Below are 60948 nucleotides of genomic sequence, written 5' to 3'. Positions count from 1 at the left end.
CAAGATGGCTCTACATTCAGGTTAAGCAACTATTACATTTATTGTCCTAATTTAGCATCAAGGTCTTTTTACAAAATACACTGTGATTTTGATCCTATATGCCACTCTTCATCGGATCTTTCTGATGGCCAAGAGTTTCCTTAACTCCTGAAAAGCATATAAGTCTAGAGCTGGAACACATGAACATGAATACCTGAGCACATTTTCCAATATTTCTACCCTGACTGCAATAGCAGGAATTAGCATATGCAAGAATACAGCTACACATTTGCTGAAATCTAGTTAATTGAGAAATAATTTACTAAGATAAAATGGTTCGAGAATGGCAAACTCTCAAGGAATGAAAGACACTGAGAGCTCTGGAAATATTTTTGTGTAAGAAAAATAAAATCCTTTAATAATGTTCAAAATGAGAATTCAAAATGTATATATATAAAATATATGCACCAATTAATCTTTGTGTTAATAGAAGCTTCAAAGTACTATAAAATTTAGTAGAATAGGTAACTTTATTTTAAATAACAACTTTCTTAACCCTGCCCATTAAGATCACAGTAAACATATAATTTTATTAAGGAAATTAATCTTTACATACAAAATCAGCTATGTAATTTGACTTACAAAACAATAAAAACTGTTCTTTACTGTGGCAACAAAAGAAGCATTTTGACAAATAAAAAAATTAATGCAAACAAATTAAAACAATGCTTTTCTTTTTACTTGGTTCACTGTCTCTTCTATTTATTTTCTATGATCGTTTGACACAAATATGGATTACTTTGATATCTACTGAAACATAAATGATAAGGTTCTTAAAGGTTGAATTAAAAGTCTGGGTGTTCAATATTTTAGAAGCTGAATAAACAAATAAAATGAAATTGGGGTTTGTGATTACAGAGGATTTATCACTTTTTCCCTTTGCCCATATGAAAATATATAATAGAAAATTACCCATGGGAAAACATTTTTAAATTTAATGTTGTGTTCCTATCAACTTTAATAATAATGCCAAGTCAGCAATTTAATTAATTACTTTCACTAAGGATTAATACTTTGTCTAGAATGAAGCAGAGGTAGACTGATCTTTTCGTATTCAAATATTTTAAAATATAAAGTTTAAAATGTCATAAGGAATTATATAAAATAGTATTTTTAAGTATTTGAAATTTAATTTATAATTACATTCAAAATAATTAAATCCCTTTTTGATAAATAGTTAAGTTGTTGCTTGAAATTCATTTGGTTGAAATGATTACTCTAAGGAACTCTTTTAGTTATTTTTAATAATAATCTTTAGAAAACAAAAATACCTATTTTTAAATAAGGGTTTCTCGTTTTGGAAAAAAGCTTCTAATGATTTAAATGCACTTACTTACAGATGCTCCTACCACTGGAAAAGGCATCCTATCTGTTTTTCACACTAGTATTTACAAAGTATTATGTGATAGAGCAGCTATTGAACTAAAAAAATAAAATGTACAAATGCAAACTGGGTCAAAGAAAAATCTTTGTATGAAATGCTTAGTTATTCCAATGTTAAATATGACTTGTGCTTACTGGTAATAAATTGCATGTGTTCTCTCTCTTGTTAGTAGCTTGTTTTAGAACAGAACACAGCAATGCATGGGCCACTCTAGCGTTCTTGTGCACCTGTAAAGGCATCCTTGCAGCCCCAACCAAAATCAATGTTTATTCTGCCAAAAATAAGAGCAAGGGCTTAGTAATAATTTTTCTTTTTTGTAAATTTCTGTATTTTAGTTTTGAAGTGCTTTCTATTTAAAAATAAAATACATGATTTATTTTCATTTCTGACACTGAAGTGTTTCTTTAAAAAAAAAAAAAAGACCACATTTTAAATTTCTGCTTAAATGTATATAAAGTATACATTTAAGCATACTGGCACTCGCAACAAATGAATCCTTCCCCAGGGATAAACGGATCAGAAAATTTGTTTTTCATTCAACACTTGGAAAGAGAACAAACCTGAAATATGTAATTTTTAAAATTATGTGAAAATAATGTTTATGTGAAAAATTTCATACAGTATTTGTGTGAAAATAAGGTGGAAAAAAACTTCCATGAAGAACCCAATTTACAAAAATTCACATCTTTTTAAGATTTACATTTAATACAACACTACTGTTTTAACTGAATTGTGTGTGTATGAGGTGGTTTTTGCGGGGAGAGGGGAGTTGTATAGTGACTACTTTTTTGTGACCACTCACCTTCAACCTTGGGGGAAAATGCTTACTATATGACAAATGTAAATTAAGATCATTACTCTTCTGTCACAGATGATTTCCTAGATTTGAAAACAAGGTCTTTAATGGATGAAGAAAGTTCTTGAAGCTCTTTACGAGTAGTACTGGCAACATCTTCTTGTTCTTTGTCTAATTCATTATTCAAGGGATAATCTCCCTGCCCAGTCTTCTTACTTTGACTGACTAGCTGCTTTACAACCAGACCTTGATACTTTACCAAAAGAGCATGCTGATCCTGTGAAAAGGGAAAGAAAAGTTAATCAACACAATTTAACTTTTTGTGGAACAGATAAAGTAGAATTTCTTCAACTAATACACATTGAAGGTCCTCATCTTTACAAAAAACTGGCCATGTAAGTAGCAAGTCTAATCTAACAGTTTCTGCTCTCAAGGAGAGTACAATTTAGAAGAGATAAAACATGAATGCACATCACTTTACCATAAGTTGACTTTGCCTGGTTCTATCACCAAAGATACAGTCAAAGGGATAGGGAAGTTCCCTTTTAGCTGAGGGGTTTTTTTAGCTAAAAGGGATAGGACAAGACTTTTGAATGGGTCCTTGATGGATAAGTTAAACCTAAAGAAGCTGAAATGGGAGATTTGACATTATTGTATCTTTTCTGAAAGCTTAATTTCCAAATTCAGAACATCCTTGAAAGATTCTTGAGCTTTTTTAAAAAGCTCAATTTTAAAAAATTAATCTCCTAATCCACTGTTCACATTATTGGAAATGGGCTTTGATGTTAATATATTTTATACCCGAGTGCTGACAGTAATTCATCTCAATCCACTCAAAATATTCAGAATCTAAAACTTTGAAAGTTTCAAGTGTATTGAAAATGTAATACCTCTGGAATTTTACTATTAAGAAAAGCAATGATCTGTGGGACACATCTTCCAGGTGCATGGAGCATGCTGTGGGTTGAAAACTGAAACAACAGGACTGATGTGAGGTGCAGAATAAGAGCAGGGTCTTCCGTGACCTTTAGCTGTTCAGCCAGTGCTTGTCGATGTTGGAACAGTATCTGTCTAAAAAAAAAAAAAAAAACACACACACAAATTCATTATCATAATTTAAGAAGTTCTCACCAATTTCAATTCATCTCTTTCTGTTAATTTTTAGCTTCTCTAGTTTATCTAATTCCATAAAAATTTAAGTTAACTTTTCAATATGGTATATACACACATAAAACCTAAATGGCATGGATAGATTAGTGTGCTACAAAATTAAAGAAAAAGCTATAGAGTGGGAATACTCAAAGTATGTTTTTTGTTTTGAGTTGCTGGAGGTCAAACAAATTTGCACTGATTTAGATAAGGTTTCCTGTAAGGAAAGTCCCCAAGCTAATAAAAAGTTCCTGGGCTTGATGAACTATAGGATAAAGAAACTCTGCTACTTGATCCAGAGGGTCAGAGAGAAATATCTAACTATTTTAAGACTTCGAATATTCTTGAATGTCTACAGCCATTTAGATATATTAGACACATTAGGTACATATTCTCTATGTAAGAGTCAGGCAGTCAAATTCAAATTTCAGATATGAAAGGTTCCACATTTAAGAACATACCAAATACAGATTAATTTAATGTTACCTTTCCCTTTTTTTGTCTCCCCTTTTCACCATAATATCACAAGCTTCTGCTGCAGAATCCAGAGAAGAAATAAAGTCTTCTATGCTCTGAAAAGGCATTGAATACCATAATTTACTTTTATATATAACTGCATAAGGAAGTATAGCCATTTAACAACTGTTTTGTAATTTTACACCCCAAATACAATTTTTAAAAGGGTCACTTTCTCAGTAAGTTAGAAATTGTGATATAGAACTAAAAAATGGTAAAATGCAAGCAGCTTGGTCTTCTCTTCACATATCAAAGAGACAGCTGAGTGCAAAATACTAGTTTTAGATTGGATTTACAATTACTCTGATAAAAAATCTACTCAAAGATCTTTGTAACAAACTGCTAGCCCTGACATATAAATAGAATAAAACTTTACTTACCTTTTCATTCAGAGAGTTATGGAGTTTTGTAAGAGCTACTTTGGTTTCTTCTGATAATTTACTTAAAATTTTTTTTCTTATCTGTAGGGGTAAATAAAAATTCATTCAGTACTGTGCTTTTGACATGCAATGGATATAAGATAAAGTGAAAAAAATACTGTAACAAGTTGCTGAGTGGAATTTATCATATTCTTGAATTTTAGATCTCAAATTAGAGACAAAAACATTATTAGAGTCAATAGCCAATCAGCCAAACAGGCTAGATACAGCCCTGCTCCTCCCACCTGCTCCATCAATGTAAGAGAAAGACTAGAGAGAGTCATTGACCTTGTGAGAAGCAGAATATTTGGGTTAAGAGGCTAATTCTTCCATTGGAGTAGGAAGAGGGTGTTTTTCTCTACCCAGTGCCTGCTGTGAAGGGCCCCACTCATAAAGATCAAGGATGCCTATGAGATGGGAGACTGAGCTCTTGTTCATGGCTGGATGCTTGTTATGCTCTATGGTATGAGGAATCTTTTCAGCACCACTCTCTACATGTAAGTGTCCACTGAAGTTTTATGGTATTCTTGATCAGAGTCTTTTAGTTTCTTGTGGCATAAAATTTTGGCGCAGACTTGCTAGAATGGCTTGACACCAGGCCCTGAAGTGTATAATGTCTGGGAAGATTAGGGGCTAGTTGCTCCTGTCTAGCCTCCCTGCCCCAATCCCACACCAATCCTTCTGTGGCCCTTAAAGGGCATGGAACAAGATCTGTATTTTCCACAGCAGAGGTGGGTATAAGGGCAGGAGACATGAAACTGTCCAGACAATTAGGGATTTGCTTCTCAAGCAGAAGAAGGGAAGGGGGCCAGCACCTTGCTGGGGTAGGAGGAAGAAATAACTGTTCCTCTGTTTGAGGGATGGTCCTTACTGTGAGAAATCACATGAAACCAAACAACATTCCAAGGAAACAACTTATATCGCCTATGAGGCAATGACTAACTACATCACCAAAGACCACAAACATCAGACTGATTTGGTTTGACCTTGATCAAAGCAGTGACATGTAGTCAGTCACATCAAGACACTTTTTCCTCCCTCATTTTTCCTAAATCTCCAACTCGAAGTGGACCTAGAGAGGTGAGAAAGAAGAATAATAGGAAAGAGGAGGAGAAAGAGGAAGAGGAGGTAGAGGTGGGAGGGGAACAGAGAAGAAAGAGGAGGAGAAGGAGGGGTTGTCATCTTGGGACAGATCGCACCTTTCTTCCTCTAGGCAACTGGGAGCCATTCTCTACATTACATCGCAAGAACGGAAGAGATGAGCTTTTGAATTTAGTTTGAGATTAGAGTTTTTAAAAATTAATTGGAATTAGTCTACATATTGAAATGAGATGTCCTTAAAGGAAAATAACTTCAAAGTTATGGAAACGGGTCAGAATGTTATGGGATTTGCCAGTCATTAGGAAGAGGGAATGTGACATAATAATTAGGAAAAAACTGTTTATTCTAAAGTAATTAAGCATCATTACTTTTAATAGACTAGTTATACTACCAATCCTGCTAGCAACTGTATATATATTATACTGAAATTGAGTAAAAAACTTTTAGATTTTTTCCTCAAACCTCTTTCACTGTATTTTATTTTCCTCTTTACTCCAAATAAGATAAAATAAAATGTGTATAAATGCAAAACAGAACACATCAATAGTGGTAAGGAGATCATTAACATACTTCACTTGTAATGGCTGCAGGATCATCTACTGCCATCATTAAATCCGAAGCTAAGAAGTTGAAAATGAGGTTAGTGATATCAGTACACACTGACTTCAGCAAGTGTTTGGTAAGAGCAGCCTGTGTGTCATCTGGAAAATAAAGGACCTTTATTAAAACTAATTTATTCTCCAAATTATGAAAATCAATGAAAAAATAAGATTAACAAAGATTAAGTATACCTGCAAAAAACTTCATCCCTTTTTCAAATAACCTAATGTTATTGTACAGGTTTGAAACTTCTTCTTGCAAGTCCTTGATTGTGCGTTTTCTGCCCGTCCCAGAAGCAGAAGTTGTTGAAGACATGAATACTGAACGTACCACCTCGAGATAAGTTTTATTAAGAGGTCTGTGCATAAGATAAATAAATATATTTAGTTTATTAAAATGTACTGAGTATATAGATAAGGAATTTTGTTTCTATGGAAATAAGGCTTAAGAATAGAGATCTCTATTTTTTATACAAATAAAATTAATTTGGAGACAAGTTCACTAACAATTTGTTCCACAACCCTAGGAATTAAAACAGAAATAGATTAATTTTCTCTATTTTAAAGTATTCAAAGTTACTGCAATTAAGACACCAAGAATAAAAAAAAACCCATAATTCAAAATTGCTTTTTAAAATTAATTTGGAGAATAGTAGACTATAAATCTGTTCTTCATCTTCAGGAATTACAACTTAAAATTCTCAATTTCTAAAATATTAAAATACATTTTAAAAAAACCTTTTCATGCCTAAAAAGCAGTGCAAAATGATTAGTAGTAACTATTTCATTTTTTTACATGTGAAAACTGTAATTTTGTAATACTTTTATGCACAAAGAATATTTATATTAAAAAATTATCACCACAGAAGTTATATTTCTAAAATCAAAGTTAGATACACTGCTCTCCTGGATGGTATTTATGGAAGCGTACACAGTGAAACTAACTTGAGGGATGACCAGGTTAGTTAGTTACTAATGGTCAAGTTATACATAATTTTCTTCATTTTTATATAAAAATACCCTTAGCCATTCACAAGGTAGGAGTGCCTAAATTTATTCTTTTTGAAGTGAATTTGTTACTCTATATTCTCCTTAAACACTGTTTACTTTCTGCCAAATTAAAATAGAAAATTATCTTTTCTTCCTTTTGAATGTTATTTTTCGTGCTATAGCAGAGACCAGCCAGTGGTTAATGCCGGTCTTTTTCTCCCCAACCAAGACCTATGACTGTAAGATCGGTGAGTGAGGACACTTTCTCGCTCCTGCCTTTTATTTCTCATACTGCTATGCCCAAAGAACTTAACAAATATTTGTTGAATTAAACTGCCGCTGTAGGCAAATAAAATCTGGAATTTGGTGGCTAGGTTAAATTCCAAGTTTGAAATGAAAATATCTAATACATTTTCTTTCTATGATTTTGGAAAAAATCTTATTTAATAACCCATTGAATTTCTATCATAAAACAGAAAAAATACATTTTATACTTGCTTTATTAAGTACTCAGCAAGTTCTGAAATAAACTCCTCAGGGGCATCTTGTATGTGTTTTCTTAAAAAATCTTCAATCTCATCCTGGAACATAAAACTGATCTCTGGCTTCTTCTTTCCTATATCGGACATGAGCAATGGCAAATAAATAAATAAATAAAAAACATGCAACCAAATAGCAAATAGGGTTCCATTAATATATTTAGTAAGACAATAATTCATTCATCACTCAATTGTTAATGTCAAATAGCAACAACTAGTAAAAACAATTTTGAAATTAGGATATATAATAAAACCTCTTTTTAAAAAATATTTTATTTTATATTCAGGGGCTTCGTATACATGCTTGTTACATGAATACAAGACATACTGGCAGGGACTGGGATACTACTGTACCCATTAACCAAACAGTGAACATTGTACCTGTTAGGTAACTTTTTTAACCCTTGCCCTGCCCACATACCCCCTACAACTTCCCTCCTTTTGGAGTTCTTCTATTATTTTCCATGTGTGCCCATTGTTTAGCTCCCATTTATAAGTGAGAACATGTGGTATTTTGTTTTGTTTCTGAGTTAGCTCACTTAGAGTAATGGCCTCAAGTTCCAACCACGTTGCTGCAAAGGACAGGATTTCACTGTTTTTAATGGCTACATTGTATTCCCTGGTATATACCACATTTTCTTAATCCAGTCAATCATTGGTGGACACTTACGCTGGTTCTATGACTTTGCTATCGTGAATAGTGCCTCAATGAACATAAGAGTGTACGTGTCTCTTCAATATAATAATTTCATTTCCTTTGGGTAGAAACCCAGCAGTGGGACTGCTGGGTCAAATAGTAGTTCTAATTTTAGTTCTTTGAGAAATCTCCATACTGTTTTCCACAGAGGTTGAACTAATTTACATTCTCTCCAACTGTGTATAACCATTCCCTTTTCCCCATATCAACACTAACATCTGTTGTTTTTTGACTTTTTAGTAACCAATTCTGACTGGTGTATGATGATATATTGTGGTTTTAGTTTGCATTTATCTGATTAGTGATGTTGAGCATTTATTCATGTGTTCGTTGGCTGCTTGTATTTCTTCTTTTGAGAAGTATCTGTTCGTGTCCTTTGCTCAGTTTTCAATGGGGCTTTTTCTTGTTGAGTTCTTCATAGACTCTAGATATTAGTCCTTTGTCAGAAGCATAATTTGCAAATATTTTCTCCCATTCTGAAGGCTGTTTACTCTGTTGTAATCATTTATTTTGCTGTGCAGAAACTTTTTAGTTTAATTAAGTCCTATGTGTCAATTTTTGGTTTTGGTGCATTTGCTTTTGGGACTTTTATCATAAATTCTTTGCCTAGGCCAATGTCCAGAAGATTTTTTCCTAGGTTTTCTTCTAGGATTTATACAGTTTCATGTCTTACATTCTAAATATTTACTCCACCTTGAGTTGATTTTTGTGTATGACGAGATGGGATACAGTTTCGTTCTTCCCAGCACCATTTATTGAATAGGGTGTCCTTTCCCCATTGTTTATTTTTGTCGACCCTGTCCAAGATCAGTTGGTTGTAGGTATGTGGCTTTATTTCTGGGTTGTGTATTCTGTTCCAGTGATCTATGTGTCCATTTTTCTAGCAGTACCATGTTGTTTTGGTTACTATAGCCTTGTAGTATAATTTGAAGTCAAACAATATGATGCCTCCATATTTGTTCTTTTTGCTTAGGATGCTTTGGCTATTCAGGCTCTCTTTTGGTTCCATATCAACTTTAGGAGTGTATTTTTCTAATTCTGTGAAAAATGATGTTTGTTTCTGATAAAGATTGCACTGAATCTGTAGATTGCTGTGGGGAGTATGGTCATTTTAACAATATTGATTCTTCTAATCCATGAGCCTGGGGTGTCTTTCTATTTGTTTGTGTCATCTACGATTTCTTTCACCAGTGTTTTGTAGTTACCCTTATAGAGATCTTCCATTTCTTTGGTAAAATGTATTCTTAGGTTTTTTTGTTTTTGTTTTTGTTTTTGTAGCTATTAAAAATAAGACTGAGTTCTTGATTTGGTTCTCAGCTTGAAAGACACTGATGTATAGAAATGCTACTAATTTTTGTATACTGATTTTGTATCCTGATATTTTACTGAAGTCGTTTATCAAGACCAGGAGTCTTTGGAGGAGTCTTTATGGCTTTCTAGGTATATGATCATGTCATCAGAGAACAGAGATAATCTGACTTCCTCTTTTCCAATATGGATGCTTTTATTTCTTTCTCTTGCCTGACTGCTCTGGCTAGGATTTCTAGTACTATGTTGAATAGGAGTGGTGAGAGCAGACATCCTTTGCCTTGTTCCAGTTTTTAATGGCTCTATCAATTTTTCTCCACTCAGTATGATGCTGGTTGTGGGTTTGTCATTAAGTAGCTCTTATTATTTTGAGGTATGTTCCTTTGATGCCTAGTTTGTTGACGATTTTTATCATGAAGTGGTAAAATTTCTTATGTGATCATTTTCTAACTTCATTTAAAACTGATTATTTTCTACAAGTCAATCAGAAAATAATAAAGAGTTTTCCCCTTTGTTAAACCTGGATGATACAAACAGCTGGAAATCAAAACAAGTATTTCAAAACAAATTTTTAAGGAAAGAATAATTTATCTTTGTTGGACAAGGAATACTGGGCACTTTTTCCTCCTTTATAAAAATATAAATTTATTAGAAATTAAATAATCCTTATAATTTAAATAAGATCTTTGGAAAGTATAATCGTGTGAATCACAATTCAAATAATTGTTTAAGCTAAAATTTATCTTTTGGAAAAGGCATAGATTAAAAAAAAGTCTCAGAATTCTATAATTTATTTTTGCTCTCACAAAAATAAGTCTATAGTAAGGAAAATTTGTATGCAGCTACTGTAATGAAAATAATAGTTAACTGCAAATGTCATGCCTACCCATTTACTTAGGAAAGCATGGGTTGCAGACAAAAAAAAGCTAACAATATTTCCATTAGAAATTGTAAAGGTATAAAAGTGACTATTTCTAGCTTAATTAAGTTATTGATTCTATAAGCAAAAACTTTACAAATAAAAATAAAATGGCTCAAAAATCAATTTTCACTATAAATAAAAATCTAAGGAGTTGACATGCTAGCTGTAGAGTAGACAGACAGTACTATTATTTTCTGGGATCTGCTGTCCATTCCTAATGTTCACATTAAATGATCTATGATTTCCCTGTTTACTTCCTTTATGCATTTTACAAGTTATTAAATTATATTTTCTTCTAGTAATCTTTCATACTGAGTTGATCCTATATTTTAGCTGAGAACCCAATTTCATCCTCTATTTCAAAGATTACAACACAAATTTTTTTCAAAAGCACTGAAATTATATTTTTAAAGGTAGAATGGTTTTACTACTTTTATAGCTCCTTTCAATAATAATCTATTCACAAAAGGAATATCACATGCCTCATTTGACCATTATTTAAGATTACAGATATTAGAGAAGTGTTTTTTTGTAATGCCTCTTCACCCACATGCCTAGTACACCTGGGAAACAGGAAAATTCATTTACCAGTGAAAAATTAAAATTTACAATGGATAGTCTTAAGCCTATTTGAAATAAGGATAAAGCTAGTAGTTCCTATAAAGATACTTTTCCTTTAATTAACATTGTTTTGCATACATGAAGAACAGTAGTTATTTCTACCTATCTCAGAATACTTTAAAGGCAAATCTTAAACAACTGTGCTATTACAAATAGCAAGTACAACATTAATAGCTGCAGGCACATCACTTGATATCTACATCTTCCAGCTATAGCCCGTATGTAATGAATTCTGTGAAAGAGGAAAAACATAAATCTCAATCTATTATCATTTAAAGTTTTTTTTTTTAATTTTCATTTTGCTGGGGATAAGGAAGAGGGCAGTATCATGTTTTCATTAAGTTTACCTTTTTTAAACAGAAAAATTAAAAATATCATAATTTTAATTAGAAAAACAAAAGATGTCTCTTTTAGACTTTCTTGGCCAAGCGCTAACAAGTCTAGGAAAAGAAAGATGCGTATAATTAAATCTCTCTCTTAGATATAAGTAACCAACCAGTTAGGTGTTACTATGAAAGTAAAATGTACATAAAATTAATGTTTCCTATTTAAATTTGCAAGTCTACTTTTCAAAAATACCCTAATACTTGTTTTGCATGGCAGTGGAAGACCATAAAAATGATCATGGTAAGGTGAAACCATGCAAAGCTTTCTTAATAATCAATAGGAAAAATTACAATTGTTCTGTGGCCTTTAAAAATTTTTGGTAAACATTAAAAGCTTTTACTGTTGGTTATAAATGTATAGGAAAATGAAAAATAAAACTAATGTTTATAATTTAATATGCCGTATTTTTAACACATTAGAACATGGAGAATGAAAGTGTTTTATTTCTGTGTAAAATACTTACCAGGAATAGTCTGAACAGTGCTTGCTTTCTTCTTATTATCAATTAACTTGCAGTATGGAGCAAGTACCTTTCCTATGCTTTATAAATTGTCATACCACTTTCTAACTCTGAATCAGCTTCCAATGTTTTATCCCTTGCCTTTTCAATGTCTTGGAATATCTCCAAGAATTGTGAAGTTTTTGCCTACTTTACATCCTCTAAGATGTTTTCATCCTTTTTGTCATAACCACTTTCCTCATTTTCTTGAGCAATGGCAGTGTTAACATTCCCACAGTCAGCCATTCCCTCTATAACTCCATTTATGCTTGATTCCAATTTTATTTTCAGTGTTATCACTTTTCATTTATTTGCTACGCTTTTATCTTTGTTGGCCAATTCTCTTTTTGATTACCCATTTCTGTAAAATATCATAGCGTTTATCAGTGGGAGACAATTAGGCAATACAGCTACATGCTTTGTTGTTTGAGCATAAGGAATAACCAATGTGCAGTGACCAATCATTGATAAACTATACAATAAGTGGTGTGATTGTCATAGATCATGATATGCATCTGTTATTTATGTACTGATTTGTGGACTGAAGAGCTACTTTATACAATACTCAGTTAATATACGAAAGTATCTTTGTATCTAATATTTAAGATAAATAGTGTTACTGGACTGATATCATTTAACTAAAGTGTGGTAACTGAAATTTGTGTCACTGAAACACTGCAAAATAAGGACTTCCTGTATTCGCATATATACCTAATTATATACATCTTAAGAAAATATGTTAAAAATATCACACATACAACAAGGAAAAGTAAAGAAAAGCTACCTACCAGTGTGGGATGATTGAGATTCATCATCACTATCATCATCTTTTCTTCCTTTCTTCTTGATTTTTTTAATTTTGTACTCTCTGGCATTGCCCCCACCTCCTCCTCTCATGCTTCCACTGCCCTCTGGTGGGAAAATGACATTAGTTAGCATTACCTAACTAAATAATCATTTTTATAAAATAATGACACTATATTGTTGTATTTAACTTTACAGCAGAAAAAATAAAGGCAAAATAAAGAAACTTTTACTCTTTTTAAATCTGGAGCTCCCCTATGAAAAGTTTAGTAAATCCAATACATAAAAAATAAATAATAAAATACGAAATCTTTTGAGCAATCTACCTTAGATAGCCTGACCGCTCTAAATGCATTCTCTTTCTCCTTCTCTAATGTCACCTCTTCTCTGTAACTCTCAATATTTTCTTAACAAAAATCCATTCCTTCACCTCCTCTTCTACCTTCCCCAAAAGAAATGTGTCCTCCTTTGCTCATCTGTGTTACCACAGCCTCATCGATAACCTTCTATTATAAGACTTCACAAATTTAATTATTCTTATTTTGCTTTCTTGGTTGAAAGATTATTACCTGTTTTTAGAGGAGATATCCTGACCCATCTGCTACTCAACCAGATTATAAACTTCTGAAGAGCAAGGATCATGTGTCATTAATGTATATATTCTTTACAGAAATGCTTGAAACATAACACCTGCTTCATAAATGTTGACCATGAATATTAATTGGTTAAGTATAAAAGTATCATTACCTATTGACTATACACTTAAAAAAACAAATTATGAAACAAATGCAAACACTGTAAATAAAAATAAAAAATACTACTTCTGCATTTCCCTGCTCTTTGATATTGACATGTAAAATATCTACTCTACAAAATGGAATACTGATAATGGGTTTAAACCATTGAACATATTACAACTATATTATATTACTTCAAAATAAGTAAAAGATTAGTGTTTTTAATAAAATAAAGATTACTAAAGATCTTTTTCTAAATTCTAAATAGATTTGCCTTAGATTTCATCATATCTTAGAATTAAACTTCTATTATTTTTCCCTTGCTTTTATAATAAAAAAAATTCTATTTTCAAAAACATAAGTCTAAAGTGAACATGCTTTTTTATATTTGACAACAAGTTTCCTATGGGGGGGAACATTCATGATTGACATGATTCCACACACTGTAATTAAACAATTATAATACAATAGCATTATCACTGAAAACAAAACATCAAATGACCCTTAACTTTTAATAAGAAATAAAATATTAAATAGACTAGTTATTTGACATGTCATCAATTGAGTAAGGCAAATTTATAACTATATCTTCAAATATATGATAAAATATCCATAGCTATGAATATTACTGTGATTTAATTTATTAATTTTCCTGGAAGAATAGAGAAATTTCATAATGCCATTGAAAGGTTTTACAGAAAAAGATTTTGGAAGAGGAAATAAACTATCTCAAAGAATTAGAAGTGTATTTATTAATGAAAAATGTTGAATATTGAATTTCTTCAGTTCCGATAAAGCACTAATAACACTGTTCCTACTATAAAAACTATGGAAATACATGTTACTTTTCCATTGCAAATTACAAGCATACCAGTGATACCTAGAATAATTTCTAGTGACTTTAGATTAGAAAAAGAAATGTAAAAATATTTCATTGAGAAATTTTTTCATTTAATTAGTATGTTTACAGGACACCTAAAATATATCAAGTGGTGCTTTGGGTATGTAGCAAGAGTACAACAATAAATGAGATCAACACAGTTCCCAAACAATGAAACACATCATGGTGATAAAGTGATGCAAATAAACTGACAAAATGAGGTGGCAGAGAGTGACTGTGGCTACTATTCCAAAGGGTTAGGAGGCCTCTCTAAGGAAGTGGCATTTAAAGTCGAGCTCTGAATGAAAAGAATAAACCAGTTACTTAAAGTCTGGGAGAGGGCATTCCAGGTAAAAGGAACAGTTGGTGTAAAAGCTTTGAGGTGAATATGACCCTAGCAAGTTTAAGAATCAAAATAAAACAAAACAAAACAAAAAAGGGCTACTGGGCTGGAACACAGACAGAGGATGGGGAAAAACAAGAGATAAGCATGATGATAAAATTAAGTTTTCACAAAAGAAAACAAAACATAATCACCAATATTTCCATTTTAATATATAAAATTTAACACATTAGCAAAGTATTTGGTTGATATTAGCTGTTTAAAGGTAAATCGATAAACAAAAGGCCTTTCAAAGGGCATAATAAATGTGATAAATGCAAAGTTCACTGCAACAAATACAAAACTTATCTTTGAATATTCCTTGTTAACAATTTATTACCTGTTGCCTTCCTTCTTCGCTCATCTTTTTTATCCTTTTTGCTTGTACTAACGCTTTCTAAAGTGGATATTTGTTTCAGATCTTCTTCGGTGATTAAATGCACAGGATTATTTTTCATTTCCTAAAATAAAACATGCTTTTTTTTGGTAGGAAAAACACATAGCATTTCCAAAAGCATAAAAGTTGTTTATATACTCACTAATTATTCGTGTTTGGTTTTGTTGCTTAGAAGAACTATAGAGCTTTGTTTCAGAGCTGTCACTCTAAGGCAAATGTTTCTCCTTGCCCAAAATAGGTCTCTTCCCTTGCTGCTCTTGACTTTTTTTGTACCCATTATTAACTAATGAGAAATCCTATCTTGTCACTTAACAACTGATTACACAGCTGCAATCAGATGCAATCCTCTCCAGCTGTTACTGGCTGGTTTTACCACATCTTAATTGATGCCCCATGCTCCTTCGCTTTTTGAGACTCCCAATTCCAATGCCACCTGGATACTTGAGATTATTAAAGATAATAAACCTCCATCCCCTACCCCACCCAAATTACCATATGTGAGTTGCATACTCAGTCATATAATCTTTTTTCCCCCCCTCTGGACTCATTCTTGATAATTTCTGCTTTCAAAAAGTTTATGATAACAACCATGAAGTATTTCCAAGTTCAGATACTGGTTCTTTCTGATGGCATAAGGTCCCATAATCTCTAGTGACAAAAGTATATATTTATGATAAAAATAATATTATTTCCTTTTTGTTTTTCTAAAGAAAAATGCTTAAAATGTTGACAGTTCACGTGACAGAATCACCTTTTTCGGAATTTATTTTTGTGGTTAGAGGGAGAAGCCCAAGGAAAGAAGAAAAGTGATGACCATGTTAAATTTTTACTTGAGTAAAAAATCCCAAATAAAATTAAGAGTCATTTACTAACTGCTAGTTAACATGGAACAGACATTTTACATACATCCCTTATTTATATTTATTCTTTCCATAGTAGGTATCATGATCCTTTCTTTAAAGATAAGGAAACTAGAGGTCTATTTGTCCAAAGTCATACAGATAATACACGTTTTAAAGTCAGGGTTGCTGACATCAAACATGTATACTTTTTAATCTTCTCTGCTGCTTATCAGGCTAAATGCAGAAGTTTATCTCATTTTTAGACTATTAAAGAGCTTAGAAGGAGAACAGCTAAATATAAACTATTTATATATTTACTAAGCCCTCATGAATTTATTAACAGTTTAAAATAAATGGGCCTATTTTACCTATTTGAGAGCAGGCTTTACAAGGAGATGATGCTGCCAACTAGAAACATGAACTAAAGAGTCATTAACACAGACCCGGCAGAACCTCTATTTCAAAATACTTTCATAGCAGTTGCTCTGAGGAACTAATAAATGGTAACAAAATTTCTTTCTTCAGTAATTTACCCTGTCTGTGTACGCCAAATAGGAAAAATTATTGAGGCTCTGCTAGATTGAGTAAATATATTGTGTATTGGTTGACAAATATACTGTATATTTGTACGTATCTACAGATACTGTTTTTTGTGCATTTTGATGTTTTAAAGTTGGACCAACCTCAGGAAACCTAACTGAAAAGTGTAATTTCCTTTACGTTATTTTAATTTATAAAGTCAGTTTCACAACTTTTAAGTCAGATGTTTTGATGGGAATAAGAGAAAAAACAAATCTGGGAGACAAAATAAAAAGGAATGATACATTAAAGGAAAATAATAAATGATACCAAGTGTTCACTTTCGCTTATCCCATTTTTCAAAAGACATCAGATGATTCTAAATTGAAAATATTATTAAGATTAGCAGATAAAAGGAAATCTGGAATACCTTTTCGGCTTTCTGGTGCATCAGCTCACGGAACAGTTCTGTACAGTCATTTATAAATTTTTCACTGACTACAACAGTATCGCTAAAGACTACAGCTGAGGCCTGTTTGCTGAATGCCCTCATCACCTGCTGAAGCAATATGGCAGCATCTTCAACTGATAAAGAAGTGGGTAGCAGAGGCTAGAATTACAAACAAAATAAAAATAAAGTATAAATGCAATATAATACAGTGAAACCATTTGCTATATACGTATATGCTCTCTCTAGATGATCTCACTAAGTCCAGTGGCTTTTGGAACCATATTTATGCCGATAACCTCCAAATTATATTTCTGGTTTCATCACCACTCTGAGCTCTGAAATCACATATTCTATTGCCTACCTTCCCCACTTGCATGCCTAACAGACATCTCCAATTGTTCAAAACAACACTGAAACCTACAAGGCACACATAGTTCATTTTTCTCACAAAGTCACAAACAGTCCACCAGGATGTCCTGATAACCTTCAAAATGTATTTTGTCATAACTCTTTTTCCTATCTGAAATTATCTTACTGTTTTCCTTAACTATCTTTCCCTAATGTAAGTGGCCCTCCTAAAGACAGCAAGCATGTCTGGCTACCATATCCCCAACAAGTATTAATAGAATGGTGCCTCGCACACAGAAGGTAGTTTCGTTAGATGAATAAAAAAACAGTTAAATCTGGAATCTTTGGGACTTTCATATCCAAAACAGAGAATTTCTGCTTTATAAAGAGGGTCTGGGCCTGACTAGAAAATAATGGATTGGCCTTGTTTGTTTATCTTTATCTACACTTATCTTTTTGGCATACTGAAGGGCAGGTCAACATTGAACACTGAAGTAAACACTATCAGTGCCAAGGCAGCTTGTGTTAATACATTAGCAGAGATTAAAGGATAAGGAATAAACATATGCTACACAATGCCTGATGCCAGTACAGCTGTGAATGCATGGAAAAGATGTGAGAAGTCTCATCAATTCTTTATCAGGATTAACAGGAGTGTTGTTTGCTTGTTTGTTCTGAGATTTATAGAATTCTGGATGTTGACTGTCCACATATAGAAGGTCACCCGAAAGACTTTAAGCATAAAGATTATTTTTGTTATAACAATGATTAGAATTTGCCTCCAAAGCCAAGACCACCTTTATGTATCCTAATTTCTAAATGGTCAAATATTAGTAAAATATTAGTTGTCATTGTTTAAAGAAAAGTGAGGAAAAGATAAAACATACTGTAATATCAACCCATGTTCCAGAGCTGATGGCTTCTTCTACTGATGCTTCCACTTGATCCACAAGTCCTTGACCAACACAAGCTGCTTTCAAAAACAAGAGTTGTGTAGTCTTATATCTTTTCTTTATGTAGCTTACAGCATCTGGGATTCCAAGTCTGGACAAAGCATCAAATTCTACAAATACATCACAAAGTTGGCTTAGAATTGTCAATTACATGTAAGACAAAAGTGAAAAATAAAGACTTAAAAGTTATAGCCAATAAAGTTATTAGGGATGTCTACCTTCTTAACTCCTCTAACTCCACCCCAAATAATCATGCTTAAGAAAACCAGTTATAACAAAGTTCTAATCCATGATTATAATTGAAGAAACTGAAAAGTACATCTCAGGAAGTCAAAAAAACATAAGGAAAACCCAGTATTCTACCATACGTTTAAATTATTTATATACTGAGGAAGTAATCTGTTATGCAGTTTGACTTGGATTATAAAACCGATCAAACAAAGTAAGCTATATATATATATATGTGTATATATATCCTATATATATCTGCTAATTGTTTTAATAACTAAATTCAGTCCAATTTATCCAAATGACAGTAGAACTTCAGACACAGAATTTAGAATAACTTCAATGTTTCTGAAGTATTAGGTAACTAATAAAAATACACATTGTAAATCTGATAGTCAACAAAATATTTCTAAGATGATATATCTGAAAAACTGGGCAACTTTGCAAAATGTAAGATATAATAATTACTTTTATGAATTAAAAAATACTTTTAAGTTTATAGTACCATCTTAATAAATGTAACTGGAAGACTGGCAGCAATTAGTACCAGCTTTTAGCCTTTTTACATTATAATTGTTCAGTAACTATAGAACTAAACTCAGTTCCAAGACCCACAGAAACTCGTAGTGTGACTGCTTTTACACTCAAAGGCAACCATTATAATCTTCTGATCATAGAGGACAGTATATGTAGACTCTAGGGTTCCCATTTTTTAATTTTTATTTATTATTATTTTTAATATAACCCACAGATCAAAGGAGGACTCTAGGGTTAGTATAATACTTTTAAAGAATGAGTTTAGTGTTAAAAAGAAATTTGAGTTTTAAAGAAATAAGAAAGTTACCTAGATAGCCATTCTGCCTGAAAAAGGAATCCACCCAAGTACTCTGTGTCCTGGAGTAGATGTCAGGGACAAACACAGCTTTATCCTGTCTCCCACCAACCACAGTGCCTCGTAAGCGTCCGCTATTAACAAGTTCCTCAAGCACAGCTTAAAACAAACCCACATGAATACAAATAAATCAGAGCAGGTATACATCTTAAAAAGTAAAATACTTTATTATTTCATAATTTACTTATTCTTAACCTTTAAAAAACCAATCTGAAGTTGAAATAGCATAAATAAAGGTAGTATATTTTAGACAAAATTTCCCTGCCATTTATGAGAATATTCAAAACATAAATTCAGGGAAATTTTGCATTTTGGCAACTAGCTAAAGGTGTTGAACTTGTAACTCAAGCTAGTTAATATTAACACTGAAATTTTTAGTTTGAGTAATTTTGGTGAAAACATAGCATGCCATTATCTGTCTCATGATTTACAAAAAACAGATGATAAAACACTTCAAGAACAGGAAATATGCAATTATTAGTGTTAACAAGTTCCATTTTTTAATATCTAAAAAAATCAAGACACCCAGACTATAATAGAATCAGTAGTGTGAAATACAACTATAAGCATTTTAAAGAGTTATTCCATTTCCACTGTTTACACTGAAGTAAGACATTTCAGCCCTACCTATAAGAGAAGTGTAATGCCTTGGTTAAGAGGATCAATGTTGGAGTCAGACTAAGTCTAAACCTCAACTCTGCCACCTACTAGCTATGAAACACTAGACAAGTCATTTTCCTTATTTCTCCATTTCCATATCTGTGAAATGGGGATAATAACAATATCATCTCATAGAATTGTTGTATTCAAGTAAATTGCTTGCAACAGTAGCTGGCATATAATAAAGACTCAGTAATAAATATTAACTAAATATCACTACCATCACCACCACCACGAAGTGGAAGATGCTGCCATTAATAGCAAATTTATATTTTTATTTAAACCATAACATTTAACTAAACATTTTGTTTTAGAAATTAAAATCCTCTAAAAAGGAAAAAGCAGATGGAAAGCAGCTATTTCTAAGTGAATCAGCAAGCACATTCAAAAGATGATTGGCAAAAAGAAAGGCTAATGAAAATTAGTCTGTAACGGAAATAAAAATTAGTTTGTGCATGAATTTTAAAATTGCAATGCTGAGTAAATTAGAATACATCAAAAAAGTCCAGAGTTCTCAATAGACTACAACACACGATCCTCAATTTAGTATGACTGTACAATGTAAATCCATTCTAAATTCTGACCAAAGTTGTGAAGTTACCAATTATTATTTGAAGAACTTTACATTACAATGAAATTACACCAACCCCTAATTATATAGATTCCAACAAAGTCAGGTTAATTTTAAATCAGTCAAACAAAAATTTTAAAGTTCATATTCTGAAAATACAGTGAAAATTAATTTTTAGTTCAATACTTGATATTTCTTTTCCATTTTTCATTTTCGTTCTTAGATTTGCACAGATAATCTGAGTTGAAAGACAAAATCATTACTTTTAAAAATTATTTCAGCAAAGCATTAAAAAAACCCTCAAAACCTCCCAACAGCTTCACAAACAACATAGATAATGAACAAAGATTATTTTCGAGTTAATATGTTGTTTGAATGATAAGAATATACTTTTATTGCTATCAGCTTTTGGTAAAAATTGTTAGTGAAACACAATTTACTTTCATATTAGATAATGTAGCAAAATCCTAAGAAACAAAGTAAAAACTATTCTTAATCTTACAATTTTAAATTTCTATATGTACATGTAGAATAGAGTGTGTGAGACATATATTTTCATTATAAAGGCTTACTTTTTTTTCATTATACTCCTCTAGGGCTAACCAATATTAAACGTTTGGTGAGTATAACAGATAGGTACATATATAAAACTTGATAAAAAGAAACTTTTTTAAACCAGGAAATATTTTAGTTACATTAACAATAAAAGAGGAAAAAACATTAAAGTTAGTAAGTTTTATATTAATAGTCTATTCAGCAGCTAATTAAGTAAATATAATTTAAACCAAACTCACAGTAAAGAAGCTGCTCTTGAAATCCATATTTTGAAATCAAAGAATTCACAGCTGTAGGCCTTTATGGAAAGTTAAAAAAAAAATTCTTACTCATTATAGTGTTATAGATTAATGAACTTAAAAAATAGGATAATTAGAATTTAAGAAAAATACTGTTTAATTTAAAAGAAGAAATCAAAAATTACACCAAATTTTAAATCCTTAATTGGAATTTTGCTACTGAAATATCAGGGAAATCAATTTGTACTTGCAATCAAGGATCAGTTTACATTGCCATTCCACTAAATTCTCAGATTTCCATGATATGTAGCTATTTGCCTTGGTCTTTAGGTTTTTCTTCAATGTTTTTTTCTGTTTGGGAGGCTCTTTCCTTACTTGGGAATATTCAAGTGGATGTCATATGATTCCATTTTTGAAGACAAATGAGATCATATGTGCACTGAAAATGTTTGGAATGATATGAGGCTAGATTAGGGTGACTGACTGAGAGGGATCCATTTAAAATCTTTTTTTTTTTTTTTGCTTTTGAGTATTTTCTATTTTCTGCAATGACTATGCATTTCTTTTGTTAACCAGTTTTATTGCTATAAGGTATAATTTAAATTACATGAAATCTACCCCTCGTTTAAGTGTACAATTCAATGATCTTAATACATTTATAGAGTTGTGCAACCATTGCTACAATCCAGTTTATGTTTTCATCACCCAAAAAGTTATTTGATAGCTATCTGCAGTTAATTCCTGCTGCCACTCCTAAATCTAGATAACTATCTGTTTTCTGCCTCTATAAATTTGCCTTTCTAGCCATTAACATAAATAGAATTAATATGTGGTCTCCTTTCTGTGTTTTTGAGATTCATCCATGATGAAGCATGCATCAGTAGTTCATTCCTTCTTATTGATGAACAGCATTCCCTAGTATGAATATACCACATTTTGTTTATATACTCATCAGTTGACAGACAGGTGAACTATTTCTAGTTTGTGGCTATTGTGGATAATGCTCCTATGAACATTTATGTTTTTGACTTTGTATGGATGAATGTTTTCATTTCTTTGGGGCGGACTCCTATGACTGTATCTCATTTATAATAACTATAGTTTTTTTTTTTAAAGGATACAAGAAAAGAATCTAGACTTTTTATTCTGATTACAATTTTTTTTCTATTCCTTTTAAGCCAGTATGCCTGTTCTCTCTAGTTAGTCTGTTTTCATTTTTAATGCATATAACAAAACAACTTAAGTAATTCTAACATTTCAATCCTCCATTGTTGATTATTTAGGATATTGTAAATATTTTCTACTTCAAACTTGTGAAAGCAGAAACAGTTGTATGAAAATGAATTGACTATTTAAAACTTCTGTGTTTTTGAGTAAATTATTATTTTTACCAAATTCTTAGGATCAATTTGCTTTTTATTAAATTGTTTTACTCAAAATTTTCAGCTAAATTATCTGGAAGCACAGCAGGGGCTTTAGTCAGTTTAGTGTTGCTGTAACAGAAGACTTGAGGCTGGGTAATTTACAAAGAAAAAAGGTTTCTTTGGCTCATGATTCTGGTGACTGGAAAGTTCAAGATTGAGCAGCTACATTTTTTGAGGGTTTCAAGTTGCTTCAATTTACGGTGGTAAGTGGAAAAGGAGCAGACATGTATAAATAAATCACGTAGTGAAAGAGGAAGCAAAGGGGAGAAACCAATGAAGCCATAATCCTTTCAACAATATACTCTCTTGAGAACTAATCCATTCCCATGAGAACAATAATTCACTCACCCTGGTGGGAGGGCATTAATCTATTCATGAGAGATCCACTCCTGTGACCCAAACACTTACTAGGTCCTACTTCCCAATACTGCCACATTGGTGATCAAACTGCAACATAAGTTTTGGTGGGTACAAACCACATCCAAACCATAGCAAACCTCCAAACCAACAAGGTCTAGGTCCTCTGTGAATTTTGCTCTCCTTTGTTTACCTTATAATCGTTACAACCTCTCATGTTTTTTGTCTTTTGTTCCCTTCTACGCAAACACATCCTCACAAAAATGTAGAAGGCTCCTTGAAGGACTTCATCTTAAAATGTCTAGGTACCTAGCTTATTGTGGGTGTTCAATAAACAATGAATTGAGTTGTGCAAAATTTCTAGCTTTTTTTGTATGATGAAACTTTAGCTGAATTTTTATGTCAATTTGGAATACAACATATTTAGTATACCTACATATATCATTCTTCTCACTAACTGCTTCCTGCTCTTCTCTCTGGCTATCCATAATAACAAGAAATATCCATAAAAACAAAAAATATGAACTTTTTAAAAGTCAGAGGTGCAGGTGTCTCCTTTGAAGTTAGACTAGAGAAGTGGGATGGTTCATTATTTTTAAGAGACAAATACGAAGATATGGTGCCTTAAATGGTACTATCTGGAAGCCACACAACCTAGCAACATCTTTTGAGGCTCAAAACTTATTTTCCTCTCATTATTTGATGGTACCTCCATATAGCAAAACTCAGGACTACTATGAATGAGAAAAACATAGCTGATTTTGATGAAAATTACTATCACCACAATAGTTAGTCAAAGAAAAAAGGTAAATATTTATAAATAGGAACAAAGATATTTTTAGTTTTTAGTTTTTGACAAAGTAATAAATGAACAGGGTACAAAAAAGTTACAAAACTGAAGAATCCCTCTCCATTCCTACCACCCAGCTACCCAGTTTCTTTCCCCAGAAACAACCATCCATTTCTTGTGTTAGGAGGGTGATCTGGCGCAGACTGTCAGAGCCTACATGGAATAAAGAGAACACCCCCATGAGAAAGGGAGCTGCAGTAGCAATGGGAAACCAGTCACATAAGGGGAATTAATCAAGTAACTAAATACATTAAGGATAATAGGAGTTAGATTTTTCTTAGTCAGTGAACAAAGCTACAAACATGGAAAAGAAGGAAACTAGAATGAAATGAAACTTACGGTATTGGACTAGAAATGGAAGTATCAGCACAAACTCACAGTTTTCAATACACATAAAGATACAGAAATACAGATGTATAGAGGGGTGTATGTACATGTGTATGTGTATCTCCTAGTTCAATGGTCCCCAATCTTTTTGGCACCAGGAACTGGTTTCATGGAAGACAAATTTTGCACGGACCCAGGTTGTGGGGGATGGTTTCAGGATGAAACTGTTCTACCTCAGATCATCAGGCATTAGGTTCTCATAAGGAGTGGGCACCCAACATCCCTTGCACGCGCAGTTCACAATAGGGTTCACGCTCCTATGAGAATCTAATGCTGCCACTGATCTGACAGGAGGAGCAGCTCAGGCGGTAATGCTGGTTTGCCCACCCTCACCTGCTGCACAGCCTGGTTCCTAACAGGCCACAGACTGGTATTGGTTGGCAGCCTGGGGATTGAGGGCCCTTGTGCTAGCTTGTCTACTCTGAGAGGGCCTGGGAGCAGTGAGAACCAAATAGTGATAAGTAATGTAGTATCCAGATCTTGGTTTCTAAATCCCATACTCTGCTAAAAGCAAGCAGGGATCTCTGGAGAAAGGGCTGATTTGAGGCTTGGGACAGGGAAAGTATGAACTGAGCATCTTAAGCCAGTTCCAGGCTTAAGCCTGGAACATCTTAAGCCAGAAAGAAAAGAAAGTTTCAAGAATGATGGGAGCATGCAAAAGACAACCTGCAGGCGCTACCACTAGCTAAATCAGGGCCAGTATGAACATGTAAATAATGACAGCAGATTATAATCCAATAAATAAATTAGGGAATAATGAGTCCATAGTGATTTAAATGAATGAATAAACTGCAAGTCTGATGAAGAACAGGACAACGTCCATGGTCCCAAATTGCCCTCCCCACAAATACTTATTAGTTACAAAGGAAAACAAGTAGCTTTACAAGCCTAGCTGGTATCTCTATTAGGAAAAATCTAAATTGTATGCCACCTGATAAGATTCAATAACAAGAATATAGTGTTACTTCTGAGATATTCCTATCAAAAGACATACAACCTGAATATGAAAAATTATGCATAACATGCATAACACAAATAGGTATAACATGAAAAAACAGCAGACAAGCAACAATAAACATTCTATAAAACAATCAGCCTGTGATCTTCAAAAGTGTCAAGGTCATGAATGTCAAGGAAAAATCAAGTAAGTATTCCAGATTGAAGGCGACTAAGGACTCTTATCAATTAAATGCAATCTGTGATCCTGAATTGGATCCTTTTTCTATAAAGGACATTATTACAATAACTAGTAGAACATAAAGGGTCTCCAAGGACTGGATGGTAGTAATCAATCAATGTTAATTTTCTGTTTTTGATGACTGTATTATAGTTATATAGGATGATGCCCCTTTCTATAGGAAATACAGATTAAAGTATCTGTGATGATAGAACATCACGTCAGCAACTTCCTCTCAAATTGTTCAGAAAAAAAAAAGTTATCTTGCACTGAGGGAGGGAGGGAGGAAATCATTTCATTAGAATACACGCTCTCCTTCTAACTTTCTCCCTTTTGTACCCCAGTGCCTTACATGCATTAGGTGCTCAACAAATGCTTGTTGATTTGTTGAATGACAAAAAGAGAAATCACTGTGGCTGCCATGTGAAATCACCTAAGATGACAGCACAGAACTGGGAAGAAAAGATGGCGTCAAACTTTAAAGGATAGTGAAAGAAAGAGCTAGAAAAGGTAACTTAGAAGATGCAGCCAAAAGAGAGAAGAAATCTAAAGTGTTATGTTTTAAAAAAGAGAGTATTTCAAGAAGGAAGTTGTAACTGGAGTTAAATGCTGCTGCAAAGTCAAGTCAAATAAACAGAAAGTATCCATTAGACTTACAGATAATGAGACATCAGTGCTATATATGTAGTAGAAGCTAGAGAGGTGGGTTAAGAAGTGACAGAAGGTAACTGAGACACTGAATGTAGATTTCAACTGTTGAAAAGGTTCACTTTAAGAGAGATAACAAACAGCATGATAGATGATGGAGAATAAAAGGGTTCGGAGAGGTTTGTTTTAAAATGGGAGACTTTTGGACATATTTAAATGCTGATAGGGCATATAGCCACTGAGATGAAGTTGATGACACAGGAAAGAGGAGATAATTGAGAATACAGGTTTTCTGAATTCTATGCTGGAGTCTGTCACACATACCCAAATATTTCAGAAATTCTTATTTTAGAAAAGTCAGTGACTTTGCAAGTTACATAGTTATTCATTACAATTATAGAATGCTAGAAAGTAAAAAATGTCATAAAATTCCCTAGCCCCATATGATGCCCAAAGAAGTTAGGCGACTGACTTATCTGCTCAAGGTCATGTGCCTATTATGTGATAAAGCTATGAACCAAATTCTTCTGACTTTAAATTGCATGTTCTTTCCATGATTCGAGGGTGACACTTATATACTGATCTGGGCAGCAGTATTTAAACTGCATTCTGCAGAAGTGTGTATGGGGTCACAAGGGTGGTGAAGGTAGGGAGAGGAAGGAGATGCTGACTGGAGAGAGAGGCTGCATTCTAGAACTCTGGAATCTCAATTTCTATTTTACAAAAGCTGCCCTTTTATCTGTTTAATAAACTGGGGTCCTAAATGAGACTTTATTAAAACAAAGAAAAAGATTCAGCTGCTAGGAAAAAAATGCAAACCATGATCAAAGAAATGTGCAAATATATATACTTTAAAATATACTTACCGGGTAATAGCACTGAATAGTCCACGGATACGTGCTTTATGTCGAGCTACAAAAGCTTCCGTAAAAATTACTCCTCTATTATCAAGATCAATATGTCCACTGATAATTCTACCAAGTCGCTGAGTTAGTGCCTGTGGGTAAAGATGTACATTTTTATTAATTTAAAAGAAAAGAATTACACATATGCATTTGCATAGTCATACTCAAGTCATGCTGCCTGCTGAGGTATCAATCATGTGATTGAGAAATTTCAACAAGCATAGATTACAAGATATATCAACTAAAGTGAAGATTCAGTGTCTAGAAAAGTTCACTATCTCATGGCAGAGCCAAGAAATGAGTCAAATTGCTTGCTTACATGTTAAAAGGTTGAGCTGTCATATTATCTGTTGTTAATGAGGGCTATTTCTAACATAAAAATGACTATCAATATGATGATTATTTGATATGATGGTTTCTAGATATAGGCAGCCTCCAATATATAGAGAGCCAAGACATACAAATGGGTATTGGAGAAGACCCTTTCTGGAACTTCTAATACTAACAGAAGTATAAATGTTATTCCAGATTCTGCAACATAGGGAAACATAAGACCTCAAAAGCTTTCCTCTCTAATCCAAATTTATCCCCGTCCAGAAGATCTATGGCAGATAATCTGACTTCTTGGTAACCTTCTTTCAAGTTCAGCAGAGTATTTCTACACAGCTATACTACGACTGGCATCAGGTACATCTGAAATAAGTTTGGACATATTTCACATTTTAAGATAAGTTAAATCTACTCAAGTCAGCTCAGCTCATTATTTTTATGATATAGAAAAATGTTTTTCAAACAACTTAATGAGCTTTTAGAATACTGCTATATTCAGAGTGGAAGTGAAACATATTAAAAACTATGTTTCTAAAATGTATTCAGAAACAGTTTTATAAGAAATCATTTGGATTTGAGCTGGATACTTTAAAGAAGTATTTTAAAAATATATTTTTTGTCCTGTGATTAACATATGTTTGCCCATGTAAAATATAACTTCAGCTCCTGAAATACTATATAAAACAGATCTATACTATAAATGGTATTTTAAATGGAATTAGGGAAGCTCATTTTCTTAATATGAGTAAGTAAATCTGCTTGTATCATACATTAATCTCATGCAATTACGGTTTGGACAATTTTGCAAGTTGGAGTTTCTTAAAGTGATAGATACCTAAAGAGAGATTTGGCTTTTCCCTTGTTTCAGTAAATATAAAAAGAACTAGCATTATTTAGTTTCTCCATTGTGTTAAGGTATTTCACTAGATTTCAATGAAGCCTATAAAAAAGACGTTATTTCCTGTTTTACAGATATGTAATGTGAAGCATAAAAGAGATGAAATGATTTTCCTAATGTCAAATAAGAAGTGGTGCAGACCGTATTCAAATCAAGGTCTTTTAAAAATCTCAAAAGCTTACGTCCTTTCCACTCTACCAAATGAATTTCTATGATTCTAAAAAAACAAACAAAAAAACAGAAAAAAGTAAACAAGAAAACAGCCTATGTTTTCAGGCAGCATTGTTATTATACATAAGATATTTGAGTACTGACACAAATACCTAAAGTTAAAAGAATGTCAGATTCCTTGGTTCTTCTTCCTATCATACTGACAGTTTAGAAGAGGATAAATGGTGAAGTCAAAAGATGTTGGCACTACTGACAGTTGGAACAAAAAAATTCTTTGTTGGCGGGATGTCCTGTACATTGTAGGATGTTTAGCAGCATCCTTGACCTTTACTCACAAGATGCCAGTAGTACCCCCTATAAATTATTATCTTCATCAATTATTTCTTAAAATTTAACTGGGCAATCAGAAATTTAATCGTCTGGTTACAGTTTCTATATAGCTGGTATCAAAAGCATTAAATAAATCCATGCATTTATTGTACATTTGCTAATTGCATCAAAGCAGCCCTAGAACTTAGTCTATAAATTAGTTTTAGGATGTCTCTCAGTTTAGGAAGATTACAATCATTTTTAAAGTGCCTGCTCAGAACTATTAATGTACTAGAAGTACCCCCCAAATATATTGGTACAACATATATCAAGTCAGACACCTGCAATAAATCAAATGATGGTGAGGAAGTCTCGTTCTTTTCCCCCCCTTCCATTCAAAGTCTTTAAAATCCTTTGGTAAAAAGACACATTGTATTATTAGGAAAAAAAAATACCTGTGTCAGAAAGTTCCCAGGAAGATCATAAGTTTTACACAGTTCTGATATGGTGACCTGACCACTTTCTTGCAATTTATCATTTACCTCTTCTGCCAACCGATCCAAATAATTCCTAATAGTGAAAACAAGAAAATAATAGAAAAAAGAATTAGGAATGTTTTTTCTGTTTCCTCATTTTATGTTTAATTTCTGTTGAAATGAAGTATGTCCCAAAAGTAATGAAATGTGTGTGTACATGAACACCACTCATTACTCATATTCTAAAAAATATTTTTTTCTCATTAGTGTAGCTAAATGTAAGGTTAATCAAACAATAAATTTTTTTTTCTTTTTTTTTTTTTTTTTTTTTGCATCAAGGTCTCACTCTGTCACCCAGGCTGGAGTGCAATGGCATGATTATGGCTCACTGTGACCTTGACCTCCTGGGCTCAAGCAATCCTCCTACCTCAGCCTCCTGAGTAGCTGGGACTACAGGTTCGAGCCACCACATTTGGCTAATTTTTTAATTAGCAAACTTAATTAGTGAAATGGGTTTTGCCACGTTGCCCAGGCTGGCATGCTGGGATTTTTTTAAGTGGAAATTTGCATTTGATTTTCATTAACATTCTCGGAACAAATTTGCTTTCAGAGTTGAGATTATATGGGAAAGAATATAAAAGTTATGTTTTACATTTTCTTATTAAGAAAAAAATAGAAGTTTATATTATTTCTAAGTATTCCATACATTAACACTGATTTTTTTTTTTTTTTTTTTTTTTTTTTAATTTGAGACAGGATCTTTGCTGTGTTACGTAGGCTGGTCTCAAATTCCTGGTCAAGCAATCCTCCAGCCTCAGCCTTCTGAGTAGCTGGGATTACAGGTACATGCCACCATATGTGGCTTAAACACTTACTTTTTAAGTGAAATAAACCTTATCATGAAAATCAGCACTGTAAGAGTTCTAAATGAAATGTCTAACTGGCCATAATTGGCCTAAATTTAAATACTATTTAAAAAAAAAGAAAGAAAATAAACAAAGTGCTCTTAAATTTGTACTTTATTGTACTTACTCATCTATCAGTTGTCCCAACACTAACTGAACATGCTTTTCTGATTTAATAATGTCACCAATTCTATTTTCAATATGAATCAGGTCCACATTAATTACCTGGAAAACAAATACAAATTCTATTAATGTTAAGTTTGTATTGTTTCTTAAGCTTGAAATTATACACTTAGAACTATATTTTTAAAGAAATTGCTGGCCAGGCATGGTGGCTCATGTCCAGATCCCAGCACTTTGGGAGGATGAGGCGGGAGGATCCCTTCAGTTCAAGAGTTTGAGACCAGTCTGGGCAACATAGGGAGACTCCCATCTCAAAAAAAAAAAAAAAAAAAAAGAAAGAAATTGCTTATTCTTAAATTTTGAATCAATCTGAAATAATACAAAAAGCATTGGCCAAATAAAAAACTAGAGGTGTATTGCTTATTTATTTTCAGTTCTAAGGAATTACATTGTCACTTGCTAGTACGTTTATATAAAGCAGTAAATTACATATTCATATAACAGATAGCATTTTACAGAAAATTTGCTGGCTTCTTGTTTATAGTGTACCTTGGTAATGACATATATATTTGTATGTTTTGAAAATAGCTTCTACTTTTAAAAATATTTCTCTATTTCTTTCATATACTAAAAACACATAAACATGAAACTGGTGATTTTTCTCCCAAAATGACATAAACTCTATACTTACATAAAATAACTATGAGTTCATTTGGTAAAAAGTTAAGAACAAGAAAGCCAACTGGGGAAGAGTTGGCCAACTCTTTAATAAGGCCAACTTATTAAATCATTTCAATAAATCAGAATTTATTAAATCATTTCAATGTATCAGAATTTATTAAATCAATTCAGTGTATCAGCGAGGCTTATATAACTATTTCTTTATAAACACTATACAAAATATGATACCAGCATTAGGGAATACTTGAACAAATTCACAGTATCAAAAAATTGAGAAATTAAAGCAAAAATTTTATAAATTTAAAACCTACCTGTTGTAGATCAACAATGTTTACTCGACCTTTGAAGAAAAGACATTCATTTATTTTAAATGATCTATGCGTACATACCAACCCAAAGCTATAAATTCTAACATTTAAGTTTTGGTCAAAGTCCTTCTGCATAGAACAGAGAGCCAGAATAATCAATGTCTTCAAATACACACCATTAGCTGATGGCTAAGTCTTCATGGCTGAAGCCATAAGCAATAACTTACTTTCAAATTTTTTTTTTTAAATAACATCAGGCCAATTATGAGCACCAACTGGCACACAAATTGGCTCTATCTATGAAGGGTATTCATTTCCCTTCACAATTCAGAATTTATCTACTGTGATCAAAGAGATATTGACAACTAAATTAAGATGAACTTTTTTCAATTATTTGATACTAAAAGGTAGGTTTCTACATATCAGCATAAGAAAATCTGTTAAGTATTTCAAATTATAGCTCATATTTCAAAGGTACTATGAAGGAAAACAGATAAATAAGAAAAGACAAAGACCAATGTTACACTGATAATATGAAGAGATGCTTTCATAATTGCTTCTATTTTAATCAAATAGTATTCAAATATGCTTGGTAGTCTGTTCAAATTTTAGGAAGACAAAGGAAACCAACTTTGTGTGTGTTTTTAATAGCATTTCATACAAAATGATTGGTGTAGCACCACACCGGATTGAGTTACCTAATTTTGTAAGTACAAGTAAGCCTTAAAAAGAAATACAGCCTGGATTTTCAAAAATCTATAATCCTGTAAGATACTGTCCCCCTTCACAATTACCACCTAATAAAAGGCAGCTGAATACCCTTCCCTGAGTCATGCAATAAATTAACGAATTGTAAAAAGAAACAATTAATTCACATATAGCACACATAACTCAAAATGATAAAATATTTTAAGTGATAACATTTGAGTTCATTTAAATTATATGACCATGTTTGCATGAATCCAGTAAAAATATTAAGCCTGATTATCAAATTAACAATTGAAAACGATATCTTACAATCTATAAATAATTTAGTATGCAATTACATGTTTACGGGTTTTTTGTTTTTTTTTTTTGCCCCTTCCAAAAATCCAAGAAAAAAAAAACACTAAAGAATTACCTACCACCTCGGACATGTAGCTCATCTCTCATTTCTTTACTAATTTGGGCTGGAGTGATATATTCCTTTCCATCGAGTGTATGAACTACTTCTAGCTGTCTCTGAGCAATCAATTTATTAACAATCTCAATGCAGTTCCGCTCGGACAACCTGAGGGAAAGAAAAAAAGTTGTTTCAAAAGTCCACTTGATACACTGGTGCTCAATAAAATTAATACAATGTATGAAAACAGGCTTTTAAAAAGTTTGTTTAGTCACTAACTTCTACATCACAATATCTGTATTTTTCACTAACTGATTCAATAAGTTAAAAAAAAACTTTCAGAGTAAGTAGGTTTACATATGCTTAAATCATTTATTTAATTGGTACACATCATCCCATCACAAATTTCAAGTCTGTTGTCTCTTACAGGCCTGCTTCCAATCTTCAAATCTGAATGGAAAATTGAAGACATTTACTTAGGTAGGAAAAAAGAAAAAACAAAACAAAACAAAACAAAAAATGCCCTAATTTCCAGTTTAATCAGAATTTTCTTTTAAATTAAGTGCATAATTGCCTCACTTACACACATGGTCTGCAAGCAGGCAGGGGATGTGGCCTAGTGAAACCATAACTGCTACCCATGTTAGTTACCCATGCAGTTACGAGTTTGCTATCAGTGGTAGAAAATACAGCATAAGGGGATTGCTGTCTTCGGGCTCAAAAGGAATAAAACATCGCAGGTAGGAAGTAGTCAAAGAATAGAAAGGCTTCTATTAGCGTTATTTTAAAAAAGCAGAGTTAGGTTCCTCCGGACACATCCTCCAAAGGTTAGTGGGCTTGTAGAAAATGTCAGTGCCCTAACAGATGGCGTCAGGGGTCTAGCCCTAGGTCTGTTACAAAAGATAAAAGGGTAAAAAGTTCTAAGGATCAACATACTATTTGCCAAGTACTGTACTGGGGGGGGATTAGCCTCTCCTTTCGAGCTCATTCTAGATCAGGAAGTGTATAATAGCTAAGATGTCACAGTGATTTGGTGGTTGGTGGGTGAGGGAGGGTCAAAGAAATGCTCAATAAAGGCAGCTCGAAATCACCGGCCCCGTCCATGGTGGGGCGGGGCGCGCCAGCATCTCGCTGCAGCTGGGCTGGGGGGCTCCAGGGCGTCCTAGGCTGCGGACATTCCCGCCGAGCCTTGGACTTGGAACTGCGATCCAGGCTCGGGGCAGAGGGAGGAGGAGAGAATGGTGATAAGTAGCGAGAAGATCCGGGATGCAGGGCCGCGGGTCTAAAGTCCCAGATACAGGCGTGTCCGCCCACGGCCTAATTTGGGCTCCACAAAGGAGAGGGAGGGTCGGGCACCTCTGCGTGGCCTCGGCGAACTGCGCCCGCTGGAAGTCGGCCGCCAACCGCCTAATCTCTTCCCAGGCGTCCGCCATCACGGCCTGACTCGCAGTAGACGCGGAGGAACTGAAGACACGTCAGCCGACAGGCGGTGGGAGAAGAGAGGCGGAACGGGCCGCGCAGAGGGACAAGAGGCTCCGCCCCCGACGCAGACACACCAAACGCTTGCGCCCGAGGGGCGGGAGGCGGGCGGAAGTGCCGTGGTTCTGCCGCGGCGCTGGGGTTCCTCGCGGCGAGGCTGGCGGGGCTGAGGCTGCCAGGAGGGTGGTGCGTAGGTGTTTCTGGGGGGTCGTGGGCAGGATGCAGGGTTCAGTAAAGTTTAGCGTCAGAACTTTGTTTGCGCTACCCCTAATATTTCCGTAGAGTAATGGTTGTGTTAACTACTTTTCTTTTTTCTTCAGTCCTCCATTTGTTTTGGGGGAGGGTGGGGAGGGATAAGCCTGTGCCTAACATTGGCGCCTCTCTTCTCTAGCTGTTCACTCTGAGCATTCTCTTTTGTATAGGGTATCGTGTTAATTTTTACATGCACCCAGAGCAATCTGCCTTTTGGGAGATACATGGGAGACCCTACCGAAAGTAATTACTTTTTTTTTTTGCAGAATGAATAAATTTGCATGTCATAAAGGCTGTATAATTGCTTTCGTGTCTAGAGTTCGAGTCTTTCCTATTTCTCTTATTGCAATGATTAGCTTCATCAAATAATGAGGAATATAAACATAAGTATGCATGGCTATCAAGGAAACAGGGAAAGCAAAGAGAACATGTATCCTGCTTCCCTGTTGAGTAGATATTTACTCAGGTGTACCTTTCTCTTTCTTTTTTGTATCTATGAATGGAAAATAAATCATGGGACCCCCAAATCACTAAGCTAAAGGGAAAAGTCAAACTGGGAACTGCTTAGGGAAACCTGCCTCCCATTCTATTCAAAGTCACCCCTCTGCTCACTGAGATAAATGCATGTCTGATTGCTTCATTTGGAGAGGTTCATAAGAGAATGCAACTGTCTTTTACCTACCTATGACTTGGAACCCTCCTCCCCACTTGGAGTTGCCCTGCTTTTCCAGATCAGACCAATGTTTATCTTACATACATTGATTGCTGCCCCATGTCTCCCTAAAATGTGTAAAACCAAGCTGTGGCCCAGCCACCTTGGGCACATGTTGTCAGGACCTGTGCCACGTCATGGATGCAAGTTCTTAACTTTGGCTAAATAAACTTTCTGAGTTGATTGGGACCTGTCTCAGATATTTGGAGTTCATATATCTCACTCTTTACTATTTAAAAAATATTATTCCAGTTAGAAAGAATGAATAATATCAAGTATTTGATAGCACAACAGGGTGACTGTAGTTGTCAGAGACGTTTGAACTAGAGCAACTCCATCTTGAATAGGGGCTGGGTAAAATAAGGCTGAAACCTACTGGGCTGCATTCCCAAGAGGTTAGTCACAAAGTGAGATAGAAGGTCCTCAGGCAGGAAAAACCAGTCATAAAGACCTTGCTGATAAAACAGGTTGCAGTAGTGAAGCCAACCAAAACCCACCAAAAACCAAGATGATGAATAGAGTGACCTCTGGTCGTCTTCGCTGCTCATTGTATGCTAATTATAATCATTATCATGTTAAAAGGCACCCCCACCAGTGCCATGACAGTGTACAGATGCCATGGCAATGTCTGGAAGTTACCTTATATGGGTCTAAAAAGGGGAGGAACCCTCAGCCCTGGGAATTGCCCACACCTTTCCTTGGAAAACTTGTGAATAATCCACCCCTTGTTTAGCATGTAATCAAGAAATAACTATGGATGTCCTTAGGCCAGCAGCTCAAGCCGTTGCTCTGCCTATGGAATAGCCATTCTTTTATTCCTTTGCTTACTTTATAAACTTGCTTCACTTTATGGATTTGCTTTCAATTCTTGTACGAAATCCAAAAACCTTCTCTTGGGGTCTGGATTGGGACACCTTTCCGGAAGCATAGTCAATAATAATTCAATTGTACATTTTAAAAAACAAAGTACAAGTGGCTTGTTTGTAACACAAAGGAAATGCTTGAGGTAATGGATACCACATGTACCCTGATGTGATAATTACATGCTGTATGCCTGTATCAAAATATTTCATGTACTACATAAATATATACACCTACTATGTACCCACAAAAATTAAAAACTAAAATAAAAATAAAAATATTTCCTTTAATCATATATTGATAGAGTTGGTAAAGAGGAGCTATTTCAATTTCTTTTCCATCTAAGTACATTACTGTGGGCAACTCAAATCCAATGCCATAAACGTATTTGTCTATTAAATTCCCCAGCTTTATTTAAAAGACAGGTAACTCAGTCATAAAACCTTCCACTAAGTACTGCTAGAAAATGACAATGGCTACCTGATTATGGACCAAGAGGGAAAACACCAGAAGTCAAAGAGGTAGTTTGGAAGGTGGTAGGTAGTGTGGTTCCAGAGAGCATCAAGCTTCAAAACAAGCAGAAACATTCATTCCCAAAACACATATTTATTAATTCTCTATCAGATGCCATGGAGCACAGTGGTGGATAAGGAAGACATGGTCTGGCTGTAACAATTTAGAAATCTAATGAAGCAGATTAAAAAGATAAGTACAATAAAAGTGTAAAAATTCTAACAATAGGGGAAGTTTAGGGCAGTATGTGATCACTTGGCAGCCAAACTTCTTGCTTCCTATGTAAGACTCTCACAGTCAGACTGGAGCTGCACATCTCTGCCGCTGCACAACACATGGAGAATAGTCTGCTGTATCCTAGTCTTGCCAAGCCCTTTCAGGACCCCATGTCTTTACTGGAATGCCTGTCCACTTCCCCACGCCCCCCACCCTCATCCCCGCATATTATTTTGTAACATATTTCTTCACGCTATCCCAGCTTTAAAGTCTTCAATGAAACCTTTTAAACTCCTACAGAGTTATTCTATATGTTGTGTTTCCACATTTCTTTATTTAGATGCCTCTAATAGCAAGAAAAGTTATATTGTAGTTTATTAACTTATTTACTGCATCTCTCAATATCCTGAGCTCCTAAAGGAACTCCTGAAAGTTCCTCAGCACTTAGCATGACAACTAGTACATAGTACCTGCTGTATTCTATAAATGTCCTTTATATGAGTAAGTCAGTGTAAATGTTTTGGTGCAGCATTATACTTTGGTACAATGGTACTATGTTAATGTTACTAATATTTACATTTATTCCTGAGAAAGGAAACCATAAGAATAATTCATGGTTATATTTTCTAGAGACTAGGCTTGTTTCGTCCAGTATGGTACTCAATAGCCATATGAAGCTATTTACATTTAAATTAATTGAGATTAAATAAAATTGATAATGTGGTCCTTCAGTTGCGCTAGCCACATTTCAGATTCTCAGTAGTCACATGTGCCTCATGGCTATCATATGGGATAGTTTAGAAAAACATCTTCATCTTCACAGAAAGTTTTATTGTACAGCTCTGGTCTAGACCTTTGATGGGATGCACATTTGTTCAGACTCTGAGATCATATAACTTAAATATCTGCACCTAGCAACCATATACTCTAACTACATTTTCAGTTATTTTTAATGGGTAATAAGCATTTGAATGGAGGATATTTCAGTGTTGGCTGATATCTGATATTAAGTAGAGCTTTAATCAATACAGTGCATGCCTAGAATAATGGTAAGAATCCCAAGTGGCTATTTAATAACAGATGAGAGATTCTTTTGAAGAGCAAGCTTTGTGTAGACTTGGGAAATAGAACTTCCATTCTCTACAAAATATTCTAATAGTTGTGGTTGTGTCTACAAACTTAAGTTGAATTTTGATATGTAGATGATGGGGGAGGATTGATGATGTCTTCAGCTGCACTCTGTACATGATTTGCGACACTATCCTTAGACTCACTTTAAAATATGAAGGGCAATAAAATATTGCCACATTTATAATTTGAATTGATGGCTACCCTGATAGCATATCAAGTGTGATCTGGTAAAGTTCCTCCATGATAAATTTAAAAAAAATAAAATTTGAAGTATTTTTTCCTTGTCTGTCAAGAAAATACAACTGTAAACTTTGAAATACTTTTCCTGGTTCAACTAGGAAAGTAAAGTAACTACAATTGGGTATTGTCAAGCAAATCAGTGTTCACTGTTTGTCACATAGGGAAATTACCAAGACGTAGTGTTAATTGTGTCACTGACATTATCCTATGTAATAAAGGATTCAAAAATTATTTTAATCCCATAATCAAAAATGGTAGTGAACATCCAAACATAGCAAGTATTAGTGCCTTAGGAAAACACTATGATTCATGAGTAGAAGGAGAGCAAAAAGGCCACTGAAAAAGAGGAAAGTAATTAGAGAAGCAAAAAATTATAGACGAAGGATAGTTAACAATAACTCTACAGAGTTAAGGAGAAGGAAAATAATGCAGGCCCACTGGCTATTACAGCAAAAAGGCTATGCCTTTTACTTTATTTATTTATTTATTTATTTTAAAAAATAGAGATGAGATCTCGCTCTGTTGCCCAGGCTGGTTTCAAACTCCTGGCCTCAAGTGATTCTCCCACCTTGGCCTCCTTAAGTTCTGGGATTACAGGTGTGAGCCATCATGCCCAGCCAGGCTGTGACTTTTAACAGGGGATTGTTTCTTTTTTTCCTGCCATGGTTGCAATAGAAGTCAGATTGTAAGAGCATAAAGAAGCCAAATTAGTGTGGAGACAAAAGTGACTCCACCTTAAATGCTAATCTGCTATAGTGATTTTTGAGTATCCTCAGTCCCATGAATGCCTCCTGATTCCTACTTTATTTACTGTCCCTAGAGAAAGAACATGTCAACCTTGATGTTATCGCACAGTTTACAGACTATGATGAATATATAGCATTGTTGCCTGTTCTGGAGGATTGCCTTTAATTATCTTGCATAGAGAGCACTTATACCCTTTCACTGTAGTATAGAAGCTCTGGGTTGGGAGGTAATAGGTTTAGAGATCTACCTGTCTTTCTGCTGCCCAAGACCACACTTTCGTCTGTAAGTTATCTCCATTACTGACAAACTGGATTTTTCTACCTCATTCTTTGATTTCTCAGCTCCTCTGGCATCTGGGGGGAACTTTGTGTATATGGTGGCCCTTTCACAGAACAGTCAGCGTTCTCCAGAGTAACAGAGAGATTATAGTAATTGGCCCATGTGATTATGGAGGCTGAGAAGTCCCATGATCTGCAAGCTGGAGAACCATAAAAGTTGGTGGTGTAATTCAGTCTGAGTTTGAAGGTCTGTGAACCAGGAGTGCTGATGTCCAAGAGGAGGAGAAGATGGCTGTTGCAGCTCAAGCAGAAAGCTAATTCACTGTTCTCTGCCTCTTTGTTCCATTCAAGCCCTCAAGGGATGGTATAATGCCCACCCAAATGGGTGAGAGCATTTTTTTACTCAGTCTACCAATTCAGATACAAGTATCTTCTGTAAACACCTTCACAGACATACCCAGAAATAATGTTTTACCAGATATTTGGGCATCCTTTAGCCCAGTCAAACTGACATAAAATTAACTGTCACAGAAGGACTACCTCGTTAGCAACTAAGAACAATGGGACTTAGAACAGAGACCTCATCAGGTATTAAATTGGAAGAAGATACATTAATGAAAAGAAATGTTATGGTACTGTTGAAGATGGAGACAGCAAGACCCTCCGAGGCTATAGAAAAAATAGCATAATAAACCCAGAAAGGCTCTTCAAGATATCTATGCTAGTGTTCTACCTAAGACAGCAATAATTTCTTTGCAAAGGCCCTGGAAGATTATTTAGTTTGCTTGGATCCTTAAGATGATGAAGTGTTCCCTTTTTAGCAAGGTAAATGGATCTGTTTTTGGACAGATGTAACTCTTAGAAATTTCTTCCTTGTACTGCTAAAGCAAGATCTGTTTCCCTGTAGCTTCCATATGGTTTCCTTAAGTGATAAACAGACTGACTGTAATATATCTTTCCTATGACAGCCCTCCAAATATCTGAAGCATGTCCCTCCTACCTGTTTTCTTTTTTTAAGTTAAGCATCCCATATACTTCAATTATATCTCCTGACAAGATTGCCAGACCTCTTAATATTTTGGCTGCCCAATCAGAATAAAGTTGTTGAACTCTAGTTTGCTAGTGTCAATTTTAAAAAGTAATGTCCAGAAGGAATTTTGTATTTTACATGTAGTCTGACTGGAACAGATAAGAGACAGTGAAATTAATTTTGTTAGATATTTTACACTTGTTAATTGGACTCTTGGCCTAAACTGAACAGTAATGAATGTACCTGTCTGGTATTTATCTAAATTGTCATCAAACCAGGTTTAATCTACTCTGTAGCTGAAAAAATTAATTTTATTTGATAAATTTTACCTTGTTCATTTTGACCCATTCATTCATTTATTCATTCATTGTTTCAACAAATACTTTTTGAGGTCAGCATTGTGGCAGTCTTCGTTATGCCCTGAGATTACCAGAAAGTACAAGTTATTCCAATTAGTTGAACTACTTGAGATCATTTTAAAATGTAAATCTAATATTCAACATTGTTATTTTTACATCACCTGTCATCTATAAATTTCATAAACATGATTATATCTTTATTCAGTTAATAACAAGACTAAAAAATCAAGGACATATTCTTGTGATAAGCTGGTGATTTTGAATCATCAGGATTCTAGATTTAAAAGTTTTTGGAGATAGAGAGCATTTAACAGTGTGATTTATTTATTTTATAGAAGAGAGTTAATATGTAACTTAGAGTTTGATTGTCTTAAATACCATCTTTCTCTTTTTGTCCCGGGGAAGATCACAGAATGCCGCCTTGCTTGTGGAATTACAGAATTCAAATCTATCAGTTTTATAGGGAGTAATTTTTCAAGACTTACTCTTAAGGAATTCATACTGATTCCTAATAATCATCATTTTCTTAACCTAAATCCTACAAAGCCATCCATTTAATCATTTGTTTTAGAATGTTTCCTGCTTTCCTATATGTTTCTTTTTCTTCTTACTTTAAAGCAAGGTTTAAACATCCCTTTTGATATTTTTAGGTTTTGTCGGGGTGTAGGGAGCAAGGTTATTGTCACTGTGACTTTGCCCTGCAGCAGTAAAGCAATAACTAGCATCATTTCTGCTTTGTATTGTTTTATCATTTCTACATCATGTTTGTAGGCTGACGAATGAAGTCAAATGCTTATAAATGCTTTGTAAACTATAAAATTCTCCATTTGTATATATTTCTGCCCCACTTATTTCTCATTAATGTTACTTGTGATTATATTGTCAGAATTCCATTTTAGAGCCACATTTTTGTGAATATTGTGCTGCAAGTATATTTATTTGTTTTTAAGCACTAAGTATTCTTTTGTTCCCAGCAAAACAAATTCTATATGAGTCTTTTCTGGTTCTGTTTTTTTTTTTTTTTCAATCTCTTCACAATCTTGTATTTAGAGCCAGATTTATCAGCCCCAGGCATCTCTTGCTTTCCTGTGTCTACTTCTTCACAGTATAACTCTCAGGCAAAATGACAAAAAGGCAAGTTCACAAAGGAACCAGTGAGTGTTCTTGTCAGTGCTTGGGTTCCATTCTCAAATAAGCTGAAAATTCTTCTATTTCATCAACAGAATGTGATTTAAAGGGATATATTGCCAGCTTGTATCACTGCTAAACAGTGGTATGTCACTATAGAGCAAATAGTCACAAGAATACATTCTAAGGAAATATATAGTTATATCTATGCTTTCTGCTAAGCAAGGAGAAACAGACTGGCTCAAATCTCCAGAAACGACTTGTATCCTTCTTCTTTATTTCTTACACCTTTTCTTTTCTTCATCTCCTATTTCTTCTTTCCCCATGTCCTCTTCCTGCTTTCACAATTTCCTTCTCCTCCTTATTCTTCTTCCTTTTCACCTCCCCATCTTCTTCCTTATGCATTAATAATTATGCCAGTAAGATGATATCTTGTAAAGAAATGGAATACTTTTAGCAGATGCCACACTATAGCCACAGCAGTGACATCTGGAATTTGTCAAGAGCCACAGTTGGCATCCCTAAAATTCACCTGCCTGGATTCTGTTCTGAGAAGATTGTGTCTGCAAGAAAGTCTGGCCAAGTTCCTAAAAGAGGCAAAATCAAGGATAGATGGCATCTATCCTAGTTCCTGTGAAGGTTAAAAGCGTCTTCAGGTACTTAGATACGTAGATATACAGGCTCTGTTATTACAGACTTTCAAGGCAATTCTTATGTTCTTATGTATTTATTTGCTTTTTGAATCATAAAACTTATGCTTATATTTTAAGCAGATGGAGTTTGTTTATGAAGAAGGGATTATTGCTGATACTCATTATTACACATCAGAGTAGTTATATTTCTATGTAATTTTTGCATAGAGTAGGCATTTGTGGTCTTGCTCTATATCTGTTTGATCATAGCAATTCCAATTGATTTCACAGGGTCAGCAAATACACAGCACATAAGCTATCACTCTTCCTTCTTGTACCCACAGTAGACAACTAATCAATTATGGCGTTTGTCTTGCTAAGCCAGGAAACAGCTTCAGAATCCTTCTCAAACAATGTTTCAGACAGCTGCTATTAATATGTCAGAGTTGGCACTTGATGAGAAATACAGTTGCCATTCCAGATTAAGGCCAACACCCCCCACCACCCCAAAAAACAGCCTCATAAAAAAGACCTCTGGGCAGTAGCATCAGAAATATAAGGGTCACTGATGGAGTATGACAGGAATCTAAGACAGAGAGAGATCCTAATTTCCCAGAAGCCAATAATTCAGAGTGGATAATTCTGGTTTGGACTTAAGGTAGATGTAGGATGGAAGTAAAAAAGAAAACATACATTGGGACTGGGTCCTTAGATCTATAAATTGTTTATTTGGGTAGCCATTACTCAGATTTCTCATTCTATAGAGTGGTTTTATAAAGTTTCACAGTGGTACCTAATTGTGACAATATGGGTTTTTCCTATGATTAGTGACCCAATAGAATAGTGAAAAGGAAAGTATTTGTTTTTGCACAACATAGAGGCATGAGTGCCTTCTTTTAACCCATTGATTCCCACACTTTGATCTTGAGAAACTTACTGTCTTAAATCCTCTGAAGACCTCCCAAAGGGCTTTTGTTTATATGGCTGTATCTATCAAGATTTATCATATTTAAATTAAAATGGAAAAATGTTAAAATAGTTATTGAAAATGAAAATAGTAGATGCCTGTTTACTTAAATAATATTTAATCTCACAAATCCCCTGAAAGATTTTGGAGAATTTCCTGATTGGCACTTTGAAAACTGCTGCTGTAACCCATTCTGTGATGACTGCTGACTTGATGTAAGGTGAATGCAGAAAGTCTCTTGCTAGGACTCTCCCTGGCATTGCCTCATTCACAAAAATTTCAGACACTATATATATAAATTCCGATAATTCATTCAGTTAAATGTTTATTAAATATATTTTCAGATTTTTTATTGATATAGAACTAATTATTCTATCAAGGACACATATAAAATAATTAGGTATAGAAAAATATAAGAAAGAAAAGGAAATCAAGATTAGGAAAAAATAACAATGCAGCTATTCAGACCATATAGTCCTATAAAGTTGGCTCATTATTTTGCTAATGTGTTTACTGAGCACCTGTTCTAGACCTAGGAAATGCAAGGATGACTACAATTGCCCCAGTTGTTATCTCATTGAGGTTACATTATATTGTACTTGTAAAATATGCACCCCCACTCATGGCTCTAGGCAAAACAAATGAACAAAAACAAAAACCAACAAAACAAATATATCAGTTAAAAGATCATTGACCAAAATGTTAAATGGAGTACTCTGAGGAAGCAAAGAGTTTTGGAGATATGCAAAATAATTTTCTTATAGTACATTTCCTAATTGACTTTATAAAGCTGTTTCTTATGGTCTTCATTAATGAAAGTTAAACAGGCATGAGAACAAAGTGCTGCTGAGAATATTATATCAATTAATTTTTGTGAAAACAAAAGTATAATCCATTTGTTGCCAATATTATCAGACTGTGATTCTAAAGTGAAACTACCTTTCTTTTTTACATCCATGTTTTCATAGTATAAGCCACTCCTGGTCCATTAAAAATGTAGTACTGCCAACCTAAAGTTAGTACCAGGGCTTCACCTTATACCAAGAGAGCTGAGAAATGTTGGGGAGCACAGATCATTTAATGAGTAGTAAATGCCTGATATAGCTGGTAGTTTGAAGTAGTAGCTCCTTAGATGATTTTTTTTTCCAGAAGGGGGAAGAATGTTATGTGTTATAGATGGAATTCTGTCCTTCCAAATGTATATGCTGAAGTCCTAACTCCCTGTACCTTAGAATGTGACTATACTTGTAGATAGGGTTTTTAAACAGTAAGTAGGTTAAAATGAGGTCATTAGGGTACTCTAATCCAATATGCCTGTTGTCCTTATAAAAAGGTGTGCTTAAGACACAGACACCTACAGAAGGAAGACCATATGAAAATACAGGGAGAAGAAAGCTATCTGTAAGCCAAGGAGTGAGTAAGGCCTCAGAAGAAAGCAAAGCCTGCCAACACCTGGATCTTGGATTCTGGCCTCCAGAATCATAAGAAAATACGTTTCTATTGTTTAAGCTACTCGGTCTCTGGTACTTGGTTACGGTAGCCCTAGCAAACTCATATGATTCTGTGATGAGGGGAAAGAACTGTTGAAGGGTGAGCAATCAAAGATACAAGGAAAAAGAAAAGGGAGGCAGAGGAGTGGTGGGGATCAGAGTGAGAAAATATCAGAGGGGGCAGAAAAGTATGGGGCAAAGTCATAGATAGGTGGTGTGTGTATTAGTCAATTCTTGCATTGATATAAAGAACTACTTGAGACTGAGTAATTTATAAAGAAAAGAGATTTAATTGGCTCAGAGTTCTGCAGGCTGTACAGAAAGCATGGCTTGGGAGGCCTCAGGAAACTTACAAGCATGGCAGAAGGTGAAGAGGAAGGAGGCATGTCTCACATGGCTGAAGCAGGGGGGAAGAAAGAGGGAAAGGGGAGGTGCTACAGACTTTTAAACAACCAGGTCTCTTGATTACTTACTCACTACCACAAGAGTATAAAGGGGGAAATCTTCCTCCATGATCCAATCACCTCCCACCAGACCCTACCTCCAACACTGGGGATTACAATTCAACATGAGATTTGGGTGGGGACACAAATCCAAACCATATTATTCCACCCCGGCCCCTCCCAAATCCCATGTCCTTCTCACATTGCAAAATACAATCCTCTCTTCTCAACAGTCCCCTAAGTCTTAATTCATTTCAGCATTAACTCAAAAGTCCACAGTCCAAAGTCTCATCTGAGACAAGGCATTCCGTTCTGTCTATGATCCTGTAAAATTGAAAGTGAGTTAGTTACTTCCAGGATACAATGAGAGTACAGGCATTGGGTATATACACCCACTCCAAGAGGGAGAAATCAGCCAAAACAAAGGCACTATAGGCCCCATGCAAGTCCAATACCCAGAAGGGCAGTCATTAAATCTTAAAGCTCCAAAATAATCTCTTTTGGCTCCATGTCTCACATCCAGGCCACACTGATACAAGGGGGGGACTCCCAAGGCCTTGGACATCTCCACCTCTGTGGCTTTGCTTGGTACAGTCTCCTCAGCTGCTTTTACAGGCTGGTGTTGAGTGCCTGTGGCTTTTCCAGGCACATAGTACAAGCTGTTGGTGTATATACCATTCTGGGGTCTGGAGGACGGTGGCTCTCTTCTCACAGCTCCACTAGGCAGTGCCCAGTGGAGACTCTTGTGTGGGGCCTCCAACTCTACATTTCTCTTCTGCACTGCTGTAGTAGAGATTCTCCATGAGGGTTCCATCCAGGCAGCAGACTTCTGCCTGGATATTGAGGTGTTTTCATATATTCTATGAAATCTGGGCAGAGGCTCCAAAGCCTCGACTCTTGCCCTCTGTACACCCACAGGCTTAGCACCACATGGAAGCCACCAAGGCTTATAGCTTGCACCCTCTGAAGCAGCAGCCTGATCCATATCTGGGGCCTTTTTAGCCATGACTGGAGCTGGAGTGGCTGGGACACAGGGAGCAGTCTCCCAAGGTTGCTCAGGGCAGCAAGGCCATGGCCTGGTCCACAAAACCATTCTTTTTTCCTAGGCCTCTGGGCATGTGATGGGAGGGGCTGCCATGAAGCTCTCTGAAATGCCTTCCAGGCATTTTCCCCATTGTCTTGGCTACTAACATTAGGCTCCTCTTTACTTTTGCAAATTTCTGCAGCCAGCTTGAATTACTCCCCTGAAAATGGGTTTTTGTTTTCTACCACTTGGCCACATTACACATTTTCAAAACGTTTATGCTCTATTTCCTTTTTAAATATATGTTGCAATTTCAGACCATCTCTTTGCTCATGAATATAAGCATATGAGTTAGAAGCAGCCAGGATAGTTCTTGAACACTTTACTGCTTAGCAATTTCTTCCACCAGATACCCTAAATCATCTCTCTCAAGTTCAAAGTTCCACAGATCCCTACAGCAGGGGCACAATGCCACCAGTCTTTGCTACAGCATAGCAAGAGTAACCTTTACTCCAGTTCCCGATAAATTTCTTATCTCCATCTGAGACTACCTCAGCCTGGACTTCATTGTTGCAACAATTTAACAAGTCTCTAGGAAGTTCCAAACTTTCCCTCATCTTCTGGTCTTCTTCTGAGCCCTTCAAATTGTTCCAACATCTGCCCATTACCCAGTTCCAAAATCGCTTCCACATTTTCAGGTATCTTTGTAGCAATGCCCCACTTCCCTGGTGCCAATATTCAGTATTAGTCCATTCTTGCATTGCTATAAAGAACTACCTGAGACTGATTAATTTATAAAGAAAAGAGATTTAATTGGCTCAGAGTTCTGCAGGCTGTACAGGAAGCATGGCTTGGGAGGCCTCAGGAAATTCATAAGCATGGCAGAAGGTGAAGAGGAAGGAGGCACGTCTCACATGGCTGAAGCAGGGGGACGAGAGAGGGAAGTGTGAGGTGCTACAGACTTTTAAACAACCAGATCTTGTGAAAACTCACTCACTATCATGAGAATAGCAAGGGGAAAATCTAGCCCCATGATCAAATCACCTCCCACCAGGCCCCCGCCTCCAACACTGGGGATTGCAATTCCACGTGAGATTTGGGTGGGGATATGAATCCAAAACATATCAGTGTGGTAGGCTAAACAATAGCACCAGGCTGGGCATGGTGGCTCATGCCTGTAATCGCAGTACTTTCGGTGGCCAAGGTGAGTGGATTGCTTGAGCTCAGGAGTTTGAGACTAGCCTCAGCAATATGGTGAATCCTGTCTCTACAAAACATACAAATATTAGCGAAGTGTGGTGTTGTATGCCTGTAGCCCCAGCTACTTGGGAGGCTGAGGTGGGAGGATGGCTTGAGCCCAGGTGGCGGAGGTTGCAGTGAGCCAAGATTGTCCCACTGCACTCCAGCCTGGGTGATGGAGCCAGATCCTGTCTCAAAAAGAAAAAAAGCACCAAAAGAACTCCATGTCAAATTCCCTAAACTTGTGATTTTTACCTTATATTATAAAGGATGGGATAAATTCAAGGCTCTGAGGGGAAATGTTTATCCTGGATTATCTGAGTCAGTCCTAAATACAATCATATGTATCCTTATAAAAAAGGAGAGACAGTTGTGAGACAGACACACAGAGGACAGACACACAGAAGAGGAGAAGGTGATATGATGTTGCCTCAAGCCAGAGAACACTTGGCACCCCTAGAAGCTGAAAGAGGCAAGGAAAGAAGAAATTTCTGTTGTTTTAAGCCACCAAGTTTGTGGTCATTTGTTACAACAGCCACAGAGAACTAATATAGATGGACTGAGCTTGGATATCAGAAAATAAATTTCTTCCTTTCAGACATGGGGTAGAAAAGTAAGGATGTTTATACACTGATTATCTTGGTGGAGGTGGTGGTGGTGATATTGTAGGTAAAGTAATTACAGACTATTGGTTTTGTATGTAATAATGCATCAAGAACTTTTCTGATTTTTTATTTGTTAGAAAACTCAGAGTTTAGACCAAACCCCAAATATAATAGAAAACATTGAGTTTTTAAAAAAACTTTTGACCATTTGTACCAACCAACTGTAAAGCTTCTTCTTTTATATCTTTCAGCATTTAGTTATAAATAATGAATCAGGAAACAAAGGGCCAATAATGACATAATGAACTCCTTAAGGTACGCATAATGTTTCATAAGTTAAGTTAGAAATTTCCAATTGCTTTTTCTGAAATGGAAACAACTGTATAACAAGATTGCTTCTTTGAAATACTGTAAGAGTATAATGTTCTAGATTGTTCTATACTGCAACATATTAAAGCCTAATGGATTTTCCTCATGAAAATCTGTAATATTGCTATGATTGAACACTTCTTCAGAACTTGGTAAACATGTTGCTTTTTTAAAATCTTGTATTTGTCATAGTACTTATTCTGGCAGGTGGGGGAACATTTGGGTGATGCTTGTTGTTAACAGAAGGATGAATTAGTTTTGCAGCATGAATTAGCATTCCATAAAATTCATTCACAAAATAATTGCTTACTGGGGATTTTCATCATTATAACTGAGAAAGAGGAGGCACATCTGTGCTCTTTTGCAATATGAGACAATCATTTTTCAAACAAATGATACATGCAACAATAAATGGGGATATGGCAGGAAAAAGATTCAGTGGTTCTATCTGAGCCCATGATTCCAATACTAGAGGCAGAATTGAGATTCAAGTCAATAACTGTACCAGGAAAAGTCATAATAAGGGTATAGGGGGTTGATACATTTAACTTCTGTCTATAACAGCTTTCTTTGGATAATTTGGTAGAAAAAACAACATGAAATACAAACATCTTTAGAAGTCTTAGATGTATTACTAATTGTTTATGGGACTGATTTCAGAAATTTGATACCTTAACATCTTAAACAAAAAGGAAGGCCAGGTACATTGGCTCAGACCTGTAATCTCAGCACTTTGAGAGAGCAAGGAGTGAAGATTGCTTAAGGCCAGGAGTTCAAGACAAACCTGGGCAACATTGTGAGACCCCCAACTCTACAAAAAACAAGACAAAACAAAAAACAAAAAACAAAAAACCTAGCTGGATATGGATATGGTAGCATGTGCCTGTAGTCGTAGCTATAGGAGGCTAAGGTGGGAGGATTGCTTGAGCCCAAGGGTTCAAGGCTACAGTGAGCCATGATCAGCCCATTGCACTCCAGCCTGGGTGACAGAGTGAGATCTTTTCTTTAAAGAGAGAGAGACAAACAGAGAGAGAGAAATACTCTCAACAGGCAGCATGAAATCATGTTCTAAATCCACACTTCTTTTTTTTCCTGAAGATATTTGTTCAATAACATAAGAGCCAAATAATGGAAACTGACATCTTGTGTGTGTGTGTGTGTGTGTGTGTGTGTGTGTGTGTGTGTGTGTGTGTGTGTGTTGGGGAGGAGCTAGGTATGCAGGAGAACCAACCACCAGGGGAATCTCCTAGTACTTCCTGAATCCCAAAGGTTCTTTGCCTCTAATATCTGACATCCTTCACTTCCTTTCCCTTCTCTTTGCAACCACCAGCAACTTGACTTACTTGTTACTTGGGTTTAGGTACAATGTATTAGTTTTGTTTGTTTGTTTGTTTTGTTTTGTTTTTAGATGGAGTTCTCTGTTGTTGCCCAGGCTGGGGTGCAATGGCGAGATCTCGGCTCACTGCAACCTCCACCTCCCAGATTTAAGTGATTCTCCTGCCTTGGCCTCCTGAGTAGCTGGGATTACAGGCATGTGCCACCAAGCCTGGCTAATTTTGTATTTTTAGTAGAGACAGGGTTTCTCCATGTCGGTCAGGTTGGTCCCGAACTCCCGACCTCAGGTGAGCTGCCTGCCTCGGCCTCCCAAAGTGCTGGGATTACAGGCATGAGCCATCGCGCCCAGCCAATGTCATTAATTTTTATACCGACAGATATACATAGCACAGTGCCTTGAGGTGAAATATTAAATTGCCACTTTATACATGGATTATTACAATTGCTATTTAACTGTTTTGAGGATTCCAGTTTACATTTTTATTTATATTAAAACCATAATTATATTGAATATAATTCAAGTGATGCCACTTGTGCTTTTAAAATCATTTAAAATGTTTTGTGTGTTTTAAAATGTTAGTGACTCCTTAGTGGTCAAATAAATGAAGTATAGACTCCGAAAAATCTCCTGAAATAGCCCAACCCAATCTATCCCCAAATTACTGTCCCGATTGCAGCCTAATCTCCTCAGCACCCTTCATGAAGGCTGGCATTCAGCCACATGCCACATTGTTGCCCTTCTGGAAATGTGCCAGATTCTTTCAGGGCTCTGAATATTTGCAGAGAATGTTTTACCTTTCTGAAATACCCTTTCGTTCTTCTTCAGTCCTGGCAAAGTTAGTTTCTTCCTCTTATTTGTTCATTAGGCTTTATCTACTCTCCTCTTCAACAATGTAAGGATCTTAGAAAACTTTAACCTTTCCACTTAAATAATTTTTAAACTTTATTCCATTATTTTTTACTCACCAAATTCAGTATAAATTTATCCAAAATTTAACATCTATTTTCCTCTGTGTTTTTCATCTACTATTTCTTTCTTTCTTGGTTCTATTTTTTCATTGTAAAAAACTAAGGTGGACTTGTTAGTAGTTTTTTCTGCAAAAGGCTATCAGTAGTAAAACTATTATAGTCTATATTTGTCCAGCATCAAATCTACCAGAATGGCTAAAATTAAAAAGACTGACAGTAACAAGTGTTGATGAGTATGTGAAATGCTGCTGGTGGAAATATAAGTAAATACAATAATTTGGAAACATTATTTGGTATTATCAACTAATGCTGAACATAATAAACATCTTATACCCCTAGGTAAAATCCAACAGAAATGCATACATATTGTGGCAGGTTGAATAATTGTCCCCCAAAGATGTCCATATCCTAATACTCAGAACCTGTGAATGTTACCTTATATGAGAAAATAAAATTTGCAGGTGTGATTAAGTTGAAGATATTGAGATGGGGAGATTATTCTCAATTATCTGAGTGGTCTCAATGTAATCACAGGGATCCTTATAAAAAGGATGCAGGAGAAGTCAGAGTTGGAGAGAAAGCAATCGATGACTGAAGCAAGCAGAGCATGTAGTGATGTGGCCACAGTTCAATGAATACTAAGTCTAAAAGCTGGAAGGGTCAAGGAACAGACTCCTCCTGGAGACTCCAAAAGAGATCAGCCCCGGCCGGGCATGATGGCTCACGCCTGTAATCCCAGCACCTTGGGAGGCTGAGGCGGGCAGATCACAAGGTGAGGAGATCCAGCCATCCTGGCTAACACAGTGAAACCCCGTCTCTACCAAAAAATAGAAAAAATTAACCGGGCATGGTGGCAGGTGCCTGTAGTCCCAGCTACTCGGGAGGCTGAGGCAGGAGAATGGCGTGAACCTGGGAAGTGGAGCTTGCAGTGAGCCGAGATCGCGCCACTGCACTCCAGCCTGCCTGGGCAACAGAGCGAGACTCTGTCTCAAAAAAAAAGAAGAAGAAGAAATCAGCCCTGCTGACACCCTTATTTTAATCCCATGAGCTCCATTTCAGGCTCTGACCTCTAGAATTGTGAGAGTGGGGACTTTATTTGCTTTCATTAATGGTAGGTCCCTATGCCTAGACAGTGTAAGTGCTCAATAAGAATTGTTGAACAACAACAAACTGTGTGAATGAATGAATGAGTGCAAATGTCTTTATTTCACTCTTATTTTTATGGGTAAATTGGCATGGTATAGAATTCTAGCTTGATGGCTGTTTTTTTTCAGCACTTTAGAGAGTTTTCTGGCTTTTCTTTTATTATTTTCCCAGCCATTATCTCTTTGAATACTGTGCCTCCTTCATTTTCTCAATTCTTTGCTTTTGTAACTGTTACTGGACTTTCTAGCCATGGTGTCTTTAAATCTGTCCTTTATTTTATGCATCTCTTTATTTCCTCCTGTTGCTCTCTGGATATTTTGCTCAGATCACATCCAGTTCATATACAGTTTTGTTTAACTCATCCACACAAAGTGCACAAGTCACAAGGGTGAATCTCAACAAACTATTACAAAGTAAACACACACTGTAACTAGGTCAATAAATAAAATTCTGTCATTGCCAAGAAGTTCCCTCATGCCATCTTCCAATCACTATGGCTTTCTTCCTATCTAGAGGTAATCATTCCTTTAATATTTCCATTAGTGGAATCTACCAGCAATGTCAGTGGGTCTACTGACAACAGATACTATTGCTGTGGTCTGCAAATATCCTAATTTGACTTTATTCCTCAAAGACATTTCATTGACTATAGAATTTTAGATTGGCAGTTATTTTCTTTTGGTACTTTGAAAATACGTTTCAGTGTCTTCTGGCTTTGTAGTTTTTATTGAAAAGGCAATTATGATTCTGATTCTGATTCCCATCGAGGTAGTCTCTTTTCCTTCCCTATAGATGATCTTATGATTTTCTCATTTTTCTTTGTTTTTCATTGATTTCACTATAATGTGCTATGTGTAGATTTCTTTGTATGTATCCTTTTTTGGGATTCCTAATACTATCTGAATCTGCAGCTTAATCTCTTTTTCCAGTTGTGAAAAATCCATAGCCATACTCTCTTCAACTATCTTTCTGCTCCATTTTTCTCTCCTCTTCTTCTGGGACTCCACTTACACATTTGTTGGAACTTTTAATTGTATCCCCGATGTCTTTCCTATGTAATTTTCTCTATTCTTCCTTCTTTTTGTCTCTATACTTCATCCTGGGTATTTTCTTCTGACCAATTTACCAGGTGATTTATTCTTTTTTCATCTATGACTAACTTACTGTTAAACCATATATTGAGTTTTTTTCAGTAATTGCATTTTTTCATATCTAGAATTTTCATTTGATTGTTCTTTACATTTTTAGCTATCTGACAATATTTTAAATTATGTCTTTTATTTCCTTGACTATATTAACATCTATTTCTAATAACTTTATAATTTTGAATTTTCTCTTGTCTGTTTTTGACATCTGTTTTTCTCTTGGTTGTGATCATGTTGTCTTGTCTCCTTGTTATTTTAATTATTTTTTAATGTAAACTACCCATTTTATACAAAGTAGTAGAGATAATTTAAGTGTGTAATATCTTCCACCAAAGAGAATTTATATATTTTTTTCTAGTAGGTGGCTAGAAATTCCAGATCACCTTGATATAATCAAGTCTTATAAAAGCCCACTTAAAAAATCATAAACACTGATTTCTAGAGTGTATTTCTTTGTGATCTCAAATAAAGCCCCAGATGTTTGCCACTTGCCTGTCCTAGGCAGGCAATGAACACCAATTTTTGTTCCCTTGGCACCATGAATCTGTTCAAAGTTTTGCAAAGCTCCTGATTCTCTCAGGTGCCTCTTCTGGTATGAGCATGGACAGAAAAAAAAATGGCACCAGTTGCAGAACTATTCTGTCTTTTTCATTTTCTCCCCTAAATATCTTGATCTTTTAATTCACCTCTGCCTCTTTAATGTTCAAATGACATAGAACAGATTTTTAAAAAAATATTTTGCAAGCATTAATAGTTGCTCTGAGCCTGAAGCTTGATCTGATTTACTTTGCAATTACTGGAAGTCAGGAGCAATTGCAAGATATTCACAGCTATAAGTTCTATTCTATTCTTTTAAAAATTTTCTTCTTTTTTTGTAGATTCTTCTTCTTTTATTATGTCTTGGTTTGTTTCATAGGTCTTCTATTTTTATTCTAAAGATAGCTACTTTATACTGTCTGGTCAATATTTATGTTATTGGAGGTCAGAGGTTATAATCCTATTGTTTATTGTGGGTTTTTAAAAAAGGAGCTCTAAGAGCACATATTAGTTCTATCCCTCTTAATTTTTTATGGCCTTAAGCAATTTGCTTACATTTTTTAAGGCTTAACTTTCCTCATCTTTCTGAAATGGAAATTGTGTTAAATATAATTTTCATAGTTAACTGTGTGACATAGTTTTTTTTAACCTGTTGTTTTAGTATAAATGGTAAAGAATCTTGGATTAATTTTTTTCTACCAGAAAATGAATTAAAATATAAATATCTTACAGGATATGAAACTTGGTATTTTGGAGCTCTCTGTAATCACAGTTATTCATTACAGCATTATCTTGACAGATAGTACTCCCATCTCTACTGATAGAGAAACATGGAGATTTCTGTTTCCAGCAATATAAAAAACTAGATCACCTACTGCAAGATGTGCTATATATAATTCAACAAATTCTTTAAATTCACAAGGGAATTCCCTATTGTCTGAAAATTTTTAAAAAGAAGGAATTTGGTATAGTAAGCCAATACCAGACTTGTGACTGCATGACAGTATTTTATGATGCCAAGAGACTTACTTGTGTTTTCATGATTCAGTAATACCTTGTGCCTACCTAAGGTGGTTTACATAGTCAGTTCCTTCAAAGGGATTTTTTTTATGGAATCTTGCTCTGTCACCAGGCTGGAGTGCAGTGGCATGATCTTGGCTCACTGCAACCTCTGACTCCCTGGTTCAAGTGATTCTCCTGCCTCAGCCTCCCAAGTAGCTGGGATTACAGGCATGAACTACCATGCCTAGCTAATTTTTGTATTTTTAGTAGAAACAGGGTTTCACCATGTTGGCCAGGATGGTCTCAATCTCCTGAACTTGTGATCTGCCTGCCTTGGTTTCCCAAAGTGCTGGGATTACAGGTGTGTCCCACCGTGCCTGGCCCAAAAGGATATTTTCACAGTGAAAAGACAAACCAGGAAAAAAAGAAGTCTACCCACCAGCAAAGACACATGACAAAGTTATTTGTTTGTTCTTGGCCCTGACTCTAGGTAGGACAAATATAATGTATTTCTTAAGAGTTCCTAGATATAGCACTGGCCTTATATGGAATTGGTATTTGGATTTTTATACTCATAAATCTAAAAATTAATTTAATGTGATCATGAGTATTTGGCAGAAGAGAATAAAATTACTCTCTAGAAATATCTACATTTAACTCAGACTCCCTCAATATTTCCATAGATTTAGATTAACCGAACTCTAAATTCCAAATGATAAAACTGATGAAACAAGATATCATAAGTGAGAAGTAGCATGAAAAACAAATAGTAGAGTTAGAAATGCTGCATGGTGTTATTGTTTGCTTTACTTTGTGTTGTTTTTTAAAGACAAAATAGACTGAAACATGATTATAGGTCAAGAGGAACACATATTTGACAAGGAAGAGCCTGGGGAATAATTGATGGGAATCTTGGAGTAGACCAGAAGAGAGAGGATCAGGAGTAGAGACTGGAGGGAGACAACCCATTCATTCCCAGAGGAAGGGAAGCTGATGTTGAAAAGTTAAATTAAAAATGGACAGGAACGATCTCCGTTCCAAGATGGCTGACTAAGAACAACTCTGGTCTGCAGCTCCCAGTGTGATCGACACAGAAGACAGGTGATTTCTGCATTTCCAATGGAAGCACCTGGTTCATCTCACTGGGACTGGTTGGACAGTGGGTGCAGCCCATGGAGGGTGAGCCAAAGCAGGTTAGGGTGTCACCTCACCTGGGAGGTGCAAGGGGTCGGGGGATTCCCCTTTCGTAGCCAAGGGAAGTGGTGACAGACTGTTCCTGGAAAAACTGAACACTCCCACCCAAATACTGTGCTTTTCCCATGATCTTAGCAACTGGCAGACCAGGAGATTCCCTACCATGCCTGACTTGGTGGGTACCGCACCCATGGAACCTTGCTCACTGTCAGCGCAGCAGTCTGAGATCGACCTGCCAGGCAGCAGCCTGCTGGCGGGAGGGGCGTCCACCATTGCTGAGGCTTGAGTAGGTAAACAAAGCAGCCAGGAAGTTCAAACTGCAGCTCAGCAAGGCCTACTGCCTCTATAGACTCCACCTCTGTGGGCAGGGCATAGCTGGACAAAAGGCAGCAGAAGCCTCTGCAGACTTAAATGTCCCTGTCTGACAGTTCTGAAGAGAGCAGTGGTTCTCCCAGCAGGGCATTTGAGCTCTGAGAATGGACAGAATGCCTCCTCAAGTGGGTCCCTAACCCCCGTGTAGCCTAACTGGGAGACATCTCCCAGTAGGGGCCAACAGACACCTCATACAGACGGGTGCCCCTCTGGGAAGAAGCTTCCAGAGGAAGGATCAGGCAGCAATATTTGCTGTTCTGCAATATTTGCTGTTCTGCACCCTCTGCTGGTGATACCCAGGCAAACAGGGTCTGGAGTGGAGCTCCAGCAAACTCCAGTAGGGACAAGCAGGTCCGGGCAGCTGAGGGACCTGACTGGTAGAAGGAAAACTAACAAACAGAAAGGAATAGCATCAACATCAACAAAAAGGACATCCACAGCAAAACCCCATCTGTAGGTCACCAACATGAAAGACCAAAGGTAGATAAAACCAAAAAGATGGGGAGAAAGCAGAGCAGAAAAACTGAAAATTCCAAAAACCAGAGCACGTCTTCTCCTCCAAAGGGTCACAGCTCCTCACCAGCAATGGAACAAAGCTGGACAGAGAATGACTTTGACGAGTTGACAGAAGTAGGCTTCAGAAGGTTGGTAATAACAAACTTCTCCAAGCTAAAGGAGTATGTTCTAACCCATCACAAGGAAGCTAAAAACCTTGAAAAAAGGTTAGGTGAATAACTAACTAGAATAAACAGTGTAGAGAATACCTTAAATGACCTGATGGAGCTGAAAACCATGGCACAGGAAGTTCGTGACACATGCACAAACTTCAATAGCTGATTCAATCAAGTGGAAGAAAGGATATCAGTGACTGAAAATCAAATTAATGACATAAAGCAAGATGAGAAGATTAGAGAAAAAAGAGTAAAAAGAAACAAACAAATCCTCCAAGAAATATGGGACTATGTGAAAAGACCAAATCTATGTTTGATTGTTGTACCTGAAAGTGACAGAGAGAAAGGAACCAAGTTGGAAAACACTCTTCAGGATATTATCCAGGAGAACTTCTCCAACTAGCAAGGCAGACCAACATTCAAATTCAGGAAATACAGAGAACACCACAAAGATACTCCTTGAGAGGAGCAATCTCAAGACACATAATCATCAGATTCACCAAGATTGAAATCAAGGAATAAATGTTAAGGGCAGCCAGAGAGAAAGGTCGGGTTACTCACAAATGGAAGCCCATCAGACGAACAGTGGAACTCTTGGCAGAAACCTTATAAGCCAGAAGAGAGCAGAGGCCAATATTCAACATTCTTAACCAAAATAATTTTCAACCCAGAATTTCATATCCAGCCAAACTAAGCTTCATAAGTGAAGGAGAAATAAAGTCCTTTACAGACAAGCGAATGCTGACAGATTTTGTCACCACCAGGCCTGCCTTACAAGAGCTCCTGAAGGAAGCACTAAACATGGAAAGGAACAACTGGTACCAGCCACTGCAAAAACATGCCAAATTGTAGAGACCATCAATGCTATGAAGAAATTGCATCAATTAATGGGCAAAATAACCAGCTAACATCATAATGACAAGATCAAATTCATACATAACAATATTAACCTTAAATGTAAATGGGCTAAATGCCCCAAGTACAAGACACAGACTGGCAAATTTGATAAAGAGTCAAGACCCATCAGTGTGTTGTAGTCAGGAGACTCATCTCACATGCAGAGACACACACAGGCTCAAAATAAAGGGATGGAGGAAGATCTACCAAGCAAATGGAAAGCAAAAAAAAAAAAAAAAAGCAGGGGTTGCAATCCTAGTCTCTGATAAACCAGACTTTAAACCAACAAAGATCAATAGAGACAATGAAGGCCATTACATAACGGTAAAGGGATCAATTCAACAAGAAGAGCTAACTATCCTAAATATATATGCACCCAATACAGGAGCACCCAGATTCATAAAGCAAGTCCTTAGAGTTCTACAAAGAGACTTAGACTCCCACACAATAATAATGAGAGACTTTAACACCCTACTGTCAATATTAGAAAAATCAATGAGACAGAAGGTTAACAAGGATATCCAGGACTTGAACTCAACTCTGCACCAAGTGGCCCTAATAGACATCTACAGAACTCTCCACCCCAAAATCAACAGAATATACATTCTTCTCAGCACCACATCACACCTATTCTAAAATTGACCACATAATTGGAAGAACTCCTCAGCAAATGTAAAAGAACAGAAATCACAACAAACTATCTCTCAGACCACAGTGCAATCAAATTAGAATTCAGGATTAAGAAACTCATTCAAAACTGCTCAACTACATGGAAACTGAACAACCTGCCCCTGAATGACTACTGGGTACATAACAAAATGAAGGCAGGAATAAAGATGTTCTTTGAAACCAATGAGAATAAAGACACAACACACCAGAATCTCTGGAACACATTTAAAGCAGTGTGTAGAGGGAAACTTATAGCACTAAATGCCCACGAGAGAAAGCAGGAAAGATCTAAAATCAACACCCTAACATTACAATTAAAAGAACTAGAGATGCAAGAGCAAACAAATTCAAAATCTAGCAGAAGGCAAGACATAACTAAGATCAGAGCAGAACTGAAAGAGATAGGGACACAAAAAACCCTTCAAAAAATCAATGAATCCAGGAGCTGTTTTTTGAAAAGATCAACAGAATTGATAGACTGCTAGCAAGATTAATAAAGAAGAAAAGAAAGAAGAATCAAATAGACACAATAAAAAATAATAAACGGGATAACACCACTGATCCCACAAAAATACAAACTACCATCAGAGAATACTATAAACACCTCTACGGAAATAAACTAGAAAATCTAGAAGAAATGGATATATTCCTGGACACATACACCCTCCCAACAGTAAACCAGGAAGAAGTTGAATCTCTGAATAGACCAATAACAGCCTCTGAAATTGAGGCAATAATGAATAGCCTACCAATGAAAAAAAGGCCAGGACCGGATGAATTCTACCAGAGGTACAAAGAGGAGCTGGTACCATTCCTTCTGAAACTATTCCAATAGACAGAAAAAGATGGAATCCTCCCTAATTCATTTTATGAGGCCGGCATCATCCTGATCCAAAACCTGGCAGAGACACAGCAAAAAAACAGAATTTTAGACCAATATCCCTGTTGAACATCAATGCAAATATCCTCAATAATTACTGGCAAACCAAATCCAGCAGCACATCAAAAAGCTTATCCACCACAATCAACTTGGCTTCGTCCCTGGGATACAAGGCTGGTTCAACATACACAAATCAATAAACGTAATTCATCACATAAACAGAACTAATGAAAAAAACCACATGATTATCTCAATAGATGCCGAAAAGGCCTTCGACAAAATTCAACAGCCCTTCATGCTAAAAACTCTCAATAAACTAGGTATTGATTGAACATATCTCAAAATAATAAGAGCTATTTATAACAAACACACAGCCAATATCATACTGAATGGCAAAAGTTGGAAGCATTCCCTTTGAAAACTGGTACAAGACAAGGATGCCCTCTCTTACCACTCCTATTCAACATAGTGTTGGAAGTTCTGGCCAGGGTAATCAGGCAAGAGAAAGAAATAAAGAGTATTCAATTAGGAAATGAGGAAGTCAAATTGTCCCTGTTTGCAGATGACATGATTGTATACTTTATACTTAGAAAACCCCATCGTCTCAGCCCAAAATCTCCTTAAACTGATAAGCAACTTCAGCAAAGTCTCAGGAGACAAAATCAATGTGCAAAAATCACAAGCATTCCTATACACCAATAACAGGCAAACAGAGAGCCAAATCATGAGTGAACTCCCATTCACAATTGCTTCAAACAGAATAAAATACATAGGAATCCAACTTACAATGGATGTGAAGGACCTCTTCAAGGACAACTACAAACCACTGTTCAATGAAATAAAAGAGGATACAAACAAATGGAAGAACATTTCATGCTCATGGTTAGGAAGAATCAATATCGTGAAAATGGCCATACTGCCCAAGGTAATTTATAGATTCAATGCCATCCCCATCAAGCTACCAATGACTTTCTTCACAGAATTGGAAAAAATTACTTTAAAGTTCATATGGAACCAAAAAAGAGCCTGCATTGCCAAGACAATCCTAAGCAAAAAGAACAAAGCTGGAGGCATCATGCTACTTGACTTCAACCTATACTACAAGACTACAGTAACCAAAACAGCATGGTACTGGTACCAAAACAGAGATATAGACCAATGGAACACAACAGAGCCCTCAGAAATAATACCAAACATCTACAACCATCTGATCTTTGACAAACCTGACAAAAACAAGAAATAGGGAAAGGATTTCCTATTTAACAAATGGTGCTGGGAAAACTGGCTAGCCATATGTAGAAAGCTGAAACTGGATCCCTTCCTTACACCTTATACAAAAATTAATTCAAGATGGATTAAAGACTTTAATGTCGGACCTAAAACCATAAAAACCCTAGAAGAAAACCTAGGCAATACCATTCAGGACATAGGCATGGGCAAAAACTTCATGACTAAAACACCAAAAGCAATGGCAACAAAAGCCAAAATAGACAAATGGGATCTAATTAACCTAAAGAGCTTCTGCACAGCAAAAGAAACTACTGTCAGAGTGAACAGGCCACCTATAGAATGGGAGAAAATTTTTGCAATCTACCCATCCAACAAAGGGCTAATATCCAGAATCTACAAAGAACTTAAACAAATTTACAAGAAAAAAACAACCCCATCAAAAAGTGGGCAAAGGATATGAACAGACACTTCTCAGATAAGACATTTATGAAGCCAACAAACATATGAAAAAATGCTCATCATCACTGATCATCAGAGAAATGCAAATCAAACCACAGTGGAATACCATCTCACACTGGTTAGAATGAATATCATTAAGAAGTCAGGAAACAACAGATGCTGGAGGGGATGTGGAGAAATAGGAACGCTTTTGCACTGTTGGTGGGAGTGTTAATTAGTTCAATCATTGTGGAAGACAGTGTGGTGATTCCT

At 35.5% G+C, this 60948-nt stretch overlaps 1 protein-coding gene and 1 long non-coding RNA gene across 2 annotated transcripts; one reads left to right on the top strand and one right to left on the bottom strand.

Moving 5' to 3' along the window:
- Positions 1-490: 490 nt before the first annotated feature.
- UFL1 (UFM1 specific ligase 1) lies at positions 491-34097 on the bottom strand. The gene is made up of 19 exons (XM_024248915.3): positions 33832-34097; positions 32498-32643; positions 31377-31405; positions 30389-30486; positions 29336-29450; positions 27134-27264; positions 21425-21483; positions 19352-19498; positions 18214-18389; positions 16958-17137; positions 15110-15230; positions 12755-12877; positions 7492-7609; positions 6196-6362; positions 5975-6105; positions 4265-4345; positions 3855-3940; positions 3110-3290; positions 491-2496 (listed from the first exon to the last, which is right to left on the bottom strand). The coding sequence occupies exons 1-19, from the start codon at positions 33906-33908 to the stop codon at positions 2278-2280; spliced, it is 2385 nt and encodes a 794-aa protein (XP_024104683.1). The 5' UTR covers positions 33909-34097; the 3' UTR covers positions 491-2277.
- Positions 21788-37011, top strand: LOC129059997 (uncharacterized). Its single transcript, XR_008526296.2, has 5 exons — positions 21788-26129; positions 27701-27859; positions 29696-29812; positions 32905-32955; positions 33898-37011. It is a non-coding gene; the product is annotated as an uncharacterized LOC129059997 (long non-coding RNA).
- Positions 37012-60948: the final 23937 nt, after the last annotated feature.

The sequence above is a fragment of the Pongo abelii genome, chromosome 5 (genome assembly GCF_028885655.2).
Source record: "Pongo abelii isolate AG06213 chromosome 5, NHGRI_mPonAbe1-v2.0_pri, whole genome shotgun sequence".
Classification (NCBI taxonomy): Eukaryota; Metazoa; Chordata; class Mammalia; order Primates; family Hominidae; genus Pongo; species Pongo abelii.
The sequence above is the reverse complement of the archived record's forward strand: the minus strand, read 5'-3'. Positions and strand labels throughout refer to the sequence as shown.

Coding starts and splice junctions, on each gene's coding strand:
- UFL1 (XM_024248915.3), bottom strand. CDS start 33,908: ATGGCGGACGCCTGGGAAGAGATTAGGCGGTTGGCGGCCGACTTCCAG. Junction 18,390..19,351: donor CAGGCAGAATGGCTATCTAG/GTAACTTTCTTA, acceptor ATGTATTTGTAG/AATTTGATGCTTTGTCCAGA. Junction 7,610..12,754: donor ATCTCAATCATCCCACACTG/GTAGGTAGCTTT, acceptor TGTCCGATATAG/GAAAGAAGAAGCCAGAGATC.